Source organism: Schistocerca nitens, chromosome 2 (genome assembly GCF_023898315.1).
Source record: "Schistocerca nitens isolate TAMUIC-IGC-003100 chromosome 2, iqSchNite1.1, whole genome shotgun sequence".
Taxonomy (NCBI): domain Eukaryota; kingdom Metazoa; phylum Arthropoda; class Insecta; order Orthoptera; family Acrididae; genus Schistocerca; species Schistocerca nitens.
In genome coordinates this window covers 1029889783-1029961871 of record NC_064615.1, presented here as the reverse complement: position 1 = coordinate 1029961871, position 72089 = coordinate 1029889783, and positions in this window count along the sequence as shown.

Here is a 72089-nt window from a genome sequence, read left to right as displayed (position 1 = left end):
ACAAATCACCTGTCAAAAAGTTTTAAAATGCATATGAGTGTAATTTGTATTCAGATTAAAGTTGTAGTTATGAAAAGAAATTACGACCTCACTTAAGACACGTTAGAATTCCAAATGAATTTCAATGTAAGTTATTATCAAGTAGTGTGAATAAATAAACAATACGTATCTAATATACGAAACATGGATATATGTACAACGTAATGTTATCCTGTCCTGAGCGGCCTCGAGGTATTCACAAAGAGCCTGTGTTTTTTATTTGAAGAATTCCGATGCATATGCGAGGACAGAAATTGGCGCACGTATTATTTTAAATGTCACGTTCATGGAATTCCTTAAACCAATCCATTTATTTCCAAAGAAATATTTCGTGTCTCTTGTTCTTTAACGAAGACAAGATGATGTACTTAATAATGACAATATTATTAGTTATTATTTTTAATATTATGAAAAGGTTTAACTCGTATTTCTCAGTCTGCACTGTAACAATCATTTATGTGACCTAACACCACGGTTAGCTGTTGAACCAGTCCGATTTTGGACATTGTTGAAATATAACGATCCTTTGCAGTCTTTATACTGCTCAAGTCTTATGTAGGCGGCGTTACATTTACAAATGTTTGGGGCTGGTTTGCCTGCAGTATTAGGATAATTGCAAGGGTTAGACGCGTTAGTGTGTGTAGAGTAACTAAGTGCATTTCAGGGTGCTTACATACGTATCAACAACATTGGTACTATTGGCAATTTTATTTAATGCCAGAGAATGGTGTCTGATAAATTTTTGATCCTGCTATCTGTTTGTTTGAGAAGAGGGGCGGGGTAAGTATATGAGTTCTGTTTTATCAGTTTTGAGTTACACACCAATTAATTTCATACTTTTCAGCTCAGAATTCCAAGCGTCCAATTAATAGCTGTTAACTAACTCAATGTAACACAGAAAGATCAGTCCACCGCTTGATTACATGGTCGTCTAAGGTATTCCGTCGCAATAGCTTCTCAAGGCACACAAACAGTTCAATAACTTTATATTTTTATTTTATGTTGATCTCTACCATAGTGATAATAGTGAATGGAAGGATATCTCAAAATAAATCTTAATCATAACACTATTTCGTAGTTGCAGATAAATGATGTATTCTACAACAGAAAGAAATGCCAACGTAATATTTCTGTTTATGAGCTAATTTTCAGCGGACAAGCATATTCCTTCGACAGTGTCCTCCATATCTAATTATACGAGAGTTGGAATTTAAGTAGTGGTAACTATTTATTCACAACCGATACAAAAGAGTTACATGTTTGCACCTGTTAGTGTCCTTCAAAGTCGTCACCAGCGTTGTTTAGAACCTGTTGCCACCGATGTGGAAGGCGTAGTAGGCCTATACCGTTAGCAGAGCCTATCATTTTGATGGTGCCAAGGGAGCGGTCTACTGCCTGTCGAATCTCTGGAACAGTTCCGAAGCGAATGCCACGAAGCCAAAACATCAAAGCCAATCCTACGAATGGCGTCATTATGGATCGCCGCGAAAGTCGACATTGCGTCAGAGCCACAGCATGGTGATTCTCGTGTACGACAGTGATGGTGTTATCCTAACGCATTACGTTCCTCCACGGCAGACCGTCAATGCACAGTATTACTGTTCGTGTTTGGAGCATCACTTGCGACCAGCTTTACGAAAGAAGCGGTTACACTTTCTGCGCAACCCACCCTTCATTTTGCACGACAATGCGTGGGCGCATACAGCGCAAGCTGTGGCGGCTCTTTTCGGTCGATGGGACTGGGAAATACTGCACCATCCACCATACTCCCCGGATTTAAGTCCTTGTGACTGTGATTCCGAAGATTAATGAACCACTTCGTGGCATTCGCTTCAGAACTGTTCCAGCAATTCGATAGGCAGTAGACAGCTCCATTCGCACCATTAACAGAACAGACTCTGCTAACGGTATACTACGCCTTCCACATCGCTGCCAACGGGTTCCACACAATGCTGGTGACTACTTTGAAGGACAGTAACAGGTGTCAATATGTAAATAATTGTGAATAAATAGTTGCCACTATTTAAGTTCCAACCCTTGTATAAACTCCAGGACACTTTTGTCAAATTTACGAAGCGAGCTTGATGGCTACACGTGTTATGCCTATGGAGGTGGAAGTCAATCACATAAATAATGATTAGGTATTGAACAGGGTTGGGGAGAGGTGGAGTTTGTGGCACAGGTTGACTAGAAGAATGGATCGGTTAGTAGGACATGTTCTGAGGCATCGAGGTATCACCAATTTAGTATTGGAGGGCAGAGTGGAGGGTAAAAACCGTAGAGGGAGACCAAGAGATGAACACACTAAGCAGATTCAGAAAGATGTAGGCTGCAGTAGGTACTGCGAGATGAAGAAGCTTGCACAGGATAGAGCAGCATGGAGAGCTGCATCAAACCAGTCTCAGGACTGAAGACAACAACAACAAGATTTCAACGTTAATAATAACGTCCTCTTCAGAACATAAAATATTATTTAAATGTTTGCCTAAAACAGGCCATGTCCTGAGTCAACTTTATAAAACTTGATGCGTGACCATAAGGTTTGTCACTTCTATTAAACAAGCTGTAGCAGATTCACTCAAAGCCCGTTGTATGGGCCTCGTGTGACTAGAGTCTCTACAACGGCCTTAGAGTGAATCTACTAAAGCGTGTTTAATAGAAGTGACAAAACCTTATGGATATGCATCAAGTTCTATAAAGTTGACTTAGGACATGGCCTGTTTTAGGCAAACATTTAAATAATATTTTATGTTCTGAAGGAGACGTTATTACTAACGTTGAAACCTAGGTAAACGATATAGTTAACCTGCAACTGTAGGCTGTATATTCTTATATGAACCCAAGTTTCATCACAAGTTAAAATTTTGTTGAGGAAGTGTTCACCTTCTCTTTCATAACGTTCAGTTAGCTCTGTGCACACTTTCAAAGTTGTTTCCTTATGTAACATCGTCAACTGCTTTTGAACCCAACTTGCACATGTTTTCCGGTACTTCAGCTTGTTACAGATAAAGTTACGAACTGCACCAGTACTAACTTGAACCTTATCAACTACCATTTCCACGGTCACACGGAATTCGGCACGAATAATGCCATCAATTTGACCATCAAGTGAGGGAGTTGTAACTGCAACTTGTCGGCCAGAACGGTGTTCGTCAGTGACTGAATCGCGACCATTTTTGAACTGCTCTACCCACTTGTAAAAATTTGCATGAATCGTACAACCTTCGCCATAAACGTTCGACGCTCTACAGTATATATTCACTGGTTTCTCGCATTCAGCAAGTAAAAAACGAATAACAGAACGTTTTCGAGTGAAGTGGACGTTCCAAGCGGACTCGCCACTTTGAAATGTATTTTTGAGGTTATAAACAAAACATTGTTGATACATCAGCTGATCAGGGCTCATCCCAGTGATGCCAACTTAAAGCCATAAAAGTATTAAACTTGCTCTACTAACAGTTTTCTTTTTCCCAGACCTATTTATCTCTTTGATTATTGCATAACCCTCCGTATTTGATTGCTACGACTTGAAATTAACATGAAGCTATCATTTTACATTGTGCATTTTGACCCACAGTTCAAACTACTCTCCAAAGCCGCGTGTTAAGTTTTTGAAGTTGAGAGATTAACCATTTATTTCGAAAGTTTTTCGCATGTCCCAGTATAAATGCGGAGTGCATTCACTTTAAACAGAATACTGGTTGGAATTCACGGAAACTGTTTTACCGTGATTATTTCAAACGACTGCGATTTGAAACCCTTTCCTGAGAATCATACAAGCGTATCAGAACTATTGCTTTTAACTCGACTCAGAGAGGTCAGTTCTCAGCAGCTTGCATTGTTTGATGATCTATTGAGCTCGTACTATCTCCTGAACTAACAAGCCCTCGGCGGATAATTATACAAACAAAAAGAGATTTGGTATCATCTTTCTAGTTTTGAGCCGGCCGGGTGGCCGAGCGGTTCTAGGCGCTACAGTCTGGAACAACGCGACCGCTACGGTCACAGGTTCGAATCCGGCCTCGGGCATGGATGTGTGTGATGTCCTTAGGTTAGTTAGGTTTAAGTAGTTCTAAATTCTAGGGGACTGATGACCTCAGATGTTAAGTCCCATAGAGCTCAGAGCCATTTCCTGGTTTTCAGTCATGAATGCACGGATATTTTTTGTTATAATGCAGTTTTTTCAGGCTGATATTATCTTATTTGGTGTTCCTGAATGATGCTATCACGTGTTCTTGTTTTTCACATAATCGTTTAGGAATGTACGGATGAACTGAAGTTCTCCTGACTCGAGAAGTATTTCCAACAAAAAACATTTCTCTTACAGGCAATTTACTATTACGAGTAATCTACTTCGTACCTAGAAGGATGGCGTGGGTAATCTCTACTACCCGCGCTACATACAGTTTTGCCTATTTCGGTCTTCTGAATGAAGAAAAAGGCGCTAATTCATTGTATATCACAGTTTCATCATAAATTCTTAAGTCTATATTCCTAAACATCTGTAGTGACAGAAAACGTGCAGTAGGTCTTATGGCTGAAATTTATTTGCCTTCACTATGTATAGCTCTTACTGCGGTTCGCCATTATCGCGTCTCCTTGACGATGGCTGTCCTCCCAGGTTCGTAGTTGAGTACACCATCGCAGGCGTTCCTGTCTGTTCAAATGGCTCAGAGCACTATGGCACTCAACTGCGGTGGTCATAAGTCCCCTAGAACTACTTAAACCTAACTAACCTAAGGACAGCACACAACACCCAGCCATCACGAGGCAGAGAAAACCCCTGACCCCGCCGGGAATCGAACCCGGGAACCCGGGTGTGGGAAGCGAGAACGCTACCGCACGACCACGAGATGCGGGCGTTCCTGTCTGTGATGCTGCGTCTAGGGTAACCGCAGCCATGGTCTCCGAACTGATAGTCCGTGCAGCTGCAAACGTCGTCGAACTGTTCGTGCAGATGGATGATATCTATCAGATGTCCCCATCTGTTGAACCAGGAACTGAGACGTGACTGCACGATCCGTTACAGCCATGCGGATAAGATGCCTGTCATCTCGACTGCTAGTGATACGAGGCCGTTGGGATCCAGCACGGCGTTCCGTATTACCCTCCTGAACCCACCGATTCCATATTCTGCTAACAGTCATTGTGTCTCGACCAACGCGAGCAGTAATGTGGCGATACGGTAAACCGGAATCGCGATAGGCTACAATCCAACCTTTATCAAAGTCGGAAACGTGATGGTACGTATTTCTCCTCCTTACACGAGACATCACAACGTTTCACCAGGCAATGCCGGTCAACTGCTGTTTGTGTATGAGAAATCGGTTGGAAACTTTCCTCATGTCAGCCCGTTGTAGGTGTCGCCACCGGCGCCAACGTTATGTGAATGCTCTGAAAAGCTTAGCATTTGCATATCACAGCATCTTCTTCTTGTCGGTTAAAGTTCGCGTCTGTAGCACGTCATCTTCATGGTGTAGCAATTTTAATGGCGAGTAGTGTAGTTTACACTGATCAGCCAGAACATTATGAGCACTGGCCTACTATTTATACAAACACTTCCGGGCAATAGCAGTGTCATCTGGAGAGGAATGACTCTTAGTCAGACACACGCATGGTGTGTGTAGTATCAGTGAGAGTGCTGTCAGTGTGTAGAATGGGAAAGGAGCGCGATCTGTCTGAATTTGGCCGAGGGCAGATTGTGGTGGTGCGGAGGTTCGGCGAGAGTATTTTGGGAATTGTACGACCTGTCGGGGGTTTGAGGACGTCATAGGCTGGGCAGACTGGTAAAAACTGGCAAAACAGGACAGGTGGCAAACTGCGGTGGAACGAACATCAGATTTTAATGCAGGGCAGATTGCAAACGTGTCTGTACACTCATAACGATGGACCTCCACAACCGACGACGCATGCAAGTGCCAATGTTAACACTGCGACATCGGCAACTATGACTGAAATGAGCACGTGACCATCGGCACTGGACGTTGTCGAAGTGGCACAGCTTTGCATGCCCTAATGAAACACTACCTTCTTCATCAACAGGGCGCGACTCCGTAGTCATCCAGCTTCTTGACACCTGTACTGCGGGTCGGAGACAAGCTTCGGGGTTCCATTACGCTCTGAGGAACAATCACGTGGGCATCCATGGGTTTAGTGGAGCTCGTGCAAGGCACCATGACGGCCAAGGAGTACCGTACACTGGTTGCAGACCACGTACTCCCCTTCATGACAATCATGTTTTCCGACGGCAGTGGCATTTTTCAGCAAGATAATGCGCCATCTCACAAGACCAGGAATGTGATGGAGGAACCCAGTTGCGAGTTCTGATTGAGGTGCTGGCCCCAGAGCTCGCCAGATCTGATCCAGTCGAACACATCTAGGGTTTGATTGAAACTGGCGTCAGAGCTCAAAGCCCCCCTTCCCATAATTTACGAGAATTAGGAGACTTGTGTGCGCAGATGTGGTGCCAACGCTCTCCACCGACCTACCAAGGCCACACTGCTTCCATGCCACGACGCTTCACCGCTGTTACCTGTGTCAAGGTGGACGTAGCGGCTATTGTGTAGGTGGTCATAATGTTCTGGTTGATCTGTGTTTCTTCAAATGTGCATATCATTAAGTTTTAATCAATTGATTACTGACACTGAAAAGTGGCTTACTGAAAACTGCCGTGAGTCAGAAAAGTGTGATTTCAGAATATATCGTCAATAAATGCTTATAAAACATAATATTGCAGCTTCAAGGAATGGAATGAGCGATTCACAGAACTTATCTGAGCGCACGGACATAAATTTCTAGACTGCCAATACAGTATACTGTCTCACTGCTATCACTAAAGCGAGCGCTTCAGAATCGCAATATGGTTTCGAGAACGAAGAACGTGTAAATAGCTATTTATTTACTAATAAAATAGTCATAAGAAGTGGAGAGAAACTGTAGTAACTACGAAACGTGTAGAGTTTTGACATAATGCTCAATACATGTGTTGTGTTTTGGTGTAACTTTTGGTACAGCAGACGGAAGATACAAGGAAACAAATATGCCTTAACGAAAGCATAACTAGAGACATCTGATGTATTTTTACTTTTTTACTGTATGTAAGCCTAAATAATTAAGTTATAGTTTCTCTTATCTAAAATATTGGTAGTTTTAAATAGTTTCCGTATATTTTAAGTGTTTTAATAAGACCAGTATTAATAGAGTTAGATTAATGGTGGCATAGCATGATTCTAAAATATATTTGTTGAACTTAACTAGTACGTAAATATCCGCTGAACTGCGGAACTCGTTTAGACCACCTCGCAGAGCTTAAATGCTGGTAGTGTTTAATGGTTTATGTATATTTTGAGGCGTTCCAATAAATCTAGGATTAAGAGATGTAGAATAATGGTGGCAGAACACGATTCTACAATGTGTCTTAAGCTCAAATAGTAAGCAAATATATGCTCAGCTACAGAACATGTTTATTGTAATAGAACTGGTGACATAAATTTACAATCTGTGTCGGATCATATGAAATGAGCGATTCCCAAGTTGGAGACTCAAAACCCAGAAATCCACTAACATACAACTATACGAAATTGTATAAACGTCAATATATATATAAATACTTGACGTAATTACGATGATGATTATGGACTTCCTTAAAAAGATAAGCGGTGATAAACAATTATTTGTACTGTATTTTTGAAATGTATGTTTCAAAGATGATTTTGCACGAATAGATCGATATGTGATAGTATTTACTTTGCTACATGGTGTTAGACGTAAATCTTTGTCTTTGGGCAGTTCATGGTATGAGTTTGATGGGCGAGGACGAAGTGACAGTTATGTGTGTGTTGTGCTAGCCTGGTGGTTGATTTTAAGCTGTATTGCGAAGTGAAATGACTGAAAACATATCTGTTCAACAACTGGGAGTCCACCAGTGTCCATATCATTTAAAAAAATGAAGCCGAGCATACTCTACACCAGTATAAAAAAGTTACATTTCGGAATGGATTACGAGGCTCCAACTTACAAAAAAGAAGAAGAATAAAGGATGAATATTCTGAGAACTGTTTGAGCAAGTTCTACCGTTGCTACCTCTCTCTGCAGTGTCACTATCTCAGCGTGACAACTGCTATGAAAATGTGACCTGCCACCCAAATTATTGATTTGCTTCAAAATTTATAAATCGACTTCGGGTTACAAGAGGATGAGTATCTCGTAACGCTTGCATCGTCGCTTCGTTTCGGAAAATCATAGTAGTGCAGTACACAAACTTCCGGAAGCCGACTTTTTACCTCACAAAAAGACAGAATTCAGTAGAAATGGGCCTTTGCCAGTTTAGCAATGTATGTCTGTGCTTGAGTGTCGGATCAGATAAGATCGTTGGTAGTCTAAATAACGAACAGGATCAACAATTGTACTAAGGCGGCTTGTGGTAAAGACTACTGAAAAGAATTTTTCCATTTCTGATCTTACTCTTCCTCAAATAAGGCGAAACTGCAAAACTTTTGCAGAATTAAAGGCATAAAATGAGAAACAACTGAATATCTGACGAAGTTGTGGTTTAGACTGGCAGCGGAAAGTAAATTTATATTCCTCATACGATCAAGAGACCCATTTCACAGCATCTCACCTGCAGAACGTGTTGTTGTTGTTGTTGTTGTGGTCTTCAGTCCTGAGACTGGTTTGATGCAGCTCTCCATGCTACTCTATCCTGTGCAAGCTTCTTCATCTCGCAATACGTACTGCAGCCTACATCCTTCTGAATCTGTTTAGTGTACTCATCTCTTGGTCTCCCTCTACGATTTTTACCCTCCACGCTGCCCTCCAATATTAAATTGGTGATACCTTGATGCCTCAGAACATGTCCTACCAACCGATCCCTTCTTCTTGTCGAGTTGTGCCACAAACTCCTCTTCTCCCCAATCCTGTTTGATACTACCTACAGGGTAGATTACCTCATGCCTCATTTCACACAACAGTTGACCAAATCCTCAGCTTTATTTCGTGAGCGGCGCCATTCACAATGCTGCTTAAGACCAGACAGTATTCAAGAACAAACGGAAGAAGGAATAAAAGTTCCACAATACAGCAAAACGAAGACATTACATATAGACGTTATACCATTGCTGTATACGCTCCATGTGATTGTCAGTCGGCAATATGAATCATTCTGTTTATCGTACGAAATATAATGAAATTACTGTCAACCTTTTATTTCTGAATGATTTTTTCCCAGTAACGGAAATATAAAATCCCGAAACGTGCCCAATGCTCTCCAACAGACATCCACGTCCTGAAATGCGAAATGAAAAAAGATCTCTCTGGTGAAATATCTACAGACGCAGGAACGTGAGCTTCTGGCGTTATGGGTAATCCGCAGAAGAGTTCTCCTGTCACGAAACTCTGTTCAAGTGCAGCTCTGTTGATTCGGCACTCTACTGAGTACTTAACGGAGAGCGTTTCTCCATCTGTCAGCGACAATGGGACGAAATAGAGCGGCGATTTTTAGTCTTTCGAGGAGATTGCAGCTTCTGAGAACTGCTCGTGATCTTTATTAAATTACGTCTGGCTATATGCTACCTGTAAGGAAGAAGATTAACACGCACTGTGTCCAGCATAAACATGAAACCCCCCTGGGTACGTGATCTCTGATGAGTGAGTGCTCCTGAGAATTAACTTGCAATGCTTCCCTCCCTCACACCTCCACCTTCTTTCGCTGAATTAACAATGTTTATTTACTGTTCACAAAATTTAGTTAATCGCCGTCGGAAATCATTCTATAGGGGAACGAAGAGTATAGATACTGTTATGGGGAAGAATAACTCTTATGACTTTGTGCTTGTTCCCCATCCCACATTCTACTTCCGTTCGGGACAGTGTTCATTGTAATTCAACATTTAATTTAATATCCTGGTTTATACCTTGTAATCAAGCAGAAGTACTCGTAATTAAAGTCTTCATTGGTTAGACAACAAATTATTTCATACACTAATTCATCCTTACTCGTCATTGTCTTTACAAACATTTTTTACTTGATTTAATGCCATGAAAATTCTGAAGGCTTAGATGGAACGACTATTTGGACACTTAAAATTTCTTATGTAGCTATTCCGGTTAGTCATCTTAAACATTTGACCCACTAAACTTCGGATATTAACTTCCTAAAAGAATTTTTATCAGTATTTCCTCCAAATTCATTAATAATTTTTTCTTTTTATCGCAATTCCACTTCTTACGTTACATTGCAATTTATCTCACTTTTAACAACGTACAGTTACGTGCACACGACTACAGTGCAATTCACAGATAAGTGTCTGACAGAGGACTCATTGTACCATATTCGAGCAGTAACCTATCAGAACGAAATAATTTATCCATCTCGGTTGTAATTAAGTTATTAGCATTCTCAGAAATGTAATACGGCAAAAACATCGCACTGAACACTCTTGAAAGTGAAAGCCTAAATAAGCTAAGTAGTAAAATAAGTAGATACACTCCTGGAAATGGAAAAAAGAACACATTGACACCGGTGTTTCAGACCCACCATACTTGCTCCGGACACTGCGAGAGGGCTGTACAAGCAATGATCACACGCACGGCACAGCGGACACACCAGGACCCGCGGTGTTGGCCGTCGAATGGCGCTAGCTGCACAGCATTTGTGCACCGCCGCCGTCAGTGTCAGCCAGTTTGCCGTGGCATACGGAGCTCCATCGCAGTCTTTAACACTGGTAGCATGCCGTGACAGCGTGGACGTGAACCGTATGTGCAGTTGACGGACTTTGAGCGAGGGCGTATAGTGGGCATGCGGGAGGCCGGGTGGACGTACCGCCGAATTGCTCAACACGTGGGGCGTGAGGTCTCCACAGTACATCGATGTTGTCGCCAGTGGTCGGCGGAAGGTGCACGTGCCCGTCGACCTGGGACCGGACCGCAGCGACGCACGGATGCACGCCAAGACCGTAGGATCCTACGCAGTGCCGTACGGGACCGCACCGCCACTTCCCAGCAAGTTAGGGACACTGTTGCTCCTGGGGTATCGGCGAGGACCATTCGCAACCGTCTCCATGAAGCTGGGCTACGGTCTCGCACACCGTTAGGCCGTCTTCCGCTCACGCCCCAACATCGTGCAGCCCGCCTCCAGTGGTGTCGCGACAGGCGTGAATGGAGGGACGAATGGAGACGTGTCGTCTTCAGCGATGAGAGTCGCTTCTGCCTTGGTGCCAATGATGGTCGTATGCGTGTTTGGCGCCGTGCAGGTGAGCGCCACAATCAGGACTGCATACGACCGAGGCACACAACACCCGGCATCATGGTGTGGGACGCGATCTCCTACACTGGCCGTACACCACTGGTGATCGTCGAGGGGACACTGAATAGTGCACGGTACATCCAAACCGTCATCGAACCCATCGTTCTACCATTCCTAGACCGTCAAGGGAACTTGCTGTTCCAACAGGACAATGCACGTCCGCATGTATCCCGTGCCACCCAACGTGCTCTAGAAGGTGTAAGTCAACTACCCTGGCCAGCAAGATCTCCGGATCTGTCCCCCATTGAGCATGTTTGGGACTGGATGAAGCGTCGTCTCACGCGGTCTGCACGTCCAGCACGAACGCTGGTCCAACTGAAGCGCCAGGTGGAAATGGCATGGCAAGCCGTTCCACAGGACTACATCCAGCATCTCTACGATCGTCTCCATGGGAGAATAACAGCCTGCATTGCTGCGAAAGGTGGATATACACTGTACTAGTGCCGACATTGTGCATGCTCTGTTGCCTGTGTCTATGTGCCTGTGGTTCTGTCAGTGTGATCATGTGCTGTATCTGACCCCAGGAATGTGTCAATAAAGTTTCCCCTTCCTGGGACAATGAATTCACGGTGTTCTTATTTCAATTTCCAGGAGTGTATGTTTCGACCTGTAGCCTTTACCTGTATCTTAAGATACTACTGGTTTATAACCGCAGAGCAAAAACTTTCTTCCAGTACAATTTAAAGATAAATGACTTTTCCTCCTCAGAATGATAAAATAATTTACATATAATGGAAAGGATTCATCTGGTGAACAATTTCCTGTTAGATAAATTAAGAACATGGTAAAATATAGAAATGAGCAAACTGTGAAAGTATACAGAACGAGTGTTAAATAATTTTCTTTTTTATAAGATAAATGATTATACTACCACCAACTCATTCAAGTTGGCACAGATTATGAGCTGAGACATTACTATGGAATCTTGTTACAAAGGCAGGTAGAAAGAACCTTGAGCGAAATGTACCCAAATCAACTGTATTACACAGGATGACCCAACTATCTCGTCCACCCAAAATATCTCTGGAACAATAACAGCTATTGGAAAACGACTTTCACCGGTATCAATGTAGGGCTGGGGACCAGGAATGTACATATTTGGAAACATTCTAAAACGAAAGCATATGTGTTTTTAACACAAACTTATGTTTTTTTAAATGGACCTCCTATATTTTTTCTTCAGCTTTCCATAGCATGACAAAGCACATACACAATGGCGTTGATTGCATCGCAATTACCATTACATCCCGAGATATTAAGACGCGAAGTTGACGCTTGAAACACCCGACATGCGTTACTAGCGCACGTCCTGAGGCTCAGGCGTGAACCCCATGCTGCCCCTAATCGCGATGTGAGTGACATGCGTAATCACACTTCCATACTTATCAAGAGGTCCGAAACGAATAATACGGTCTGCTGCCATCCTGCATTAATGTCGTACATTCCAGCAGGTATTTATTCCATAGGCTAGGGGTGATGCGGTTCTGTAACATATCTGTGTATCGCAACGTTAGTCACAAAGTTAACTTCGCTTATCGTTAATCCGTTACTAAAAAGGTAATGCCGTTCAACGTTAAAACTTTACTTTACTGTAGATCTAGCGCAAGTGACAGTTAATCATTCACTCGTAATAGTAAAATTCATGTTGATGGTTTTAGTGAAACGAGCAAGTGGACTAAAAGTTTTACCGTTGTTTAGGTAAAAATGTTTTGATTTGAGAATTTCAGGTAGGACATAGAAGATGAATGTAAACATGTTTAACCAATTAGTTTTATTATCACATAATTATCAATGTTATGTTTATCTAATGCGTTAAATGACAAATTGTTGCAAACAAATGTTTCTTAACATCAGTCGGTAAAATGGCCCTTTGTAGAAACTTCCACTGTGATACCAGCACTACATACTAAACATAGCGTTCACATCTGATGCTCAAAGTGATGCCCATTGGCTTGCATACATAGGGTCACTCTGCGGATGAAGGATGCCCTACTTCGTGCTACTGTTTCCTCTTTGATGGCTGTACAAGCATCAATAATGCGTTGCTTCAGGCCCTTTGGTGTTGTTGGTTCATGTTGGTAAACAGCATCCTTCACTGCTCCCCAAAGAAAATAATCCAGTGGTGAAAGGTCCGGAGATCGGGCATGCCACCTCACTGGGCCACCTCGTCCAATCCACCTACCAGGGAACTTACGGTTCAGAAGTCGTTGTGCTCGTACGGCGTTATGTGCAAGGCATCCGTCATGCTGATACCACATGACCATTCTCCGGTTCAGAGGTACGGTGTCCAAGAGAACAGGAAGATTGTGTCGTATAAATCTGGAGTATTGTCTGCCATTTTGGATGCCATTTATAAAGAAAGGTCCGATAATGGTATCTCCAATAATCCCACACCAAACATTAACTTTCCACGGACGTTGATGCTCTACCTGACGGAGCCATTTTGGATTGTCTGCGGACCAATAATGCACATTCCTCATATTGACAATTCCTTTGTTGGAGAATGATGCCTCGTCGGTAAAGAGAACATCTGCAAAAAAATTTGGATTAGTTAGAAGTTTTTGCTGTGCCCACCGACAAAATGTTACCCTATTGCGGAGGTCATTTCCATGAAGATCCTGGTGTAAATGAACATGGTAAGGATGAAATTTATGACGTTTGAGAATACGCTGTGCACTTGCTTTCGACAAACCAACTTCACGTTCAGTTTGATGTGTGCTGATTTTAGGATTCACAACTATGGTAGCGAACGCAGCAACTTCAGCACGTTCATCTGTGCGTGTTCTAGGACGATGTCGAGGTCTTGGATTTAAGCATCCCGTTTCACGTAGACGAGATGTGAGACGACCACACATTCGGCGCGAAGGCGATGGCTTGTCAGGGAATCGTCTTCTGTACAGTCGTTCTGCCTGAACAGCATTTCGTCCACCTACGGCAGGGTACAGTTCAGGTATATAGAGTAGGGTAGAAAACAGACATATTAACTTATTAATTATAATGTTCGCTAACAGTACTATGAACAAACAAGCAATCTCATAACGTATTTCCCGTCAACGTACATTCTCCATAGATCAGCAGCATTTCTACCATATCTTCATGTGTGTACATTATACTGTACAGTATAAGTTCCACAACACAATGTTTATTCACAATGGCCCGCATCTCGTGGTCGTGCGGTAGCGTTCTCGCTTCCCACGCCCGGGTTCCCGGGTTCGATTCCCGGCGGGGTCAGGGATTTTCTCTGCCTCGTGATGGCTGGGTGTTGTGTGCTGTCCTTAGGTTAGTTAGGTTTAAGTAGTTCTAAGTTCTAGGGGACTTATGACCACAGCAGTTGAGTCCCATAGTGCTCAGAGCCATTTATTCACAATGTGTACTACCTCCGTGCCGTCACTAGATTACTCTGATGCACGACTACACTGGCAAGCGGTGTACTGCACGCCAAAGCAACAACAAATGGGATGCTCGGAGGGTGGTGGAGTACAGGAGTTCGCATGGGTCGCAAATCATAAACAAGGCGATGTGGTAACTGTGGCAGTAGTGGGAACTACGTTGGACACTGCGCGATAGGCACAATGGGTCATATAACGCATTAGATAAACCTTATTTTGTGTGTGCAAGATAAATAAGACAACCTGACGGGTGTACACCGATCGGTACTGGTTCATATTGTGTAAGTAGATACGTAAAACGTGCAAGAGGGAAACCATTATGTGCTTACGATGGCAGCAGACCGTATTATTCGTTTCGGACCTCTTGATAAGTATGGAGGTGTGATTACACATGTCAATCACATCGCGATTACGGGCAGTATGGGGTTCACGCCTGAGCCTCAGGACGTGCGCCAGCAGCGCATGTCGGGTCTTTCAAGCGTCAACTTCGCGTCTTAATATCTCGGGATGTAATGGGAATATTGCGATGCAATCAACGCCATTGTGTATGTACTTTGTCATGCTATGGATTGCTGAAGAAAAAATACAGGAGGTCCATTTAAAAAAACGTAAGTTTGTGTTAAAAAACACATATGCTTTCGTTTTAGAATATTTCCAAATATGTACATTCCTGGTCCCCAGCCCTACACTGATACCGGTGAAAGTCGTTTTCGAATAGCTGTTATTGTTCCAGAGATATTTTGGGTGAACGAGATAGCTGGGACACCCTGTATATCAAAAATACATATGTAAGCATCATCAGCAACACAATATTTGTGTGAAGTTTATGAAGCCATATACATTGCATCAGTCACTTTTTTAGTAATGTTTCTTTTGTATGACTTATCTCAGCACCCTACTACCATCATTAGTTGCATTTCAGTTATATTTACATTATATTAATCTCAAGTGTGATTACTTTCATTTGCTGTGTATTCCAGTGAGGTTTTGTACCGGCATACAGCTCTATACAAAAAGATTAATATATTTTAGTGTGTATATTAAGTGAGTTGCATGTTTAGATAATTTCTTTAAAGTATCTACATTTTTTTTTTTTTGGCTGTTTAGTCATCTGGCATATAGAGAACAGTGACAAACACATCATAATCCCAATTTCAAATGCTGCTGTTCATAATTTCAAAGATAATGGTAAGATAAACTAAACTGCTATGATAGTGATACACAGTGAATATGAAACGTTTTCTTTCTGGTTAGTTGCGTCAAGGTACATACTAGATGAAATGATTAACTGGTAAAACCTATTTTTTATTGTCAAAGACACTATTTTCAATAAAATAATCATTCAGCATTTGAGAAGTTTGTGAAGGAATAAGGATTGTTGCCATCTAGATTACTATTTAGTAACAAATTACCTCATACTGTGGTATGAAAGAAAATCTTTTTTTGGAATTTTCTCCCAATTTCGCCAATATAGATGGCTTTGCACATACTACATACTATTTTATAAACGACTAACTGTGGTTCTGTGTGTTTATGTTGTATCACTGTTTGTTAGATGTTAATGTTGTGTGGTCAGGAAATGATTGCTATTTGGTAGGACAGTCAACTTGTGAATGGCATGCAAGCAGTGGGTCTCTTTTTCAGTTTTTATGTGGCAGTATCACAATGTCATTCTCACATCTGAAATCCCCTTCATAATATTTAAATAGTGTTACTGCTAGTATTTTCACATCTAACGTATATATCAAATAATATGTCAGCAATGCACATTATGTTTATGTCATATGTAACATTGTAAATTCCACATCTAAAATGCCTCTTACACAAAAGTAAAAGTTGTAACTTACAGCATTTCCACATATAAATTATCTGTATTGTTTACCAAACATATGGAAAGATTTCATCAGCAATGCAATGTTTACGTCTAGTGTCAACATTGTTTTCAGATTTAAAATGTCTGTCAAAATATCTAAAGTTTGTAACCTACAGTAATTGCTCATTGAAAATATGTCACAAGAAATCTGTCAGCAACTTACACATGCAATATTTATATCCAGCATCACAATATTATTACCATATCTCCCTTGCCACCTTAAACATGACTGTGGACTCTCAAATTAATTGCCACAATGCTATGTCCATGGCTGCATTACATGTATTATTATTCTTCAACAGTACAAAACACATGTAGGTCAAATAACCGATTAAGTAGGCAGTTAAAATTTCATAATAGGCCTAAATGAAGCTGTGCACAGAAACAAACCTGACGGAGCACCTTCAGGGGGGGTGGGGATTCAAAGAAGATACTGCACTAAAAAAATAAAACTATTGACTTATATCAGCAAGTTCATCCCCTGATTTCATAATTTCGAGCCATCATTGCTAAATATGGTTCATTTTCACAAAGTTCTGTGTGCCAAAATAAAATTGTCTCTATCATTTCTCAAAATTCATACATGCTTAAGGGATGAAGCACTGATGTAACTTAACTGCCCTGTAAGATTTTTAAAAATATTCGCAGTGCTCGTATAATGGCAGTACTGATATACCATACAGGTTAAACTGCTCTTGTCAGTGAACTTAATTCGCTCTCTGTATCATACTTCAAAGAAACCAAAATTTGCATGTACTGTGTACAGATTTGTTCTATAACATTACTGTACACACATGGCACCACTACCCATCTAACTTACAGCTGGAAGTACAGTTTTCAAAGAGACTCGTTTGATAAATGTACTTCATTTTAAAAACTCAAATTATGAAAATTCATAAAAAATTTCTTCTGTAATAGTACAATGGGTACAGTTCACTTGCTGACACTGCTAACTCGCAGGATAAGCTGCATTCATCAACAAGTACATTTTGATAATTGTACCATACTCTAAGGAAACCAAAAATTGTCTGTGTTATTTGTGTAAATACCTAAGGATTTGTTCTTGACATTACAAAAGATTCATCACACTTCTGGTCTAACTTACAAGTTAAAGTACACTTGGCAAGCGCAAACTACATGACCAAATAGTATTCTAAAGTCAGTTATACACATTCATATAGGCAATAAATGAGGATTACTATACTTTCAGCTACCCAATTTCATCTACATTTCAAAGTCAGTCATTTATTATAGTGACTCCAGACTAATGTATCAACATTATCTTGTGGTACGAACGTTGGTCATCTTCTGCTGATAAACCTAACAAATTCTTTTTCACAGCAGAGCCTACATGACACTTTGCTTCCATACATCACTGTGTTACAGCAAAATTGTCAGACTCTGCTATCTTAAAGCAAAATTGTAGAAAATTGTCCTATAAATTGCCATGATACAGCAAAGCTGTAGCACATTGTCTCTGTGTGTCGATATGATATACCAGAACTGAACCAAACAACCTCATACACCACCATTATTATATGAAGTTGTAAAGATTGCTCCATACATGCCCATGTTACAGTACAACTGTAAAAATTCCCCACTACATCAATACGTTGTAAAAACCATGTAGCAGTTTCCTTCATACAACAATGTTTTTCGGTGAATTTGTAAGAAATACCTCGTACATTGCAATGTTGCAGCAAAACTGTAACAAATTTCATTATACAATGCTGAGATATATCAAAATTGTAACAAGTTGTTTTGTTCATCATGATGTTACAAAAGTAGTACCAAATTGCCCTTTACATTGCTATATTATGTCTGAACTGTAACGAAACCACTCATCTTCATGTTACAGCAAAACTGAAACAAATTATCGGTGTGTCACTGTTTTACCCCTGTGTCACTGTTGTTACATAATGTTGCTAATTTATTTGGTTTTCCCCCCATATATTTAATATGCTTGTGGATTTATATCTGTATTAAATCACTGTTTATGAAGCGCAGTGAGATTATTACTCATTTTATTGGGTAATACTGTCAAGCACTATACAGTGTGTCCGGGAGTTAATTAGTGCTGAACACTGACAGAAAAGGCAAACACAGCCTCACAATCCTCACACCGAAACCTCCAGATGTCATACACTCAAATCGTTAGCAAACATTGTGTGTCGATAGAGTATCAACCAAAACTCCGATTTAGTTCTTGCTGTGTTCCGTCGCCCTGTAGAAGATGCGTAAACGGTAATGAAGCTTAACACCAGAACTGCGGAGTACAGGCAAACCATTTGTGTGAGCTGTAAACGAGAAGATCTGTATGAGGTGAGCTGGTAGAACGTCATACTAAAAGTCACCAGTACGAAAGCCAGTGATAGCGACTTTTTTAACAGATTACACATTAAACTGTTACATGGGAGAACATTTTCTGCCATGTAAAACGACGTTGTAGAGTTTGTAGCAATGTCTTTTGGCAGTCTGCTTTCGTTTCTTTAGTTGAAAGAAGCAAACCTATAGAGTACATTTGTATAGATAAGTGTGATGTTATCTATACAAATGTACGCAATAGGTTTGCTAGTTTGCTACTTTCAACTAACGAAGCGAAAGCAGACTGCCAAAATCACATTGATACAGACTCCGAAACGTCGGAGGAAAAATGTTCTTCCATACAAAAATTTCACGCGAAAAAAAAATGTAAGACATCAGCGTGTTTCGAACCCAGGCCCTTCAGCCTGACAGTTTGACGCTCTTCTAACACACCTATCTTCTTTGTTTTTGCATTCTGTTCGTTGTATTTGGTCGTAGCCGACGTCTTATGACATCCGTTGAAGTTCGTTGTTCATCCTTTCACTCAGCGTTTTATTACAGAGGCCAGCCAGCTCTCTGACCGAACACGCTGAGCTACCGTGCGGGCGCCTGTCAGGGACCTTTACCTTCGTAGCTCACATGATATGGTTTGCCGTTACTCCGTAGTTCTGATGTTACGTCTAAGCATCATCTGCTGGATGACAGCAAACAGCACAAACTAAATCGTTGTTTTTGTTGATACTCTATCGACACACAACGTTTACTACAGATCGGAGCGTTTGACATCTGGAGGTTTGGGTGTCAGAAGCCACTATCGGGTAACGAGGGGCTTGTCGTGTTCTGCAGGGGGTAGATATTTACTGCCCTGACGTGGTTTCAGCAGTTTACGATACTGGTGGTGGTGGAATCGCCATAGCTTGGACAGAGCGGCCGGGAGGTTCAAATGGTTCATATGGCTCTGATTACTATGGGACTTAACATCTGAGGTCATCAGTCCCCTAGAACTTATTACTTAAACCAAACCAACCTAACGGCAGCATACACATTCACGCCCGAGGCAGGATTCGAACCTGCGACCGCAGCAGTCGCGCGGTTCCAGATTCAAGCGCCTAGTGCCATTCGGCCACAGCGGCCGACCGGCAGGGAGGTACCTGTCTGGTGGGATAGGAAATATTTCAGAATACTGTACCAGGACAAAGGGCATCAGGGTCAGGAGAAGGCGAAAGGACATCCTTTTGGTGTGAAGGAATGTAAGGGGTCATAAATGATTGCTGAGCTGTGAGATGACCTCTGAGGCTTGTCACTGGAAGCTCTAGTCTACTCTTCCTGTCAAAAACCAGAGACGCATCCCATTTCCGATTAGCGGAATGCTAAGGATGTATTGAGGAAATGAAACGTAATAGAAAATCTTCTGAAAGGAATATCAGCTTCAGGTGACTGACTAGCAGATTCGTGGCCCAGATAGAGGGAGGTAATGTTATTGTATCGGCCATTGGGATTTGTCGCCTGAGCACGAACATGGACCCTGCTTATCCAGGAGGGAGCGGAGTATGATATGAGCAAGGACTCCCTCTAGAGACAGAGCTAGAGATTTTGCTTGCGAGAGCTAGAATGGAGAATCTGGCGAACTGAATTTGAGAAGTATTGTTCTCGACACAGGGGGCACGTGAAGTCGCTTCTCCCCGACAGAACTGTTACAGACACACGACACCTGTTACAAACACCGAGAGGGTTTACAAATGAATTAAATTTAAATTAAATAATTGCATCCCAATAGAAGAACACTAGACTGAATGCCTGTTGTTCTGCAAACAGACTGTTAGTTACTTTAGATATACTCACGAATGTTTCTAAGAAACTAAATTTGATAACTACATTACATTCTGTTACACACATCATCTGGGCAAAAGCATCCAGATATCCCTATGAAATGCCTATTTGACCAGTAGGTGATATGAGAAATGGTCCCAACAGTATAAAAGAGACAGGGGGTGTTGTGTCTAAGTGGAGAAGCTGTAGTAGCAGTATGGGTCAATCAGAAGAGCTCAATGACTTCTAAATTGGAATATTCACTGGACCTCACCTGAATACAAAATCCATCAGGGCAGTTCCAACAATTCTAAAGCTGAACAGGTTGACTGTTGGTGATGTGATTACGAAGTGAAAACATGAAGGATCCAACAAAAACAAACGAAGATGAGTTAGAACTCATGTACTAATGCACAGGGAACCGTCAAATACTGTGGCGGGTGACTGTCAAAAATCGCGTGAAATAAGCAGAAGGAATCACTCGGGAGTTCCGAAGTCACACTACCATAATGGCTACGCAACGGGAGTTAAAAAGAATGTAGTACGGCGGTTGTACAGCTAAACATCAGTCACACATTTCTGTAGCCACTACTAAACAACGCTGTATGCGGTGTAAACAATGACTCCACTTGACAGTGGGTGACTGGTAACGAGTAGTTTAGAGTGATGAATCACGCAATACCCTATAGTAATCCATGGAAGGGTAAATGCCTAGAGAATATTACCTGCCATGATGTTTTTACCGTTAGTGAAGCACAGAGGTGGTGGTGTTATGGTATGGGTTGGTTTTTGTAGTTAGAGTATGTCCAACTTATTTCACTTAAGGAACGCTAAATGTAAAAGCATATTAACATATTTTACATCATTATGTGGTATGTCATTAGAAGAACAGTTTCTAGAGAATAATTGTTTCTGTCAGCATGACAATTCATTCTGTCATAAAGTAGCATCTGTGAGGCAATGGTCTGCAGACGATAGCATTCCAGAAATGAACTAGCTTGGCCTGAGTTCTGGCCTAAAACCAATGGAAAACCTTTGGGATGAGCGAGGTCACAGACTTCCCTCCGCCGGCCGCGGTGGTCTCGCGGTTCTAGGCGCGCAGTCCGGAACCGTGCGACTGCTACGGTCGCAAGTTCGAATCCTGCCTCGGGCGTGGATGTGTGTGATGTCCTTAGGTTAGTTAGGTTTAAGTAGTTCTAAGTTCTAGGGGACTGATGACCACAGCTGTTAAGTCCCATAGTGCTCAGAGCCATTTGAACCAAGACTTCCCTCCAAAATCTACAGTCCTTGTCTAGTTTTGTCTCTTGGGAAAGAATGGGCTTAGATTCATAAACAGCTACATCTACATGATTACTTCAGTTCACCATTAAGTTCCTGGCAGACGAACCACCCTTATGCCACTCCTTCACCTTCCAGCACTCTCGAACAGCGCGTGCAAGAAACGAACACCTGTATCTTTCCGTGCGAGCTCTGATTTCCCTTTTTTATTATGATGATCGTTTCTCCCTACGTACGTCGGCGTCAGCAAAATGTTTTCGCCTTCTAAGAAGACAGTTTGTGTTCGAAATTTCGTGAGAGGGTCCTGCCGCAGCGAAATACACCTTTGTGTTAATGGCTGCCACCCCAATTTGGGTATCATATCAGTTGCACTCTCTACTCTATTTCGCGATAATACAAAACGAGCTTCCCTTCATTGAACTTCTTAGATATTATCAGTCAATTCTGTGTAATGCGTATCCCACATCGTACAGCAGTACTCCAGAAGAGGGTGGACGAGCGTAATAAAGGCAGTCTCTTAAGTGAACTGTTCCATTTTCTAAGTGTTCTGGCAATAAATCGCCGTCTTTGGTTTGCTTTTCCCACAACATCATACATATGGTTGTTCCAGTTTAAGTTATTCGTAATTGTAAGCCCTAATTATTTAGGTGAGTTTACAGCTTTTAGAATTGTGTGATTTATTGTGTAGCTGAAATCAGTGCTCATGTAGATGACGTTGCACTTTTCATGATTTAGAATCAATTACCAATTCCTGCACCATATGGATACCCTGTCTAAACAGTTTTTCAGTTCAGTTTGTGAGCCGTGCATGGCTCGTGTTCATGCCATTTATTGTTATCTTCTATTACGGTACTGCCGCCTCGCTTTCTTATTCCATTTACTGGCGTCACTAACTTCCTGCCTTACTTGCCCATCAGTGGCAGCAGCAACACGTATCGGTAAGTGCACTGTCGTACCGTCTCTGGTGCGACCGATAGTGTTTCCGGGTCATCGTGTGTCTGGAAGTCAGTTGGAGACGGACCAGCAGTGTAGTCGGGACGCAGCAGCAGTGAAGTCGGGGACGGGGTGCCGGTGAGGCGCTCACAGCCAGAGCTCGCCGACCGCTGGCGACACACATGAACTGTCCGACGGAGGGGGATTGGAGCGGGACGACCGTTGGTTGGTCATTCGGTTGGTCGTCTTATCGGCCAACGTATATTTTGTCCTTTCACCGTTTCCGGCTGGGCGGTGTGTGACCAGTAGGTCGGTTGGCGTAGAGTAGCAACGAAGTCTCCGTCGCACGTGCTCTGGCCGGGGCCGCTGGCTCTGTGCACGCACAGTTGGAGTGTGAGGTGCTGTTTGCGAGTAGTACGAAGTTCGTCACCCACCAATCTTGGACATGAAAGTTGAGTCCTCACTGAACCTACTATCGAGCCTCAACTGTTACATGTGTTCGTTTGTCGCTTTTGGGACATTCCCGCGAGCAACAAAGTGTGTGTATTCAAGTCAGCTAAGATTCCAGCCGTCGTCCTGTGGAGTTTAATTTAATTTACTCCCTGTTATTGAAGTTGACCAGCGGTATCTTCTGCCTTGTGGCCGGTGACGTACCGGTTACCTGCCCTGGTCGTTGACGTAATTTTCGGCAGTGTGTTTTCCTCGTCTTGTTGGTGCTGTCCAGTGCGGCGTGTAGTTCGACAGCTGAGGTGTTGTTGGTCGTTGTACTGAAATCATGTGGTCGTTTTGCTGGTTGCGTGGAGCGGAACTGATTTTGTTGATTGGTGGGCCGGCTGTCTGTCGGTTGGGTTGCCTTCAGATAAAGACGTCGCTGGACAGGCTGCCCGTCTCACCTAAATGGGCGTTTGTGTTACAGTCTCAGGCCGACCCATGGAAACTTCTGAGCGCCGTTCCTTGTGTGTTACATAGTAATTTCGCTAATTAGGTTTTAGTTATGTCGCTGATGTGTGACCTTCAGCTGAGTATAAGTATCTCTCAAATTAATGTTCTTGTCTTGCCCTAGAGGCATGAGATTGCTATTCTCTATATGGGCCTTACGCCGAATTTTTTATGAAATGGTTTTAGATACGGCCTTCTGCATTTAAAATTGAAACTCTTCTTTCTAGGGCTTAATCTGTTAAATTATTTACTGATGTGTGTCCTTCAGCTGAGTTTTAACATCTCATAAATTAATGTTCTTGTCATGCCCTTAAGGCATAAGATTGTCATGCTTCTGTATGGGGCCTTCAGCCGAATTTTGCATGGAATGTTTTACAATAAGGCCTTCTGCCTATTGATTGAGACTCTTCTTATTGCTTAATATGTGGCCTCCAGCCAAGTTCTATTAAAATTAAATTGCTAAGGCCTTCAGCCTGTTTAGATTGAAGATTAATCAGCAGTTGTCTTGTGACAGCCAGAGCGAGAGCACCAGCAGCAGCGAGTACTGTTTGTATAAAGCGTTTATTTTGCATTTTGTTTACGACCTTCCACTAAGGAAGGGATTCTATTTGTGTTTATCTGCTCTGCATAGTAACTAACAGTTCTTGATAAAACTTTACGTAGTTTTCGTGTTAGATTTCTTAGTTTTTCTTGATCGTTTAGAACAGAAAGCGCCCTAAAACTGTCTTTTGTTTGTTTCGCGGCCGTTAGCCACTAGTCACTTGAATCAGCAGTTGTCTTGTGACAGCCAGAGCGAGAGCACCAGCAGCAGCGAGTACTGTTTGTATAAAGCGTTTATTTTGCATTTTGTTTACGACCTTCCACTAAGGAAGGGATTCTATTTGTGTTTATCTGCTCTGCATAGTAACTAACAGTTCTTGATAAAACTTTACGTAGTTTTCGTGTTAGATTTCTTAGTTTTTCTTGATCGTTTAGAACAGAAAGCGCCCTAAAACCGTCTTTTGTTTGTTTCGCGGCCGTTAGCCACTAGTCACTTGAATCAGCAGTTGTCTTGTGACAGCCAGAGCGACAGCACCAGCAGCAGCGAGTACTGTTTGTATAAAGCGTTTTTGTACTTATTTGCTGCGCTTAGCCTTTAAATAGTTTTTCTGGGAAAACCTAGCGTAGTTTTCGCGTCTCGTATTTCAGTGAGTGTTTCTTGATTATCAGAGTAGCTCATCAGAAGATTATCTTGGGAATTTGTCACCGTATAGAGTAGGGTAAACATAGTCATGTGTAGGGACTGTGGTTGTTGTGAGCGGACGCAAGGAGAATTGGCCACTCTTCGGGGGCAGGTGGAGGCTTTGTCTGTTAGGCTCATCGAGCTCGAGGCGCAGGCGTCGGCTCGTAGTGGCGTTGGGGCAACTGTGGTGAGACCTATGCCTACTTCGGTGGCCTTGGAATCACATGGAACCCCTGATGTCGCTGCGTCTTCCGGCAGTGAGCATCTTACCGGTCAGCCATCACTCCAGGGTGAATGGCGGACAGTGGTGGGCTCGCGCGTGCCTGGCCGAAAGGCGAAGGTGGGATCTGGCCGCGTGGCAGCTGCCTTACCCCTTTCCAACAGGTACGGGGTGCTTCCTAGTGGTGATGACATCGTTTCCGAGCCACCACAGGATGCCTCGCCTGTTGGGCCAGTGGCCGATTCTCCGGCAAGGTCCCGACAGTCACAGAGGGCGGGCCTATTAGTTATAGGGAGCTCCAACGTTAGGCGGGTTATGGAGCCCCTCAGGAAAATAGCGGGTAGGTCGGGGAAGAATGTCAGTGTGCACTCGGTGTGCTTGCCGGGTGGTCTCGTCCGTAATGTGGAGGAGGCCCTTCCGGGAGCTATTGAACGCACTGGGTGTGACCGGCTGCAGATAGTAGCACATGTCGGAACGAATGACGCCTGCCGCTTGGGTTCTGAGGCCATCCTTGGTTCCTTCCGGCGGCTGGCTGATTTGGTGAAGACAACCAGCATCGCACGCGGAGTGCAAGCTGAGCTTAATATCTGCAGCATAGTGCCCAGAGTCGATCGCGGTCCTCTGGTTTGGAGCCGTGTGGAGGGTCTAAACCAGAGGCTCAGACGACTCTGCGACTATAATGGTTGCAAATTCATCGACCTCCGTTATTGGGTGGAGAACTGTAGGGCCCCCCTAGACAGGTCAGGCGTGCACTACACACCGGAAGCAGCTACTAGGGTAGCAGAGTACGTGTGGCGTGCACACGGGGGTTTTTTAGGTTAGAGGGACCCCCCCTTGGGCGAAACGATAAAATACCTGACGGCTTACCAGAGAGAACATCAGCATCGTTGATAAAGAACGTCCGTCCTCAGAGACCAAAAACAGGAAAAGTTAACGTAATATTGGTAAACTGCAGGAGTATCCAGGGCAAGGTTCCTGAATTAGTATCTCTTATTGAAGGAAATAGTGCGCATATAGTATTAGGAACGGAAAGTTGGTTAAAACCGGAAGTGAACAGTAACGAAATCCTAGACACAGAATGGAATATATACCGCAAGGATAGGATAAACGCCAATGGTGGAGGAGTATTTATAGCAGTAAAGAATTCAATAATATCCAGTGAAGTTATTAGCGAATGCGAATGTGAAATAATCTGGGTTAAGTTAAGTATCAAAGGTGGGTCAGATATGATAGTCGGATGCTTCTATAGACCACCTGCATCAGCAACCGTAGTAGTTGAGCGCCTCAGAGAGAACCTGCAGAACGTCGTGAAGAAGTTTCGTGATCATACTATTGTAATAGGGGGAGACTTCAATCTACCAGGTATAGAATGGGATAGTCACACAATCAGAACTGGAGCCAGGGACAGAGACTCTTGTGACATTATCCTGACTGCCTTGTCCGAGAATTACTTCGAGCAGATAGTTAGAGAACCAACTCGTGAAGCTAACGTTTTAGACCTCATAGCAACAAATAGACCGGAACTTTTCGACTCCGTGAATGTAGAAGAGGGTATCAGTGATCATAAGTCAGTGGTTGCATCAATGACTACAAGTGTAATAAGAAATGCCAAGAAAGGAAGGAAAATATATTTGCTTAACAAGAGTGATAGGGCACAAATCGCAGAATATCTGAGTGACCACCATCAAACGTTCATATCTGAGGAAGAGGATGTGGAACAAAAATGGAAAAAATTCAGAAACATCGTCCAGTACGCCTTAGATAAGTTCGTACCGACTAAGGTCCAAAGCGAGGGGAAAGATCCACCGTGGTATAACAATCATGTACGAAAGGTACTACGGAAACAAAGAAAGCTTCATCATAGGTTTAAGAGTAGTCGAATCATAGCTGATAAGGAAAAGCTGAACGAAGCGAAAAAGAGCGTAAAGAGAGCAATGAGAGAAGCATTCAACGAATTCGAACATAAAACATTGGCAAACAATCTAAACAAGAACCCTAAAAAGTTTTGGTCATATGTAAAATCGGTAAGCGGATCTAAATCCCCTATTCAGTCACTCGTTGACCACGATGGCACCGAAACAGAGGACGACCGAAGAAAGGCAGAAATACTGAATTAAGTGTTCCGAAACTGTTTCACTGCGGAAAATCGTAACACGGTCCCTGACTTCAGCCGTCGCACGGACGCCAAAATGGAAAATATTGAAATAAACGATATCGGAATTGAAAAACAACTGCTATCACTTAGTAGCGGAAAAGCATCCGGACCAGACGAGATACCCTTAAGATTCTACAGTGATTATGCTAAAGAACTTGCCCCCTTTCTATCAGCAATTTATCGTAGATCTCTGGAAGAACGTAAAGTACCTAGCGACTGGAAGAAAGCGCAGGTCGTTCCCATTTTCAAGAAGGGTCATAAATCAGATGCGAATAATTATAGGCCTATTTCGCTTACGTCAATCTGTTGTAGAATAATGGAACATGTTTTGTGTTCTCGTATTATGACGTTCTTAGATAATACAAATCTCCTTCATCATAACCAACATGGATTCCGCAAACAGAGATCATGTGAAACTCAGCTCGCCCTATTTGCCCAAGAAATTCACAGTGCCGTAGACACTGGCGAGCAGATTGATGCCGTATTCCTGGACTTCAGGAAGGCATTTGATACGGTTCCGCACTTACGTTTAGTGAAAAAAATACGAGCTTACGGAATATCGGACCAGGTTTGTGATTGGATTCAGGATTTCCTAGAAGAAAGAACACAACATGTCATTCTTAACGGTTCAAAATCTGCAGATGTAGAGGTAATTTCGGGAGTACCGCAAGGAAGCGTGATAGGACCTTTATTGTTTACAATATACATAAATGACTTAGTTGACAACATCGGTAGCTCCGTGAGGCTATTTGCAGATGACACGGTTGTCTACAAGAAAGTAGCAACATCAGAAGACTCGTACGTACTCCAGGAAGACCTGCAGAGGATTAATGAATGTTGCGACAGCTGGCAGCTTTCCCTAAACGTAGATAAATGTAATATAATGCGCATACATAGGGGCAGAAATCCATTCCAGTACGATTATGCCATAGGTGGTAAATCATTGGAAGCGGTAACGACCGTAAAATACTTAGGAGTTACTATCCGGAGCGATCTGAAGTGGAATGATCACATAAAACAAATAGTGGGAAAAGCAGGCGCCAGGTTGAGATTCATAGGAAGAATTCTAAGAAAATGTGACTCATCGACGAAAGAAGTAGCTTACAAAACGCTTGTTCGTCCGATTCTTGAGTATTGCTCATCAGTATGGGACCCTTACCAGGTTGGATTAATAGAAGAGATAGACATGATCCAGCGAAAAGCAGCGCGATTCGTCATGGGGACATTTAGTCAGCGCGAGAGCGTTACGGAGATGCTGAACAAGCTCCAGTGGCGGACACTTCAAGAAAGGCGTTACGCAATACGGAGAGGTTTATTATCGAAATTACGAGAGAGCACATTCCGGGAAGAGATGGGCAACATATTACTACCGCCCACATATATCTCGCGTAATGATCACAACGAAAAGATCCGAGGAATTAGAGCAAATACGGAGACTTACAAGCAGTCGTTCTTCCCACGCACAATTCGTGAATGGAACAGGGAAGGGGGGATCAGATAGTGGTACAATAAGTACCCTCCGCCACACACCGTAAGGTGGCTCGCGGAGTATAGATGTAGATGTAGTTAAGAGAATATTTTTGACTGAAACCTCCAGAAGAACCTTCCATTTCAATTTCTTGCTTGGGCCTTGTGTCTTGGATTTTGAGGGGTCAGGAATTTTCTCTGCCTCGTGATGGCTGGGTGTTGTGTGCTGTCCTTAGGTTAGTTAGGTTTAAGTAGTTCTACGTTCTAGGGGACTTATGACCACAGCAGTTGAGTCCCATAGTGCTCAGAGCCATTTTTTTCTTGGATTTTGAGTGTGGCCTTCAGCCGATCTAAAGATAATCAACGGATATCGATTAAAGTTCTGAGGGTTTTGCATCCTTGTTGTAATATTGTGTGTTGACCAATAAAGTCTGTATGTTGAGTGCGACTGACAGCAACTTATTTTGGCCCCTTTCCACAGCCTAATCCGCTCTGTCGTGCTAGCCCAGGCATTTCAGTTTGATCATATAATGGCTCTACCTTACGGTAAATGGTAGCATCATTTGTGAAGAGTTTGAGTACTGCTCAGATTGTCTCCTAAATTGTTTATTTATATCAGGAAGAACACAGGGGCCTGTAACACTTACTTGCGGAACGCCAGATATTTCTTGTGTTTTACTCCATGAGTATCCGTTATTTATTGAGAAGAGTAATCTTTCTGAGAGGAAATGACGAATCCAGTCAAACAATGGAGGCGATACTCCATAGGCACGCAATTTAATTAAAAGCAGCTTGTGATAAACGTGTCAAAAACCTTCTGGAAACATAAAAATATGAAATTAATTTGATATCCCTTGTCGACAGCACTCATTACTTTTTGACAATAAAGAGGTATGTGCGTTTCATAAGAACGATATTTTCTAAATACGTATTGGCTATTTGTCAATAAATCGTTTTCTTCGAGGTTATTCATAAACTCAAGCACAGCAAATGTTTAAAAATGCTACTGCAATTCGACGTTAGTGATATGGCTGTATAATTCAGCGGATCACTCCTAGTTCCTTTCTTAGGTATTGGTGTCACTCATGCAAATTTCCAGTTTCTTGGTACTGATTTGCCTACGAGTCAGCGGCTGTAAATGATTGCTAAGAATGGAGCTATTTTATCAGCATACTCTGAATGGAACCTGACTCGTATACAATCTGGACCGGTGAACCGAAAGCCTTGTTGTTCTTAAGTGTTTTAAGCCGCTTCGATACACCGAGAATATCTACTTATAAATTCCTCATGTTGGCAGTTGTTCTTGATTCGAATTTTGGAGTATTTTCTTCGTCTTGTTTTGTGAAGGAATTTGAAAAATCGTGTTTAGTAACACTGCCTCAGTGGCACCGTCATCAATAACATCATCATTGGATAACATCATCACTGGTATAGGATGTGAAGCTCTTGACTACGTTTTGCCACTGGTATGCTTTACATACGACCAGAACCTGTTTGGTTTTTCTGTCAGATTTAGACATAGTTTCGTTGTGGAAATTTTTTAAAAGCATCTCACACTGAAATTCACGCATAATTTCGAGCTTCTGTAGAACTTCGCCAATCTGTCAGATTCTGCGTTATTTTAAATCTGGCATGCTCTTTTCATTGCTTCTACAGTAGTGTTGACCCGTTTACTGTACCATGGTGGATTAGTACCACTTCTTACTAATTTATTTGGTATATATCAGTTGCCGTCGACACTGTTTCTTTGAATTTAAACCACATCTGGTCTACACCGACATAGATTGGAAGGAGTGGAGACTGTCTATTAGGAAGGTGAGAAGAAAATTTTTATCTCATCTTTTAAGTAGATGTATTTTAAGTAGATTTTATTTTTGAGGGATTTGGATGTTACAGTGTTCAGTCTAGCTACAACACCCTTCTGGTTCCTAATCCCCATACCGTTATGGTGCTGCTTATTTGGTTTGGATTATATGTTGCTAACAGGTCAAGTATGTTTTCGGTACCATTTACAGTTTGAGTGGGTCCCTGAACTAGTTGTTCAAAATAATTTTCTAAGAAAGCATTCAGTATTATTTCGGACAACGTTTTGTGACCACAACCGAGCTTAAACATGTACTTTCGCCGACATCTGGAGGATAGATCGAAGCTACCACCAACTTTGTGAGTCGGGTACCTATTCGAAATGAGACTCAAATTTCCTTAGAACTGTTCAATAACTGTATCATTTGTATGGGGGTGTCAGTAAAAGGAACCAACTATTAATGTATTCAGGTTATCAAGTATAACCTCTACCATATTAACTCACAGGAACAAACTACTTCAATTTCACTACAAGGTAAACTACTTCTGACAGCAATGAACACTCCACCACAAACTGTCATTAATCTATTCTTTGTAAACTCGATTAGGATCTTGATAAAATTTTCGGTTGAACTTATTTCCGTTCCGTATCTATAACGATTTGAGATTAAGGACTTTCTATTAGCGCTTGGAGCTCTGGTTCTTTTCTAACGACAGTTTACAACTACAGTACTGCTTGTTCCTATGTCTATCCTCTTCTTAAGTTCATCCTGCACCCACTGAAACTGGAGCTCTTTCTGCATTTTCCCGAGATCCTCTAACTTAAAAAAAGTCCAGTTCCCCCCATACACCTCCCACACACCCTCGTAGCCGCTTCCTACGTGTAGTCAACCCCTGATCTATTTAGCAGAACCCGTAAAACCATCACTTCATGGCGCAAGTCCAGGAATCTGTAACTTAAATGGTCACAGAAATGTCTGAGCCTTTGATTCAGACCCTGCACTCGGCTTTTAGCCGGATCACAGTCGGTTCTGTCGAGGATGCTACAAATGGTGAACTCTATACTTCATGCTGCAAGCAAGACTGGCAATCTCTACTACTTCAACTAGCCGCCTGAAGCCAGAGAGAATCTCTTCTGATGCAAAGTAACACCAACATGAGCAGTTGACTGCACCCTGTACTCTTCATGACATCCTGAATCATCGATATCAAGAATGACTCCTCCTGGTATGCACGCCGAGTGCACATTGGATTAATTCCCCTCTTTAACAGTCGTATCCCTAACAGACCCAAATATTGGAGATCCCAACTACCAGTAATCACCCTCTTGCTAGCCGAAAAGGTTGCTCTGGAGCAGTAGGAGCGACTTCATCTGGCTCAGCGGCTTTGTCAGCCACAAAGTGTCCAAAACCTGTTTGTCAGACGAACCAGGCAGACGAACCAGGGAGGCCCTCTTATCAGCCCCTTTGAAAGCCCTTTGCTGTTAACCACATTTTTGAACGACCTTCCACTCGATCACGGGTAATGCATCAACCTCAGTGCAGGTAGTAAGCTTTTGTGGACGCAGTAGTGGACCGATTGGAAAACACGTGGGCGGTGCTGGACGTCCGTCTCATTGCGCCGTCCAGCCCCTAGTGATGCCCACTGACAACGGCCTGAAACTTTGAAGCCAACACTGCCTGGAGCTGTGAGTGAAGAGTTACCAACTCAACTTGCATCTGAACATGGTAACCACAGTTGCCATACTAGAGACAGACTGATAAATACCCAAACACGCACTAAATATGGGAGTTGAAGCTAAAGAAAACTGATGCCATTCGGAGTGGCCCTGTGGGCATCACAGATTGCGCAGCTCCTACCATCAAAGGTTCGAGTCCTCCCTTGGTCATGGGTGTGTGTTTGTTCTTAGCATTAGTTAGTTTGAGTCTAGAGACCGATGACTTCAGCTGTTTGGTCCCTTAAGAATTCACACATATGAACATTTTTGAACACTGACAAAATTTAAACTAAGTCACTTTTTACTAGAAGCTGTATCAACTTACAGTACTCTGAGGTCCTGCTGCTGCTGCTAGGACAACTATCACTCGACTGATATCTCATAGAAATTGTTCACAAGAGAAGTCCAGCTGTCCTAAGATTACATGACGAGCATCCTCTGTTAACGTCCTGTAGCAGGAGACTGGACACATTTGGTCAGTTGGTGTATTGCTAATTTGGTCATACAAGCATGATGAAGCTGCAAATAATCAATAACTGTTACAATACAGTAATCAGTCCCAGCATAAGACCACGTAATATGAGCGCCCACATGGGTAATTTCTGAAAACCATGAAATAAATCTTGCACGTTGTAGAAAATTACTGAGATAAATGTACAGGTAAGCAAAGGTCTTAGCAACTCGCGTTTACAGGCGGGAGCAGCTATTATCACAACCAACACAAAACTAGCCTAAGAGGTGTAACGAGGTGAAAGTTATCAATATGTTTACATATATTTAACACATATATATGTTGAAATCAATGATAAAATAAACACATTATGGGTCGCGTAGAAATATGTCAAGTTCCATTTGCTGGTATCATGGTATTTCAGTGAGATTGCCTGTGTGAAGCACCAAGTGCAGTATTCGGGCGTCCGACGCATCAAAGCAAACGTTATCAAGTTCCTGCTAAGGTGTTGTCTTCAGCCCTACTTATTTCGTAGGCGAAAATCTAGTGAGATCATAAACTGTGGGCAAAGCATTTCCAGCCTTAGAATATGCTATGAGCTTTGCAGAGACGTCTGTCCACGCCGCATCAGTTATGCTCAGGAAGCAGTTGAATGGCTGTCATACATACCCTAGACACAGGGGACGAGCGAACAGTGTACTGCGTGACGGACAAGACGATGAAGTTTACGGAGAACACAGACATATTTGTACGTGCGTGATAATAGTACAGGGTAGCTATGATCATACTACAATAAAAGAAGCAGGAGAATATCTATAGATAATATTTCTGTGGAAACTTACCTAACAAATGACCAAACAATTACTATTATAAAAGGTAAGGGCTTAATGTCGTCCTTAGGGTGACTTGATTTTACATAGGAGATCAAATATTCGGCGTTTTACAAGACTGGAGCAAAAAATAAAATAAAATAACAAGAAGCTTGGAAAGTGGACAGTATGATTATAACAATAAATAAAGGAATGTATCGACTCCATAAAGTGCCACTGTGACAAAACCTATCGTTTAAATCTGCTTAAATACTCTAGGTGCCCTTTCAAATCCGAATATAGCCCTTAATGAATGAATTAAGGGAAGCCAGACCATCGTGTTCATTGCGGTTAAAGTACATCGGTATCAAATCCCAGTGTTAGAAAAACTGCTCATCCTGTCTCGCCCTTGAAAACAGCATGGTCTGCAATTTATTTACTGCTTTAGCCTGACCAGATTAGGATCTTAAAGCCCTCTTTTACATCTGACCAGGAACAAACTAAAAAAACTGTATGACAATCACAATAACAATAATTACCATTATTAATAAAATTGGCAATAATAATAATAATAATAATAATAGTGACACTAATAATGAACTAAAATACAGGAGGGGGATTAAGAATGATACTGATTAGTTATTACTTAAAAACTCAATAATAATAATAATAATTTGCATCATGAATAAAATGCAATAACTGGCAATACTATTAAAAATATTATAATAAAATAATGGAAGCATTAAGAATGATATTGTTAGTTCCAGACTTTTGAAGTCTTGTTTGGTAATAGAAAAAGTGGAAGGGATAGTGGAAGAGAAAAGCTTTAAATGAAAGTTAGTAGCTGCTAAGAAACAAGAGAATTTCAATAAACACCTCTGCAAACAAGGGGAGGGAAAAGTAATTAGGGAGGGAGGGTTGATGAAGAGTAGACTGCAGAAGAGAGAGCTACTGTGATAGTCATTGTTTTAAGTTTGAAAGAGATTTTAATTTTTTTGACATTCTGAGGAAGATTGTTCCAAAATCAGGGTCCTAATAAAATGATTTAAAGAACATGTCTGTATAGAGGAGTGGTACAGAGAGAATTTTACTTTGTTGAGACTGTATATTTCTGCAGTGTTGTTCAGACAGTAGTGTGTAATGGTTGAACATAAACAGGAAAGAGTGCAAGGATTGAGAAGGCGATACAGCTAACACTGGGAATGATAATCTCTATGCTTATTGGCACGTAGCCACGATAACTGTTCACATGCAGTAGCGATGTGGTCAAAATAGCATACATCACAAATGTATTGCGCACAAGCCAAGCATTCATCACCAATTCCAACAGACATCTCTCTGTAGAACCACCCGTTTCGGTGTTTGAATAAATCAGTACATACAGCTTAAACCTTTTGTTGTTGCTTACATTAATTATTCATTGTAACTCAACCTTTTTTTTCATTTATTGTTATTACATGACAATGCTTTGGTAATTCAACTGCAGGATCACTGGTAAAATACAATATTGCAGTGAACTTTTGCTTGGCATGAAAGAAGATGTGTATGGCTCAGCCCTATGACAACAAATGAGCCACTTTATTAACAGAGCTGTACATTTCGCAACTGCCATAGAACTGGTATGTTGCAACTGCTACTCTGAATGTTCCAAACATATGGAAATCATTTGGTGAGAGCTGATGAGTAAGGTGGGTGCAGATGGCTTCAAATTTCTGGTATGGGATTATTGCAACTGTTGGATGTGCCGTATGTGGCTGTGCATTGTCATGTTGCAATAAAACAGACACAGACAATAATACACGTCACTTTTTCATGCCAAAGGTTGTGGCAGCATATAATGTCATTTCTTACTCTCTCTGTTCCTGGTCAGAGGTAATGGATGCAAGTTTCATGTCCGGTGGTGATTACTGGTCATCACCTCCTTTTCCAACATGTTATGAAAGTCATTCACTTCCACTGCGAAGGGAGTCATCAGTCTTCTGACTGGTTTGATGTGCTCAGCCACGAATCTCTCTCCCGTGCCACCCTCTTCACCGCACCTCAGAGTAGCACTTGCAACGTACGTCCTTAATTATTTGCAGGATGTATTCCACTCTCTGTCTCCCTCTACAGTTTTTGCCCTCTACAGCTCCCACTAGTACCATGGAAGTCATTCCCCGATGTCTTAACGGATGTCCTGTCATCCTGTCCCTTCTTCTTGTCAGTGTTTTCACATATTACTTTCCTCTCCGATTCTGGGTAGAACCTCCTGATTCCATACCTTAAAAGTCATCTTGCCAGCTTTTGCAGTCTTCTGAATTGTCTCGATGATATTTTTCCGAAAGTCAGACAGTATGTCGCCAGACTCATATGTTCTACACACCAACGTGAATTATCATTTTGTTGCTACTTCTGCACATTATTTTATAAATTCTGCCTTATTTGATCTTAAGCTGTTCTAAATTCTGATCCCTCACCTCTTCTAAATCAACTTCTGTTTCTTCCTCTGTCGCATCAGAAAAATCTTCTCCCTCATAGAGGCCTTCAGTGTGTTCTTCCCATCTATCCGCTCTCTCCTCTGCATTTAACAGTGGAATTCCTGTTGCGCTCTCAGTGTTACCGCCCTCTCTTTTAAGTTCACCGAAAGTTGTTTTTCAGTCCTTTCGACAATCATTTCTTTCCCGACTTCTTTTTCATGTAGCCATTCCGCCTTATTCCCCTGCACTTCCTATTTATTTCATTCCTCTTAGACTTGTATATCTGTATTCCTGACATTTCCTTAACACTTTTGTACTTCCTTCTTTAATCGATCATCTGAAGTATTTTTAGGTTACCCATGGATTCTTCGCAGTTACCTCGTGTACCCATGTTTTTCTTTCCAACTTCTGTGATTGCCATTTTTAGGGACGTCAATCGCTGTCCAACTGTACTGCCTACAGAGCTATTCCTTATTCCTTTCTTTTCTCTCATTCCTCGTCCCAAGTCCATATTCTGCCGCAACCCTTTCTTCTACTCCTTCCCCTACAACTGCATTCCAGTCCCCCAAGATTATTAGATTTTTATCTCCTTTTAGGTATGAATTACCCTTTCAGTAGCCTCATATGACTTCTCTGTCTCTTCATCTTCAGCCTGCGACATTGGCATGTATACCTGAACTATCGTTGTTGGTGCTCGTTTGTTTTCGATTCCGATACGAACAACACTATCACTGAAATGTTCACAGTAACACACACTCTGCCCTTCCTTGTTATTCATAACGAATCCTACTCCCGTTACAGCATTTTCAACTACTGCTGATTTTACCATACACTCATCTGACCAGAAATCTTTGTCTTCTTTCCATTTCACTTCACTGACCACTACTATATCTTCCTTGAGTCTTTACGTTCCCCTTTGCGGATTTCCTAGCTTCCCTTGCAGTGGTTTCCGTTGCCATTTGCATTGTCTTGTCGCTGACCATTGCTGAATCTTTCACCTTTAACGGGCACTTTCCCACCCCAAGGGAAAAAGAGTGCCCTGAACTTCTATCCGCTCCTCCTCCTCCTCCTTCGACAAGGCAGTTAGTAGAATGAGGGTGATTTCTTACGCCGGAAGTCTTCGGCTGTTACGGCTGCCACCCGGAGACTACTAGCAAATCATTATCACCGAATACTGAAGTCCCAATTACAAAATTTAACCGCTTTATCAGGAAGAGCAGGTTTTGAATGTCAATATGAACGGAATCTTACGCGTTGCTTAAAGGGAAAATGTTACGTTGATTATTTCCTACAGTAGTGCCAAAGACATGTTTCGTCTTGTATTATTTGCATTATTGTTAGCACGAGATTTAATCATGACATTGTTGCTACCCATCTGCATAGTATCCATTGTTTAAATTTTCCTAACTGTGACTGCGAAAGAAGTTCGTTGAGAGACGTTAACCACATTTCTTTAAATTGCAAGAAATACAGTGCATATAGAGAAGAGTTTATCCGTTACGAACGACTTCACAGAATCACTAGATGCTGTTGCAAGATACATTCAGTCAGGGTCAAACGCTTTCGGTCAGGTGACCTGCTTCAAGTCGCCCATATATTAATCAATATGTGTAAGAAATATTACATATGAATAGAAGCACAGTAAGTAATAGTGCATATAGCAAGCACTTATGATTAACGTTACATCTCATTAAAGAAAGGCCCATTGGGATCATACACTGAAGCGCCAACGAAACTGGTATGGGCTTGCGTATTCAAATACAGAGATACGTAAACGCGTAACGCCTACATAAGTAAGTGGCGCAGTTGTTACATCAGTTACTACTGCTACAATGGCAGGTTATCGAGATTTATATGAGTTTGAACGTGGTGTTATAGTCGGCACACGAGCGATGGGGCACAGCATCTCCAAGATAGCGATGGAGTGGGGATTTGCCTGTACCGTGAATATCAGGAATCCGGTAAAACATCAAATCTTCGAGATCGCTGCGGCTGGTAAACGATCCTGCAAGAACGGGGACAAGGGCGACTGAAGAGAATCGCTCAACGTGACAGAGGTACAACCTTCCGCAGCTGCTGCATATTTTTAATGCCTTGCCATCAACAAGTGTCAGCGTGCGAACCATTCAACGTAACATCATCGATATGAGCTCTCGGAGCCGAAGGCCCACTCGAGTGCCCTTGCTGTCTGCACTGTGCAAAGCTTTATACCTCGCTTTGGCCCAACATCGACACTGTTGATGACTGAAAACATGCCTAGTCGGACGAGTCTCGTTTAAAACTGTATCAAGCGGATGGACGTGTAAGGATGTGAAGACAACCTCATGAATCCATGGAACTTGCATCCTGGTTGAGGCTCTGTAATGGTGTGAGATGTGGGTAGTTGGAGTGATATGGGACCCCTGATATGTCTAGACACGACTCTGACAAGTGAAACGTACGTAAGCATCCTGTCAGATCACCTGCATCCATTCATGTGCATGTGCATCCTACAGACTTGGGCAATTCCAGCAGGACGGTGCGGCACCGCACACTTCCAGAATTGCTACAGAGTGGTTCCAGGAATACTCTTCTGAGTTTAAATACTTCCGCTAGCCACCAAATTCCCCAGACATGAACATTAATGAGCATATCTGAGATGCCTTGCAACGTGTTGTTCGAAGAGATCTCTAATCCCTGGTACTCTTACGGTTTTATGGACAACCTTGCAGGATTCATGGTGTCAGTTTCCTCCAGCACTACTCCGGCATGGACTCTACTACATTAGTAGAGTCCATGCCGCGTCGTGTTGCGGCACTTCTGCGTGTTCGCGGGTTTCCTACACGATATTAGGAAGGTGTACCATTTTCTTTGGCTCTTCTGTGTAGTTGTTATATCTAACTGAAATAGTCAAAAAACACTAGTTGCAAAGACACTAAGATACATAGTATACATATGCATACACATTATAGATCTACGCAAATTGAGTACGTGTCGTACTTGCATCCATCAAATTACAGATTTTTCCATCACTCACTGAGGTGACAAACCGACAGTCCACTGTAGTGTTCAGCATACTATCCCACCAAAGTCGTATCATAGACAGACGACTGAACCAGCAGATGTTTATTGTCGTAGAGGATCAGCGCTATCACGTACAAGTTACGAAATCAGAAACTATTTAGATAATCGATAGTGATGACATTAGAGATGAAAAGCTTAAATACATGTATTACTGGTTGTAGACGATAAACAAAACTAGTGAAACAAAAGGAACTACATGGCCTGTAAAACCATAAAATGCGAATCATAAAGCAGGCCAAACCAAGAACGATCGGCTGGTGCCAGAATATACATTGAAGTGTATACGCGCTTCATTTTTAGATACAATTCAGTCGCTTCATTAACCAGCCAAGCTTGAATGTGATCACAAGATAAAATTTTCTTAATTTATGTGCATTATAAAGACTTCCATGCTTACACGTCTGTACAGCAGATATGCTATAAATACAAATTAGGCTACAAAATATGGCACAATTTGCAGTGTAGTTAATTTAATTTCAATATTGTACTGTTTCGTAATAAAATGTGTTACGTAAAACAATCGACCTTTACTGAAGTCACAACATAAAGCATAGTCGTTTGAATATACACCACCTTTTATAAAAAGTTGTGGACATTACTTTACCCTGTACAGCAAATCCTTTGAATAGCACTACTAACATGACAAATACTTTCTGTTTAAATATACACCACTATTCTATAAAATTGTCTATAACAGTCGCGTTTTATTTAAGTGACAAATTTCTACATAAACTAAAGAAGGCCGTCATCTTTTAAGCAAAATCCATCAAGTCTCTATGCACCTAGAATTCATAGACGTCCCATGTTATTTTCAAAAAAATGGTTCAGATCGCTCTGAGCACTATGGGACTTAACAGCTGTGGTCATCAGTCCCCTAGAACTTAGAACTACTTAAACCTAACTAACCAAAGGACATCACACACATCCATGCCCGAGGCAGGATTCGAACCTGCGACGGTAGCAGTCGCACGGTTCCGGACTGCGCGCCTAGAACCGCGAGACCACCGCGGCCGGCTGTTATTTTCAGATAGATTTTTGCAGCGTACATTGTTACTTTATAATACGCTCTCTGGAACCAAGCCTTATTACATATTTCCATAAGCACCTTCTTGTAATAACTGTACTTGTTTTTGAACATTTATAAAAACCTGTGAGCAAAGTATATACAGTTGCTTTGCATTCTTCACCTACTTTTCTTATCTTAATTTTTACGCTTTCGACTGTATCATTTAAAGTTTCAATGTAGTCTAGGTTTTGGTTAATGTTAGTTTCAATTTCACGCTTAATCTTACAGTCTAAAGCCAAACTTCTCCTTCTAAGATCATTTTTCATTTAACTCACTTTCAGTTCTGTTTGTTCCAATGTGAATTCTGCTTTGTATATATTCCACTCTTTCATCCAGCTCTTGTGTCTGCTTGGTAATAGTTGTTATTTGTTCACTTAACTCTCTACTGACTTCAGAAATCTAAGTCCTCAGCCCGCTTTTTGTTGTTAAAATTGACTAGTTTGTTTCTGAAGTTCTTCGTTTATTGATGAAACATCAGTATCTAACAGCTTAAGGTTTCTTGAAAATTTTTTCATGTGATTTTTTTCCAATTTCTCATATGGTTGTGAACTCCTGGTTTTCATTTGGCGAAGTTCTTGGGATATTTTACCATTTCACTTTGGAATAATGTTAACCTTTGGGCATATTTGTGATCATATGTCCCCTCATTTTGATATAGTCCTGTCTGTTGAGAATCGACTTGTTCCTGCTTCTTTTACTGCTCATGATTGAGGACGGTTATTGTTTCTGCTACTGTTTGAATTAATTCCACCAGCTCCTCCTCCTCTGACTACTGCTTCATGTCATCTAAAGTCACTGGTAGGTCAGCCATCTCAAACTGGGCCTATTTCTATTGAGCACAACACTGAACTGTTGAAAAATCACATTGGTTTTGTCACCCGAAACAACTGTCCCAAATTCCGGCATCGATTATGTGTCAACGAACTCTTTAAAGTCGTCACATCAGCTTACTGTCCATAATTTTTTTTGTTGCCACAACATTCAAAAGGAGCTACTCTGCAACAAAATCAGAGATTCTTTTAATTTCCGCGTGTAAAATCCAGTCTTGGCAGCATTATAAAGTTCACCTAGCGTTCTTATCTGGATATCGTATGCGCCCTCATTAGGCATGAGATTTGCACGAAGTCCCGATTTCACAAGATGGCTGGACGGCTGCATATATGAAAGTAAAGTCTGTACTTAGATTTTATAGGGTCGTCTCTTTCAGACTGAACTTTAGTTTTCTTCTCCCACATTTGTAAATCCCCTGAAGTTTCCACTTAGTAAATGATTTCGCTTCTTCTAGTGGAAACTAGGCATTATTAGTCAGTAGCTTAACCAGACAACTTGTTATAACCAACCAACTTGTACATTGCAACACTTTAGTTCTTGGGGCGCAATATTGTTTTACAGAGCTGAGTACCCATGCGTCTGCACTGAAGAGTATTCGCTTGACAAGTGTCTCTGGCTTCTGAAATGCTTGAGATCTTTGGAGCATGTCCAGAGTCAACTGGTTGTTTACAGTAATAGTTCTGAATACAAGGATTAAGTAAAGTTTAACATAGACATAAAATACAATATATATCGTGACGAATTTTGTACATAAATCAGATGTTACAGATTCAGTGGTTTAATATGCAGAAATGGTTTTACAAACTTCTTTGTGAATAGTTCATGTAATTTGACTAGTGTGTTCTGCTTAGGGCGATCTTGTCACCATTGATATTTTGTTATTTGCTTCCCAAACACGCTGTCTTTCCAGCGCTATCTAATAAATTTGACAGTACAGAATTATACGTTGAGTTCTGAATTTGACAAAGGTGTGAATAAGTTGCGTTTTCAATAAGTTGTTTACGATATAATGTAATTCGTTCGGATGTTTAATAGCCCTCCACCTAGCAAGTTCGAAGGAAAGTGAAAGTTTTACTGTATTCGCCGTCGCCAGAGCTTTTTAATGATACATAAGCTTTAGAAACAGTAATTAGTTTTTGACTTATGACTTTTCGTAGTTCACATGAAATTAAATGTTGCTTCCACGTTTAGATGACATTAAAGCTTGTTTACGAGTCGTGGTATATCAGAAGCTGGACTGTGGATAATTACACTTTACTCTTAGTTATTACTGCGGTGCTACAGAAGAGTGCTGAAGATTAGATGGATAGATCACGTAACTAATGAGGAAGTACCGAATAGAAATGGGGAGAAATAGAATTGGAGAGAAGAGAAATTTGTGACACAACTTGACTAGAAGAAGGGATCGGTTGGTAGGGCATATTCTGAGGCATGAAGGGATCACCAATTTAGTACTGGAGGGCAGCGTGGAGGGTAAAAATCGTAGAGGGAGACCAAGAGATGAATACACTAATCAGATTCAGAAGGATGTAGGTTGCAGTAGGTATTGGGAGATGAAGAACATCGCACAGGATAGAGTAGCATGGAGAGCTGCATCAAACCAGTCTCTGGACTAAAGACCACAACAACAACATTACTGTTTCATTACATAATTTCAATCATGGCAGTGATTTTGTATATCATTAAATGTTACTAAGTGAAATACGTTACTTCGTCTTTTATGTCAGTACGCGCACGTCACTATTTCACATATCATTCACATTATTATTATTGTTACTATTATTCGAGCTACGAACATTAATCTCTTTTTAATAGTCAATCTTGTCAAGTGAACTTACTGATACCACTTCTGACGAGATATGTTGCTCGGTTACCGCGCTGAGTATAAAGTGCAGATGTGTTTCCCCAAATACAAAACAAGAACACTCGCAGACTCCTCCGTTGCTACCTTCAGACTCTGAAACAAGCTACCCCTTACCCTGCGCAAAATTCAAAACCTAGATGTCTTTAAAAGGAAGTTAGAAAATTTCCTTCTGTTTCCCTTATAAAATACCCCAAAAACTGACGCAAAGTAGGTTTAGAATAAGATCTGCTACCAGTCATAACAGAAGGTGTTTTACATAATAAAAGACCGGACTCGGGCTTGTAACCGTCTTTAGGTGTTTACTCCATCATTTTATGTTTACACATTCACTATTTAAATGAAAGGAAAATTACATGATGATGACTCAATGAAAGAGTTGGAAGTGGCCAGATATCGTATGTTGGAATTATTACTATACTTATATGTAGTAGGAGTATCCAACTCGTAATATCACATTTATCACATTTTCTAGAAATAAATTGTCTGTTTTCAAACATCATCAGCATATCTGTCACCACAGTAGAAATTTTAAGTGCTATTACACCATTAACACAGCTATGGCACCACAGATCTTAATACCTATAAATAACAAAAGAATTCGCAACTTTCAACGTATTTGTATGGAAATATAGAGTTTCTGTCCGTAGAATATAAATGTCACAAGCATAGAGACGTTATACAGGGGGATCCAGAACATATGACAAATTACGAAAATGAAGATTAGGGAACCACCCATTAGCTGCCCATTTATCACCATAGTAGCTATTTGTACTGTCTTATTACATTGCACTTTAAATGATAATATCTGTATGAAAGACATGAACTCGCAGTAGTGTAAACATGTTGAATATTGGGAATTCATTCTTTATATACAGTTATTAACATACATAGTGCCATTACTATGTCTAAGTGAAAATATGGCAGTTCACATAATTACTGTGGTGATAAATGTGCAATTAATGTGTGGTTCCAAATTTACGCAACAATCTTCATTTTCGTAATTTGCCATACTTTCATCTCCCGAAACCGGTCGTGTATTAAATAAATCACCTTCAGCTGTGACTGGTAGTGGATCTTAACGCTACACCCAATAATGGAAGAACAGTAACGGAATTCAACAGCTTCCATTATGGATAAAATTCAAGTAAAGCTAACACTCCCATCTTTTCCTGGATAAGTTTCATTCTCTGTTCAACTCTCAGCCAGCTATGTCCTTTTCGTTCCACATATCTTCATTAACTGTCTTTTATCGCGTCATCTTTCTCTAACACTTCCATGTATTCTGTCAATCCTGCTACCGCTTTCCGTAGCTTCTATTCATTGTTGTACTTTGCGAGGTGCCGGGGCTAGCAGTGTATTTATCACTAAATTCTACTAGAATCCACATATGTAAACCATGCTCTAAGCCCCCCCTATTCTAACTCCGACTTTTGCTGTTGCACAAGGATAAAAAAAGTACGCGAACTGACTCTAATCAACCCTGCTAGTGGAGTAGAAGAGAGTTTGGCACCTGCAATAATTTAATTTGATAAATAAGTTAAATAAACCAAGGTTTCATTAGCATAGTGAGGAATGATAGGGTTGCTCTATCGATTAACAGAATGAAAGTTCTGTCCAAAATAACAATATGATTTATTAAGATTAAACACAGAATAGTAAAAGAAATACAGGAAATATTTATAAAACATCAAATTGGCTAAAATTGGAGATTCATACAAACACTATAAAGGTGAAGTTGTCCCTAACTTAGATCGTGAGGTTTAAGACGAAGTGGTATGTGGAGCCAATTCCTTTCCACTCAAATCTCAAGAGAGACACACAGCTAACCCAACAGTAATTGCTGCTACTCGAAACAGAACAAAGTTAGAAAAGGATGAACAGGCGCGCTCTGCTGAGCTCTGATTATCACCTAGGAAAATCCCTATCTGCCGGTGCTGCGGACATACGTTACCAAAACTGTCTTCTTGACTGCCAGAACACGATCTGGCGTACCGGAGCCGTTGGCTGGTTGCTTCTACGACCTCGACCGAAAGGCGACTGCTGACTCTCAGAGCACCCGTACAGGCCGAACACACAACATTCCCGCCCCCACGACAGTGGCCGTGGTTACGTTCCAATCAGCAACTCGAAAACCGGCGGAAATTCCACTCCATTGCCGGAGCACTACCATTCCACCAATGGAGATCCTTGGCGCCAATTTCTGTGCTGATTTTGCTCCGTCACGGAGCTATGCCCTGAGCAAGCCAATCACGGTTCCTATTTTGCAGAAAGCGCGGGAATTTTCCCGCCACAGCTGCCTGGGTACATAAGTCATTCCCACGCCTCGCTGGTAGCCCGCCAGAAAGTGTTTTCGCTAAGCTTCTGCGAAGCAACGGAACCTCCAGGCCAGCCGCCACTTCCGGCTCCCGCGGGCGCGTCTCCTGACAATGTCGGCGTCCGGAAAGTATTCACTCGACCCCCCACACCTGTCGGCCTACCCTTTCAAAGTCAGAAGAGCCCGCCTGTCACTGGACCACCCGGGTGGCGAGAGACGCTGCATAGGAAGTCCGCGTGTGAAGGAATAGCAACGGAACCTCCACCGCATGCAACTAGAGAGGAGAATCGTAAGATAGAAATATGAGAGGGGGCTCATGCCACCTCTCATTGCCCCTACGCCATTTTAGATTGTAATTGGTGAGCGGTTGGCTCACTTAGGAGCAAGGTAGTGAGTCAATCGCCAAAGAACAATCTTACAAAGTGACTCCACATGCTGCAATCTATAAAAAAAATCACTGCAACTGAAAAATGCAGCTCATAGAGGGAGGATTATTTATGATGTAGCCAACTTCACCTTCTTAATATGGAACACTAACACTCACATCACACATCCATACCCAGGGAGCCCCTTCCAAACACCGATTCACACAGATATTCACTCTCTAAATATGGCCCGGGCATGTGAGCCAAATATGGAGCAATTTATTCTTTACAATCAAAGTTGTAGTGCTCCGCAATTGAATGCCCAAGATTTTACAACAATTTGAATCATGAAAATAACCTGAACTCACTCTCACATGATACTATTTAAGTTAACAATCTTTTTGTGAGCATTCAGAATCTAATTACAACCTCCAATTCATTCTGTCTCCCTGCAGCAAGAATAACCTTTACAAAATGTTCCCTGAACTGATGGTCCATTCACAATGACAGTGGTGGTATCTGCTTCAGTTTATGGGGACTTCAGGCACACTGTTCGCATACACACAACAATAAATACAAAATACAAAAAAACATGGTGTGGAGAACAATATAGTAATTTGTAATAAGAATTACAGTGTAAAAACACAAACACATACAAGGTATAACATACATTACAAAACCAACATTAGAGAAAGAAATTTAAGAAAGAAAAGAAAAAAAACAAGGTTCATGGGGCATCAAGTTGTGCGTGCACATTGCACAATGTTCACGACTGTGCTGAGAATGAGGCACTAAATCACATTGCTAGAAATATTCGAAGCACTTCACACATTACACCTTACTGACATCACATAGGGCTAAACGTCGGGTGTTGTTGCTATGTTGTTGAAACGGCAGTAGGGTATGCTGGAGCATCTGCAGTACTCTGTTGAGATTGGACCAAGACCCACCCATATGATGACGGCAGTATGGTAGGAAGACACACTGATAGGCTCTCCTCACGTCGATTAATTGTCTCTGAGGTCTACTTGTTGGGATACATCACTAGTCTAGGCCTCTTCTCTCGCTGGACAGTACTTTACGTTTCCCAATATTGCAGTTCGACGAGGGATGATGGCACGTTGAGTGACTATTGTTAAAACTGCTCTCTAATAGAGAGGAGAAGTAAGAAATGGGACCATACATTTGTTAGTGTGGCACGATACTGCTTTGTGTATGCAGATCGGCCAATGCTAGTGGGTTGTAAAAACCCAAACAGGTGAGTATAGAGCGTCCCTTTCTGTCCTGAGGCACATGAGGCGCAGGTTCTGACACGATATGTGATCTTCTTCGTGTACTCACGACAACGTGGTCTGCCGCAGGGAATCCCTCCAAACGGCTGCCGCGTCTGGAGAGCTAGCAGGCTGTCGCGTGTGGGTTGCGTGTCAGTGTCAACGGCCAGCCTCACTTTCGCTTGTGGCCTGGCGAGGGTCCCGCGTAATCCCTCAGGTATGCGGCCGGGTGACTGTCAGCCTGTGGACCGGATGCTCTCGCCCTTCACGTCAGGTGGGGTGCTGACGCTCTTTTCTTGCAGGTAGCCGTAGACCTCTTGTTCCCGCTCCGGCCGGCCTCCGCATTGCCATGATCCTCGTCATCTGCACAATTCTTACAAAAATCTTATGCCTAACTTTTTCCCATGACCTTCTATGTTATAATAAATTTGCATAATGAAACATTGATGGTCTGTCATTTCAGACACTCTTATTTTACTTTTATAGTTATTAATCTATGGCAATCATTATAACATCTAATCTAGACATGGAAATAATTTATTTTGATATATGTGTAGAGACCGATCTCAGTATGTACATGGTGTGTGATAACTGATGCTTTGTAATGGATGAACAACTAAATGTGCGGGCCCGCACTAATATTACTATTAATTACATAGATCGACAGTAGACATGCTCAAGAATTAACTACCATATGTCAACGATCTACATTCTATGTCTTCTGAATAAATTATGTTCTTATGCAGGCTGAAGTTTTACTGAACTATAAAGACATGCAACTATTCTATGTTTGCTCGCCGGTCGTCCCTCCATCTCGGGTCTGTGATTTGATGACCTGAAAAATAACATCCCAACAGGCGCGCCAAACATTTGTGGTAGAAAACCCCCACAATATTAATATAGTTATTGTTAAATCCTACAGTTTAACTTATCTTAGTATATCGTACTGTCACTTTTATTTATTTATTTATTTATTTATTTATTTTACCTTATACAATACTCTTACATAATTCCTGTTACGTTGAGATGTCTCGCTGCTCGCCGCTATTGACGACAGTGATGTGCGCGCCGTACGACATGACCTCCGAGTTTTCATTAAGCCTCACTGATACTCCAGAGACTGGGTTAGCCATGGCTATACACGACAATATATTTATAGTTGCAACTTCCTTCTCTATGTGATGCGGTTTTCGCGATCAAAGCACACCTTTCCAGAAGCAATGTAGTATGACCAAGCCAGGACTGGTTCCTGTTAAGGATTCAGTCGCCCAACACACGCCAGCTACACAGTATGTCACGAATATCCAAGTATAAGTCCCTGGTTATTCATCTGTGACAGTCACGAGCAGCACGCTAAATCCCCAACCAGCACATTGGCATGGTAGGCTTTATGCTCGCATTTCTCTCGTCTAGGGCACCATTGGAGTAAAACGCTCACAGGATCACCCCGACTTGCAAGACAACGATGCTGGCGCAGCTCTGCAAAAAAAACTATACTGCCCATATTCATCCTCGAAATCACGCAATATACCACAATCTTGCAGTGCACTGACGCGTGCCTGCAAGCATTGGTATGAACGATTCACGAACTGGTTGTGGCCGCTATTGAGCGTATCACGACTTCTCCGAACGCTTCTAAGAGCACGTTCTTGTATGCGCCCGTTTGTGCAACATCTCGTCACTCATCATTATCCCTCAACATGGACACCAGATAGGAAAGGACAAAAACACTGCTCATGAAAAGGTAGTGTCTCCTACTCCATCGACATTGGAGATCGCGAACATAAACAAAAAGAGGATAGCAGCAGTAAATTCTTATGCAAGACAATGCAGCGTGTTAATACTTTAGCAATCTTAATCTATTAATGCAACGGTTATTGTTCCCCGAAGGAAGGTTCATATATTTGCCTATTCTACTATGTACACCACTTAAACAACTATTATTCCACGAAGTTCTTTGTGTGAGAGATGTGGTGGAATCCTATGGACTAGCGCCAATCCCTTGTTAGACTCCCCCTCCTCTGGCGTGCATTAGGATTTGCAGGTCTAATTTCAATCTCCTGGTTCTCCTGTGGTACTTGATTTCGCTCTCTCCAGTTACGGTCGCTTTGCCGTTCGTTATTCCTCCTATCCCAGATTCCTTGTCTAGATTGACCCTGCTCCCTGACGTTCTGGTTTCCGTGTCTCTGGTTTCCATAACCTTGAGTAGCGTAACCTTGATTTCCGTAACCCTGGTTTCCTAACTGACGAGTGCGATTTTGCGATCTGTTGTCGTCTTCCCTTGCTGGCCTGTGGTATTTGTTATTTTGCGCCTTCTTCCTGTCCTTTGCGTCTTGTTTATCGAAGACTACTTCGAGTTCGCGCAATAGACTCTTGAATGCTTCTATGTCAGATCCACACTTCCCGACAAGTGTCTGTTGATACCTAATAGGCAATTTGGAAAAGCAAAATTTAATGATTTCTCCGTTGCTATATGGACTATCTAAAAACTGATTCTTCTTGAGTAAATCATCAAAAAATTTGGTTGCGTTCCTATGCCCGGACACTTCCAGTTCAGGACAAAATATTATTTCCTCTTTAATCCTGTCTTGCGTTTCCTTTGACCAGTAGGTCCGCAGGAATGCATCAACAAATTCCTGATAGGTCCGACACGTCGCTGCCACACCCCGCATCTTTTCCGCGGCTTGGCCTTCGATGTGTCCACACATGAATTCTAATTTTGCGTGGGTTGGCCATGATGACGGTAATGAATTAGTAAACTGCGTCACCCAGCTCTTCGCATGCATCGACCCTCCATTATCTCTGAACTTTTGGAATTTTAGTATCGACAGGAAGTGATTGTGATCAAAATCCTGTCCGATCCTCGCACTGGTGTTTTCACTCGTTTCCGATACTTGCACGTCTGCTGAGTGTCCTGATCTATCTTGCTGATAACTGTGATGTGCTACCTCTGTGTCACAGTGGCGGTGGCACTCAGAATTCACTCTCCTAAGTGGGCTACAATTATTGGAGCTATTACTAGGTGTTTCTGCGTGTGCATTGTTAGTTCCGCCCTCTGTCACTGGGCTAGAGCACGGCGGGCTTTTCCTCGGAGACACAATTCTGTGTACTTCATCATTGGTATCCGAACGCGCAGTACTCGTGTGCCCTTTTCGCTCTAGTTTTGCTATCCGACTCTCTACTTCTTTCATTTGTTTCTTGATGTTCGTAACCGCAATATTACCTTGGGTTTTTAAGAACGCTAGGGATTTTGAGTGGGCTTGTGTCGCACGTCGCAAGCGACCTGCGAGTTGAGAAGTTACTTTTGCGACTTTCATTGCCCCCGTTGCTGCCGTTTTGGCCAGGCCTGCTACTTTTTGTGCTACCAGTGACATTTGTTTTGCTTCTCCACATTCTTTCTTTATTGTTAATAATTTCCCACGAATTTTCCCTATATGCGAAATTATTGCCTGAGTGTCCTTCTTACGCTGTTCGTCAGCTTCTTCCTTCTCCTTCTTACGTTGTTCGTCAGCTTCTTCTTTCATTGATCGTAGGAAGCTCAGTATTGGGTTAATGTCATCATCTTGATCCTCGTCACACATGGGTGATGTAACTCTGGACACCTGGGCGCTAGAGCTCTGACGTGGGCGAGCTGGCCCCTGTCTGCTCTCGTTCGTTTGATTATAAACCTCTACTACCGTCTCGACCTGTGTGCCTGTCTCTGTTTCATCCTCTACCTCACTCTCATAATCACGGCCGCAACGCTGCTCTGAGATCGCGTCCAAATCACCTTCCTCATCAATGCCACTGGCGTCCTGTCCTGCTAAAAATGTGCCCATCTCATCTCCGAACCTATTCCCGTCAGTAAACTGCCCCTTATCCGTTATGCTATCCTCTTTTGTTTTAGCTTCGCTCGATAATAGTCGTGCCTTACTTCTCGTTATCATTCATGAAAACAAATTTATCTAAAATGCACAATAAAATTAATCTACTCCATATATTTTTTACACATAGACACAAAATTTTAACAACGCTGTTGCAACGCTGTAATTACAAGCACAATTTGATGTGGTACAGAAACCGCACACAAATCCGACAAAGTGCGATGTGGTACGGACACCACATCAACGAAACACAAAAAACAATGAACAAAAAAATATATACACTGAAAACATAAACTGTAATCATGCGCCGCTACTTAAAACTAATCATGGAACTATAAGAAAAAGAACTTGGGTGTTAATCATTAAAAAAAATTAAGCAAAAAGAAAAAAAATTCTGAGTGTCCCTACTACTAGTAATACTTGCTTATCAGCGATTCACAGGAAAGATCCGAGGCTAAGGGTCGCCATTTTATGCGATGTGCCGGGGCTAGCAATGTATTTATCACTAAATTCTACTAGAATCCACATATGTAAACCATGCTCTAAGCCCCCCCTATTATAACTCCGATTTTTGCTGATGCACAAGGATAAAAAAAATACGCGAACTGACTCTAATCAACCCTGCTAGTGGAGTAGAAGAGAGTTTGGCACCTGCAATAATTTAATTTGATAAATAAGTTAAATAAACCAAGGTTTCATTAGCATAGTGAGGAATGATAGGGTTGCTCTATCGATTAACAGAATGAAAGTTCTGTCCAAAATAACAATATGATTTATTAAGATTAAACACAGAATAGTAAAAGAAATACAGGAAATATTTATAAAACATCAAATTGGCTAAAATTGGAGATTCATACAAACACTATAAAGGTGAAGTTGTCCCTAACTTAGATCGTGAGGTTTAAGACGAAGTGGTATGTGGAGCCAATTCCTTTCCACTCAAATCTCAAGAGAGACACACAGCTAACCCAACAGTAATTGCTGCTACTCGAAACAGAACAAAGTTAGAAAAGGATGAACAGGCGCGCTCTGCTGAGCTCTGATTATCACCTAGGAAAATCCCTATCTGCCGGTGCTGCGGACATACGTTACCAAAACTGTCTTCTTGACTGCCAGAACACGATCTGGCGTACCGGAGCCGTTGGCTGGTTGCTTCTACGACCTCAACCGAAAGGCGACTGCTGACTCTCAGAGCACCCGTACAGGCCGAACACACAACATTTCCGCCCCCACGACAGTGGCCGTGGTTACGTTCCAATCAGCAACTCGAAAACCGGCGGAAATTCCACTCCATTGCCGGAGCACTACCATTCCACCAATGGAGATTCTTGGCGCCAATTTCTGTGCTGATTTTGCTCCTCCACAGAGCTATGCCCTGAGCAAGCCAATCACGGTTCCTATTTTGCAGAAAGCGCGGGAATTTTCCCGCCACAGCTGCCTGGGTACATAAGTCATTCCCACGCCTCGCTGGTAGCCCGCCAGAAAGTGTTTTCGCTAAGCTTCTGCGAAGCAACGGAACCTCCAGGCCAGCCGCCACTTCCGGCTCCCGCGGGCGCGTCTCCTGACAATGTCGGCGTCCGGAAAGTATTCACTCGACCCCCCACACCTGTCGGCCTACTCTTTCAAAGTCAGAAGAGCCCGCCTGTCACTGGACCACCCGGGTGGCGAGAGACGCTGCATGGGAAGTCCGCGTGTGAAGGAATAGCAACGGACCCTCCACCGCATGCAACTAGAGAGGAGAATCGTAAGATAGAAATATGAGAGGGGGCTCATGCCACCTCTCAACTTCTTATGAACCAATGTAAGCAGTATTTTTTGTGTAATGTCTACATATTGTATGCCATATCATGTGTAATTTATAAATTGCTTGTCGTAATATATGTTTGTAAAATATGTATAATTCCATGTTAGGCGTAAGAGAAGACCTGATGGCCTTCGTACTCAAAGGTTTTTAGTTTGTCAATAATATTTTATTAATAGTAAAGGCACATATTTCAACATTAAACAGGAACATTCATATCAAATTACATGGAAAAAAATTATTATTTATTTATTTATTTTTTTTATTTATTTTTTTTTTTTTTTGGTCGGCGCATTATACAGAACCATTCGCCTCATTGTCTGTAACAAGGCAGAAGGGATAGATAATACACCATTGTAATTTCTAAAATCGTTGAAGGAAGTGGAAACAAAACGGCTATTCACATTGGCATGTAGAATGTATGAGACTGGAGATATAACATTCGTAGAAACGCCATCTACACAATTCCAAAGACAGCAATAACGGATAAGTGCAGGAATTATCGCGCAATCAGCTTAACAGTTGATGCACGCAGTTGCTGTCAAGAATAATGTACGGAAGAGTGGACAACAAGATGAAGAATGTGTTACATGATGATCGTTTTGACTTTACGAAAGGTAAAGGCACCTGAGAGGCAGTTCTGACTTTCGGTTTATAACGGATGCAAGACTGAAGAAAAATTAACACATGTTCACAGAATTTGTCGAGCTGGAAAAAGCATTCGACAATGTAAAATATGTGGTAGATGTCTGATATTTCTTTCTACAGTGTGGAGCTGGGGTCACCCCAACAAAAAATACTACTCATAAAGTCTTTGATACTACGCCCACTGTCACCAGAAAGCGTTGTTCGGTTTTCTGTTACAAACAAAATGATCTTTAAAGCGGAATTTTAAGTGCCCATTTTATAGAGCTGTCCCAGATTAGTTCAGTGCGATATTTGTTTTATCGATGTATTTTAACAGCAGCAACAAAACACAAACAGTAAGTAGTACTCGAGCAACGACGGCACCGCGCTGGAGTCCGCTGCCATGTAGCAGCTACGCGAAATTGCTGCTGCAGTATTGGTTACTCCTTGTGATTTACATCCGCTGTTAAAATACATCGATATAACAAATATCGCACTGAACTAATCTGGGACCACTCTGCCGGCCGCGGTGGTCTCGCGCAAGGTCCGTAAAAAAAAATAAGGGTGAGCAGTAAGCGTTCTGTCCTGCCATTGGCTGAGGCTGTGACGTCACGAAGGAACCGCCGCTGCCTCTGGAACAGCGCTACAAGACGCAGTCCGCGCATTTAAGCGATGTATTTGTGAAGTGTTTGTTTCTACAGAAATAGTAAAAGGTAAATTGTTATTCTGCTATTTCTAGAAAGTTACTGTCCAGCTTTAAACATACACTCCTGAGTGCTGACCTTAATAAAATCAAGCGTCTATAGATCAAACTATACAAAAATAAGTGCAAAGTACAGTTTGTTTTGCAGTACACTACGAAGTAAACGTTCGAAATGAGCAATCAATCTTCTAACTTTAGCTCTGGGAAAAGTGTTAACTTATAGACAAGCTCTCTGTAACGCTCATTTATATTCTGTTTACATCATGTCTACAAAAACACTGTCGTTTTCACTCAAGAAATTACGCAATTGCCTTATTTGTAGGAAGCATTTGAATTACCTACCTGAACTGACACACACACACACACACACACACACATTCTTAATTTTCTCACACTTCAAACCTTTGGCTTACATTTTTATCAAGGTGGATGTATAATGTTTGCCCTAGTTGTTAAAATTCACTTATATAAAAGGGCATTGAATCAAAAAAACGTGCTGCGAAATACGATTTACAGGAAATAGTGGTAAATTAACTTACCGAGTCCGCCGTTCAGCAAAGTTGGTATGTAATGTGGGAAACAATAAGCCAATCCTTGGCACTGTCAGTGTAGAGTCTTGCTAGTTGTGAAACAAACACAGTCAGAGGACCTTCACTTCTATCACTAAGTTTATATATTATTTAAGTTTCACAAGTATTGTTTATTTACATTCTAAAGCGATGACAAATACCACTTCCTTGCTTTCCGTTGCTGAGCGGCAACTGCTTTCTTCGACTTGTCCTTTGCAGACAGCCAACGCAGTCGGATAAATGTTGTCGTCCTAGCGTAAATCTTAATGATTTCTGGGTGAATAGTGGAGAATCGCTCAGAGCGCACAGGTTCTTGATGACACCAGTTTCCCTGGACAAACTGTCGTGTCCATGGATCTGGGCAAAAATTAATTCAAATTTGCTAATTGTTTCGAGCCACGTTTCTGAAGGCACAAGCAAACCCCCACGAGAAACCATGCCCAGCCATCCTCTCGATGTCTCCTCAGGCAGTGTCAGTAACTCTCCAGTGGGTGTGGCAAGTGATCTGTCATACTGTCTGCATCGATAAGCTACATATCCAGCAAGATATTTAAATCCTTCAGTGCTACAATCAGAAGCCAGTGACATTGGAGGCACATCGGATTCTTCTATTCCAAAATCTCAATCTTCTATCTCCTTCTCTCCTTCAACCATTGCCAACTCCTCAGACATATCAGGCAGGATATTGCCAAAAACAATTGCAGTCACGAATCTTCCTTCTTCATCTGGCTCAACAGACGATGCGTTTGCTCCCAACAACAACAGTCTTATCCGGCTCTTTACCTTGAATGGCGATGGATGATCATAAAAACGTCTACAAAGATAACCAAACGGAAACGACAACACGCATGAAACACAACACGGACGAACCACGACAACACAAAGCTCAGACGTACACTTCGCGCGCCAAGAGCTGTTCCTCAATGACGTCATGCGCAGACCGTCAGAAATGGGTTTGCTTCTGCGCAGCAGTTACTGCTCCCTCGTGGTCTCGCGGTTCTAGGCGCGCAGTCCGGAACCGTGCGACTGCTACGGTCGCAGGTTCGAATCCTGCCTCGGGCATGGATGTGTGTGATGTCCTTAGGTTAGTTAGGTTTAAGTAGTTCTAAGTTCTAGGGGACTAATGACCACAGCAGTTGAGTCCCATAGTGCTCAGAGCCATTTGAACCATTTGGGATGCCGGCCGCGGTGGTCTAGCGGTTCTAGGCGCTCAGTTCGGAACCGCGCGACTGCTACGGTCGCAGGTTCGAATCCTGCCTCGGGCATGGATGTATGTGATGTTCTTAGGTTAGTTAGGTTTAACTAGTTCTAAGTTCTAGGGGGCTAATGACCTCAGAAGTTGAGTCCCATAGTGCTCAGAGCCATTTGAAGCATTTGAACCATTTGGGACCACTCTATCGACTAGGCACGTAATACTTTGGCTTCGAAATCATGTTTTGTAACAGGAGACAAAACGACGCTCTCCCTCGACTCTGTGCATCTTATGAAAATCTTGACGAACGGTATTTTTTTGGACTGATTCCAGCAAAACAGTCCAAAAACGAAGAAGCTAATATCTGCCGAAAAACAGAGATAATTCACCAGACGATTCTTACGAGATACTTACAATATAAGTTTCACGTCTTGTTATCACAATAATCAGCACATCTTTCCCTTAGAGGCTACAGCTACAGTATCATCACTATCCACAGTTTGACTGTAATCTTCGTCTTCGCCTTTTTCTTATTATTATTCTTATCTTGGCTGCTTCACTGGCCTTATTTGTTTCTGTCATCAGCTCAGTATGTAAAGAAAGAATGGAATTAATTGAATAAAAGATATCGAAGCGTTTCTCGTCATTTCTCGTGTGTATCTAACATAACGTTTTGTTACTTAAGGCAAATAGATTTTCTTCAATCTCAGACTAAAAAATTACATATGTAAAGAATAAATAAGGAAATAATTAAGAAATTGAATATTAATATGGCATACGTGAGGAACATTGTGCACTCTACCGCTGAATGGAGGCCACTATCAATACTGAAGCCTCGGTTTCGCGGTTGTGCTTGACGTCACTTGGGGTTGACATTAAATTACGACGTTCTAATTTAAGTAATTTATTTTCATGGATTTGTTACGGAGAGCCGACAGTAAACTGTAAAAGCTTGACACAATATCATGTGGAGGCAAATACGAGAAAACTGAATTATTTTTATTATTATTATTGACTTTTTCTCATCTCTGCCAAACTTTTCATCTCAGAGCATCAATTGCAATCTAAGTCTTGAGTTATTTGGTGCATATTTCCTAGTCTCCGTCTTTCCTAGCGAGCGAGGTGGCGAAGGGGTTAACACTATGTGCACAATGGACTTGCATTCGTGAGGGCGCCGGTTCAAACCCGCGTGCGGCCATCCTGATTTAGGTTTTCCGTGATTTTCTCAAATTGCTGCAGCGAAATGCCGGGATGATTTCTTAGAAAGGGAATTGCCAACTTCTTTCCCCCTCCTTCCCTAATCCGATGGGATCGAAGACCTCGCTGTTTGGGCCCCTATCCGAAATTAAACATCCAACCATCCTTCCTCCACAATTTCTACCCTGTACTGCTCGCGGTAGTACCATCATGAAAGTTATTCCTGATGTCTTACCATACATCCTATCTTCCGGTCCCATCTTCTTGTCAATGTTTACCATATATTCCTTTCCTTAAATGGTTATTCCTTACCTTATCAGGCCATCTATGCTTACTTTCATTCCATAATGTCATATGGGATTATTTTTTGGGGTAATTCATCAAGCCAAGCTAAAGTTTACCGGGCACAAAAACGTGCAGTAAGAATTATATGTGGTGTGAACTCAAGAACATCCTGCAGAAGCCTGTTTAGGGAAGTAGGGATACTAACTACTGCTTCCCAATATATTTATTCCTTAATGAAATTTGTCATTAAAAATATATCACTTTTTCAAACCAACAGCTCAATTCATGGAATCAATACTAGAAACAAGAATAATCTTCACAAGCATTTAAAGTCACTTACTCTTGTACGAAAAGGTATGCATTATTCAGGAACACACATTTTCAATAACTTGCCAGCAGCCATAAAAAGCTTAACAACCAATGAAATTAAGTTTAAGAGAAGCCTAAAGGATTTATTGGTGGCCAACTCCTTCTACTCCATTGATGAATTTCTTAGTAAAACCAACTGATTTGTATATAAGTACAACATAACTTCTGCACAATTTCAGTGCAGTAATGTGTTCATTGTAAATAAATATTACAGTAGTTGTATTACATGTTTATTACCTTATAAATAAATAAAAAACTTTTTTATTTTAAATTCAGTGCATTAGTACTTGTAAAATGACACTTAGTGTTCATTAAAAAATGACGATCATTCCACTTGGGACCTGTGGAATGGTACATTAGCTTATTTGTTTTAGTTGTAAATATTTGTCATGTATTGTTGTTTTTCTGACATGTTCCACATTCTGGATGACCTCCTCACTACGGATCAATTGGAATGAAAGTAAATCTAATCTAATCTAAAAACCTAATTTCAACATTCTTCTGTTGCACTTCATCTCTTCATGTCCACCTTGGGCATACATCACTGTTCAACTGAACATATTCTGCCAGAAGAACTGATCAGAAGTAAGAATACAGTCAAGTTTCTGTCACGACTGCTTCAAGACAGCGTGGCTGTCTGCTTCAAGACGATCGGAACGTTTTCCTACAGGACTGAAACAAAGCTGCAATGGTCGCATCAGAGTAATCCTCTTCGTTTCTTCCAAAAAAGATCGACATGTCAAGAGTGGCAGCACTTATCTGTTCTGTTTTCTGTATTGATACATTTTATAAGAGTGGTCGTACGCATATACGCTTGTACGCGTGTTCCACGTCTTCTCCTAATCCACTGAACCGATTTGAACCGAACTTGGTACACTTATCAGTTACGGGCTGAGAGAAATCACTGTATGGACAAGAATCACATGCCTATCAAGGCGAAGGGAATGCAAAAGCAGTGTAGCCCATAACACACGAAGACTTCATTCAACCAGTAATTGAGAATGAGAGCTCTTAGTGGCTTGCAACAAACTTTACACATAATTTCAAACCTTTACGAAACCTTTCTCGCTGATGGCCCCCACAAAACGACGAAATAAAATTTTTTATCGCTTACTACATTTTCGGTGTTCATGCACTAAAACTGTCGCATCAGGCGTGATATTTAAATTTGCTGCTTCATTACTACTAAATGCATTGGCGACACATGTCGTAGACTGTATTCATACATGCCATTGGACGTGACTACGAAATTATACCGTTGTACGACACATAGTTCAGTAAAAATGACATTAACACTGAGCTGCATGGAAATGAAACTCCAGGGCGAAATTCGCTGGAGGTACAGGTGAACTATGTGTACAAATATGTGTGAAATATGTTAAATATGGGTGACATGTACGTACTTGGGCAAAGCCTCTTGCAGTACTGAAAGAAGCTGCTCCTAAACCACTGTATCGATTTCAACCAAGCTTGGTGCACATGATACTATGTGAAAAGAAATACTACGGTTTAAGAAGGGGGGGGGGGGTAGGGGGAGATGGATAGAGACGGGGAAGAAAGAGAAGCACACAGACAAGGGGAGGAGGAGATAAAGAGTGGAAGGGGAAAATGGACAAAAGGGAAGTGAAATATGGAGAGAGAGTAGGGAGACAGAGAGGAGGAAGGGAAGAAGAAGAAGAAGAAGAAGAGTGTGAGGAGGAAGGAGGAGATGGATGGAGAGAGGAGAGAGGAGGAGGTGGACAGAGAGAGGAGGAGAAGAACAACATGAGTAGGGAGGAGGAGACAGATGGAGAGAGGAACAGATGGACATACAGAGGGGAGAGGGAATGAGGGGAGGAGAAGAAGAGCAGCATGAATGAGGAGGAGGAGATGAACAAGGAGAGAGGAGATGAGGAAATGGACGAAGATTGGAGGAGGACAAGGACGGAAAGGAAAGGAAGCAGACAGACAGAGGGGTGATCAGCTGATAGACTGAGAAAAGAAGAGGAGATAGAGAAGAGAGAGGGTTAGTGAAAGAGAAAGATGTGAACAGAGAGAGAAAGAGGAGGAGAAGCATAGAGAGGGGAAGGATGACGTCCATAGAGAGGAAGGGAGAGAAGATAACTATAGACATGGAGAGGTGTAGGTGGATAAGGAGGTGGATAAGGACGGGGTAGAGGAGATAGAGTGGGAGGAGATGGACAGACAAATTAGGAACAGATGGAAAGAAGGGGGAGGGGCAGTAATCAGAAAGAGGGGAGTTGGGGAAGAACGGACAGAGTATGACTGAAAGAACATTGGAATAAACACATACCTTGGCAATGCCAGGCACTCAATATCATTATACACATGGGGAAGCTTCTGTAGAAGTGACGTACGAACGACTGGGCATGCCGCCATATTAACGCACATTCTCATACAGTCTATATTTTCAGGAAGTTTTGACTAAAAACAAGTTGGCATACTCTATATACATAGCTCCGTGTAACTTCTTCCTGTTCCCAAAAATGTAAAGCACGTTGATATGGCGAAGATTTTATACAGAGGAGGAGATTCGAGCGGAATGCCAGGGAATACTGCACGTCTTACCAAAGACTGACTTCCAGGATGCTTTTTAAAGTGGCAGAAACGATGTGACTTGTGCATTCACTCTCAACAGGAAAACTTATAGGTAACAGCGAAGCCAAGTTGTCCTTCCCTTTGCCGATTTTGAAATCCCGCTGACTATTGCGTGTGGTGCTCTCCCTCAAAGTGACTTTGACTGAAGGCTGTTTCTGCGCGTGACCCGGGATTTGCATTGTGCCAGAGACACGGTATTTCGACTCGTGATGTTCAGTAGATAGAGACGCACTAGCGGCATGGACCTCCTCTAATCGCTGAGATGTGATGTGGAAGATGATGTGACGGGTTCCCATCGGACCATCGTTTGTATGAAAGTGAAGCCACATACCATTCAATATGCTCCTGAAGTGAAATTGTTTCCCCCACTTGTGAAATGGCTTGCTAACTCACTCACGATTATGGAAACACCGGCTGGGGTTGCTCATATTCTACCAGCTGTACACGGTGCCGTCACATCACTGTGACTCCGCCTGTGTTCGAGATAAAAGTGCACAGACGGCACATGGAAGCATTCGCAGTGAAGGGTGTATAAGGAATATCAAGGGGACCCGGGAAATAATACAGTCTTTGTCGTAACGTGGAAACGGAGCGATTCATCTGACGTCCAAGCGGGCTTGATCATTGGCTTTCAGGCCCAGGTTGGAAGCATTTCTGATTCATCTAAGTTTGTAACTGCTCGCGTATCGCCGTGGTTAAAGAATACCATGCATTGCGATACGGCGCTATCCAAAACCGATGTCGAGGCAACTGTGGTTCACCACGAGCCGTAGATGACAGGGGTGAACAACTGTTGAGCAGCTGACCGCCCAGACGAACCAGCAGTGCCCCCGCAACGATGGTCCACTTCTGCGTAGGAGCCTCTGCTACTGCCACCCTTGCTGACTGCTGTTCAACATCGACAATGGCTGCAATTTATGCGGCAAAAAAATACCGGAACAGGACGTTCACTGCATGGCGACAGGTGGATTTTCCAATGAATAACGTTTTATGCCTCACCGCACGGATGGCGTGTGGCGTGTACGGTGTGAAATGTCTGAAAGCAGACACTCTTCGTGCCTTATGGTCTGGGGAACGTGTTCGTGACATTCCCAGGGTGATCTTGTTATCAGGTAGGCACAAAGGATCAAGTCTGTCCTCAGAGATCGTGTCTACTACTCATACAGGCAGTTCGCTTTTAATTGGCCCGATGGAAACGACCGGCAGGACAGTACAACGTCTCACACGGCTCGCAATCTATTCGCAGAGCGCCAGAGTGAGTTTACCGTTCTGCCCTGGCCACCAAATTCACCGGTCGAGAAACTGCGAGACCACCTCGATAGGGCTGTTCGTGTCGTGCATCTTCAGCCGATAAACCTAGAACAGCTGGCTGGCCATGGCACTGTCTGTACCCTCTGTAACGTCACTAATTCTCTTCCTGCTCGTCTCGTATGGTCCGTTGTGCGAAACCTAGTTGTACAGTCTATGACAGGTGGTTACATTAATGTTACAGTACAGTTTAGTTTAGTGGAAGCTTCCCGTTGCAGGCCTCGACTTGCTTTGCGGGTGATTTCGGTGACCTTATGTGTTCATCACATCTTCGAAAAGTGACTGCAGCTCGCCTTGTGAGGTTTCGTAGACGACGTGTGGTTGGTCACTTGGCACGTTTACGTTTTGTTTTTTTCTTGCAAGCAAATCGAGTGTAGGTTCACTTACCAATAATGTACCTGTCTAGCATTAAGTACTATTATTTGTCTATGGAGATTTCTCATGTTGTGTAATCTCATTGTAATTTTGTGCTGAATACTTATATCAGTGATTGCAATGATTCGTTTGGTGAGTTTATTGATGGGAAATGAATTCTGCACGTGTTTTGGGAGGAAAAGATCCCTCAGTCTCTTCTGTGGTACAGTTTGGAGCGTTAAGCAACTATAGTTGAAAACGGTTGTCTTAATTAAGAGGGGCTGCAGCAGTGTGGGTGGAATGGTCACTCGATCCGGTGTGTGCCTGTTGTATTATCCGAGGACGTATGGTTTAAGAATCCGGGTTCCCTGTGAACATTTAGTTTTGGCTGTTTCAGTTTGAAGAATCCTCTGAGTCTTATTCATAATATGAGGGTTGTCCAAAAAGTAAGTTCCGAAATGGAAGTTCGCGAAATGGAAATCAAAGTGAAAACCAGTACACCTTCCACCTACTTCTCTACATAGTCGCCGCTACAACTCCAGAGCTTTGTCGTAGTGTTGTATCAACTTTCCAATATCCTCGTCATAGAAAACAGCCGCCTCTGCTTTCGGCCTGTTACGTGCACTGGTCTGCAGCTCGTTGTCTGTGGAAAAATTTTGTCTTCATAGCTAGCGGTTCTTGTGAGCAGACATGAGCGTCAGGGGGAGCCACTTACGAACTATATAGTGGGTGATCAAACACTTCTCATCGGATACGCTGCAGGAGCGTCTTCATTGCCCCTGCAGTGTGCGGTCGAGAACTGGCATGAAGAAGGAACTGCTCGACTGTTGTGTTATGTGGGCTGCATGACACAGGCGAAATCTCTAACCAGGCTCTCATAGTTGGCGGGAGACGCTATGCCCTATGCATCTTTACGTGCTCACACTTCATCCAAAAGTGAAAAGAGCGACTCGAGACGATCGACGGGCATACTAGAGACACTGCCCAACACATCTGTGCAAAGCTTTACCGAATTTTCCCAGTGGTTTCTATTTCGCGAGCGATCGGAACTTACTTTCTGGACAACCCTCGTATTTAGTGCACGTACGCGAGCGTTTCTGCTATAAGTGTGGCTTTGTGTAGATTAGTGTTTCGCTATAGCGAGTGTGGGTTATCCAACGACGTGTGGCTTACAAAAGCCGTGTCTGAGTGAGAGCGTTGTTGCTTTGTCTTCATCAGTGTCTCGTTTCAGTACTGTCGTATTTGGCGTTACATGTCCATCGCTGTCAAGTGTTGAAGATCGGTTATCCTACGGCAAATGGCTAGCGCCTTAGTTGTAAGTGAAGCGATTGTCACTAAAGTTATTGACAACAAAGGAACGCTCTGGATTAAGAGTTGGCTTGGATGAATCGCAGTGATGGACCGCTAGTTCATTACCGCTACTGCTAGCTGGGTGCATGGTAATACCTGCGTTACGTGGGCAACGAACACTAATGTAGGTGTAATTTGTCACTGGTGACCGCTGAATGTGTGAGTTTTATCAGTGCCACTGGGTGTTCACGTTTCTGTGAAGTAGCATACACTGATTATGCTGGCAGTATTACCAACTGCATCATATCGACTTGAAGTGCAAATGACATAAATACTGATGCAATGTTGCTCAGTATACCGTCCTCGGTCACCAATAGAAATATCTACACTCATGCGCACTACATCCCGTATACATGCGAGGCATATTGGACACAAATTTGTGACGCCATCTGGCAAGACGGGCCGCAGAGGCGTCTGAACGGAAACAGAATGCGGAGGCTGTCAGCAGCTCATCACTCCCGCTACACCGGGCCTCGCCAGCAGATATTAAAAACGGGTTCTCCACCCCTCCGCGCTCTCCCACAGCAGCAGGGCAAGCCGGCGAGATCCCAGTCGCGCGTGGGACTGCTGCCCCCGCTCGCTGCACCGTTGTTTCTTCCCCGCCGTGGCGCCTCCCCGGCACTTCATTGCATCCTCGCGGCTACAGACACGTGGAACAATTAAGATGCTGAGGCTGCAGGATCCATCTCTCGACAGGCAGCTCCCCTGTGCTGCCTCCCGCGTAACAGTCAGCGCAACTTTTAACGTGGCCGGCGCCCCAGCCAGTACCACTCCTGTCTCTCGTGCTGTGTTGACGTCGGGCGACTGTCTGAATACAGCCGAGGGGAGGAGTGGAAAGCTCAGATGTAGAGGGTGTGGGGAGAAGGAAATCCATAAAGGGCGGACGCCACGGTAAGGGATGATGTCCCTGACAGAGGATTAGAGTCACTTTTAGTGGTTTTTCTGCATCTGCATCGATATCTACACTCCGCGAGTCATCTTACTACGTTTGGCGGAGGGCGCTTCTGGTACCACCATCTCGTAGCTACGTATTCCGTTGTCAAGGCAAGAAATGCTACACTCACTTTTATGTGACTTCTTGTGCAGTACACGCTTTCGCTGAAGAAAAGGGCTAGAAAAGCTGTAACAGAAACCAGTCGCACTTTGCGAACACACAGGGTGTACATTGTTTTCGTGTACCGATGAAAGAGTGTCATTGAATGATTATACTGGTATACTGTCATTCCTCGTATACACTGTCAGTTACCAAGTGCATGCTAAACACAGTGTTGCGATCTTAGAAAAGTTTAATAAGTTTTATTACATGTCAAATCATAACGAGATAAGTGAGCTGGGATTCAAACGCGAGAACGGAGTGAGGTGGCGCAGTCGTAAGCACAATGGACTCGCATTCGGGAGGACGATGGTTCAAAACCGTATTTGGCCATCCAGATTTACATTTTCCGTGGTTTCCCTAACTCGTTCCAGGCAAGTGTCGGGATGGTTCCTTTGACAGAATACAGCCAGTTCCTTCCCCATCTTTGACATAATCCGAGCCTACACTCCGTCTCTAATTACCTTGATGTCGACGGGACGTTGAAGCAAATCTTCCTTCCTTCCTCCGTCGTATGCATGACAGCCAACATACGTGACAGAGGGATCCGAAATAGCATATCGGAGACAGATAATGCTTTTCAAAGCAGGTAGATACTTTTTTATTCCTAGAGGCTGCTTAAAGACGCCAGGTCGTACTACATTTAACACCTCGCCAACGGAGCCAAGGCTGAGATAACGGAATTATAGGAAATTTTGCAGCGCGCGTTGGAAGAATCCTGAGTACGCTTTATAGAAATAAATAAACATTAAGGCGAACACATGTCGATGGAAAGGTCCAAGCGAATGTTCCAGGAGGAAGAGTGTAGAGAGAGCCATGTGCGATCATAGTCAATCAAGAACGATATAAGAGCGTCATGTAGCAGTGAGTAGGATGCTTATTCATTTTCTGTACCGAGCATCCAGACGGCAATGACACTTCGCAGCAGCACTCGATGGAGCGGTAAACACTTCAACTACGAGAAGACGGTGACAGGCTCTGGTGGACACACAGTAACTGCAAGCTAAGTGGCGTTTTAAAATACAAATTGGAGTATAGCTGAAAAGGGGCAGTCTCTGTCTAAAAAAGAACAGTGGAATTTTCGTGAATAAGCAGGCACAAGTTACACTTGGTACTTGTATCTTGTACGGTAGGCAAAGTGACTTGTAAGCACTAGTGAAGTAGTGCACAGTGTTCATGGCTGACAAGTTAGGCCAAGCTGCCGGTAGTTAGCAGACCGAGTGACAGTCAAGCACTCGTCTCTGATAGAGATGATTGCTGATAAGCATCAGACACTCTGATAATGGATTTTCGGCCGGTACCTCGCTAAGTATGTGTGATTGTTAGAACAATAAAGTGATTAACGAAAGAGTAATAACTCGCTACTTCACCAAACTATTCCTACCTACCCCACGAAAGTTACCAGTCTTCTGTAACCCAACTCCCTCCAACCAAGGAGATTTTTTCCTACTTCTCATTTCCGCTATAAAGCGTGACGACAGAGCAAACTAAACCAACAGTGCCGTTAACGTCCTAGTTGCTCCACGAAGGGTTCCGGAACGTGTTCCGGGACTGATCAACAGTTTGAAATGGGACCTTCACTCACAGCACCATCACTCTAAGCATCCAGTTTAAGATAATTCACGCTGACCTACCACCGAAAAGGCAGACAGATTCTCTATGGATTCAGTGCTCCATCACTACATCGCAGAGTTCACTTCGGACTATCTGTCATTAGTTACGATTGCACAGCATGCCACGCGGAATTTTAAGTCATTCGAAATAAGTCACAGTTCACATACAAAAAAATATCGAAATCTACGAAATCGTGTCTTTCGTTGCCAAAGACAATACAGTCACATAAACCGCTCATTATTAATAATTATTTACAGAGCTCAGAGCAAAACGTCTCAACGCCACGAAAGCTGGGCAACGAATCGCCTAGACTCCAGAACGCAGTTCATGACGCTTTACAAAATGCTTAGGAAGGATCCCTCCTCTGGCTGACTCGGACCCATTGCAGGAAATCATCTTGCATTTCTAATCCTGACTATCCCGCGACCTCTACCTTGTACGAGTCACATAATCAGCATATTATTTTTACATCAATTTATTCAACAATTACTTTTGTAAAACCCCCACAATAGCAAATTAGTCCCTTCTTTATATGAGTGAACTATAGTAGTATCTTTCTTATATCCCCAATAGCGTATAGCCGCGCGGGGTAGCCGGCGCGGTCTGGTCCGTGGAGATTCGAGTCCTCCCTCGAGCATGGGTGTGTGTGTGTTGTCCATAGCCTAAGTTAGTTTAAGTTGGGTGAAGTAGTGTGTAGGCTTAGCGACCGATGACCTCAGCAGTTTGGTCCCATAAGACCTTACAACAAATTTCCAAAAATAGCGTAGACTAGCGTATCACACTCACAAATTCTTCTGAGCATATTACTCACTGTCTAATAATACACTTGTTATTCACTATTACAAATAATCACATGTCACGTACATAATATAGACACATTCCTTTATACACACAAGTAAAAAGATAAAAACCATTGACGTCATTTTACACAACACATTATGACAATGAAAACAAACTGTTGAACGTGATTTATACATATATCAAGGGGAAGAGAAAACTGTAGCTCAGAATTATTTACACTCCTGGAAATGGAAAAAAGAACACATTGACACCGGTGTGTCAAACCCACCATACTTGCTCCGGACACTGCGAGAGGGCTGTACAAGCAATGATCACACGCACGGCACAGCGGACACACCAGGAACCGCGGTGTTGGCCGTCGAATGGCGCTAGCTGCGCAGCATTTGTGCACCGCCGCCGTCAGTGTCAGCCAGTTTGCCGTGGCATACGGAGCTCCATCGCAGTCTTTAACACTGGTAGCATGCCGCGACAGCGTGGACGTGAACCGTATGTGCAGTTGACGGACTTTGAGCGAGGGCGTATAGTGGGCATGCGGGAGGCCGGGTGGACGTACCGCCGAATTGCTCAACACGTGGGGCGTGAGGTCTCCACAGTACATCGATGTTGTCGCCAGTGGTCGGCGGAAGGTGCACGTGCCCGTCGACCTGGGACCGGACCGCAGCGACGCACGGATGCACGCCAAGACCGTAGGATCCTACGCAGTGCCGTAGGGGACCGCACCGCCACTTCCCAGCAAATTAGGTACACTGTTGCTCCTGGGGTATCGGCGAGAACCATTCGCAACCGTCTCCATGAAGCTGGGCTACGGTCCCGCACACCGTTAAGCCGTCTTCCGCTCACGCCCCAACATCGTGCAGCCCGCCTCCAGTGGTGTCGCGACAGGCGTGAATGGAGGGACGAATGGAGACGTGTCGTCTTCAGCGATGAGAGTCGCTTCTGCCTTGGTGCCAATGATGGTCGTATGCGTGTTTGGCGCCGTGCAGGTGAGCGCCACAATCAGGACTGCATACGACCGAGGCACACAGGGCCAACACCCGGCATCATGGTGTGGGGAGCGATCTCCTACACTGGCCGTACACCACTGGTGATCGTCGAGGGGACACTGAATAGTGCACGGTACATCCAAACCGTCATCGAACCCATCGTTCTACCATTCCTAGACCGGCAAGGGAACTTGCTGTTCCAACAGGACAATGCACGTCCGCATGTATCCCGTGCCACCCAACGTGCTCTAGAAGGTGTAAGTCAACTACCGTGGCCAGCAAGATCTCCGGATCTGTCCCCCATTGAGCATGTTTGGGACTGGATGAAGCGTCGTCTCACGCGGTCTGCACGTCCAGCACGAACGCTGGTCCAACTGAGGCGCCAGGTGGAAATGGCATGGCAAGCCGTTCCACAGGACTACATCCAGCATCTCTACGATCGTCTCCATGGGAGAATAGCAGCCTGCATTGCTGCGAAAGGTGGATATACACTGTACTAGTGCCGACATTGTGCATGCTCTGTTGCCTGTGTCTATGTGCCTGTGGTTCTGTCAGTGTGATCATGTGATGTATCTGACCCCAGGAATGTGTCAATAAAGTTTCCCCTTCCTGGGACAATGAATTCACGGTGTTCTTATTTCAATTTCCAGGAGTGTAGAAGTCAGATATAGATAATCTAATACACATCATATTTTTCACTGAAAAAAATATAGAATGGGCCTACACATATTAACTTTACAAACGACGAAGACAGATAGTATTAAAAGAAAAAATATTATTCGGTGGTGCTTTGGAGAAATTATACACTGTATTATAATTTGCACTTAGCACTGTACGACCAACAAAGGTACAGTATTAAAGAGAAACATACATTATTTTGAACTTGATCCTGCTTTAAAGCTATCAGATAATTTCATTTGTTCCACTTTTCCTGCGTTGTGTACGTACTTCATTTTGAAAAATTCAGAAAAGAAGCACAGCATTTTCACTACAGCTTTTCACACTGATGTAGTGCCAGGACACATCGATTGCACTTAGCACTTCACTCAGTTTAGGTATTTCTAGATTCAAGTCGTCATATCATTCACTGTCACATGAACCTGGTCCAACTTCTCATCAGGGCGTGTTCTTGGCGCACTTCCGCAATTATCTCCTCATTCTGTAGCTCCTCACACACGACGAGATCATCGGCAAAATGCACGAAACTGTGAATGTCTGCACAATCCAGTGGCGCTAGCTCGTTACCTGACACAACTTCACCATCATCACCATTACCATCATCAGCAGTGAGGCACTAGCTTTACAGAAACAGTTGTTGATTATGGAGGGTGACACCAGCTGCCAGGCAGCCGAAATAAATTCCATGGTTTGTAATAAGTTAATTCCTGCATCAGTCGATGCTATTAGATGATAAACCATTTTCTTCTATAACGCTCTTTGAGATTTGTAGTAATACCCAAACCAAGAGGCGATAGAACACTGGGACAATTTGGTGGGAAAAACTGCACTCGAACGTTTTCCAAAACTACTTGGGGTGGATGTGCTGCTCATGGTCCCATGAGAAGAAAGATTCCCTTATTTTCTTTCTCATTCTAATGTCCACTTTTTTAACCCCTGTTCCATTAAAATCTTAATCATCCAAGAATTTTCATTTGTTTCGTATTCCTTAGCATTCGTCTTTACACCTTTGAAGCATCGTGGGATCTTAGATTTTCCTATCACAGGTTAAGGAAGCATGTCAGATCCACCTGCATTCGTGGGGAGAAGAAATGTTACGCGAATTTTACTTTCTGTCCGACCAAGACATGAGTCACCCTTTTCAGCTAATGTTCTGCTAGGAAGCAGACTGTAGAATAGACCTTTTTCATCACAGTTCTAGATGTTTTGATATTGATGAATCCTAACAATACCTGCCAGAACCTCACCAAACCAGTGTTGCACCGACGACGTCGTCCACAGGTTTCGATTCGCCGGAAATTGTTCTCCCTGTGATTCCATGACTATCTTTAAATCCTTGTAACGATTCCGATAAAGCTTTAAAATCTGCAGCGATGTTCTTACTCCTAGCTAAATCCATTGTCTTTGCTTTCAGTTTGTTGCAATGATCGGTGCAGCTGCAGACTGTTTTTGCTAGAACCATGTAAAAAGTGCCTTTTCCAAATCTGTGTATCACCCATCTTGCTTACGGCTTCGTATTGTTGATTTTGCACCGAATTTTTAAAAACTCTTCATAAAACTGTTTCTTTTGTTGGTGACAGTAAGTAGGTATAGGCAGTTCCTAACTCTAGAGCGATTTCTGATTTTGTTTTATGTGGATTAGCATCCACCTTGCTTACGAATTTTAGTATCTGGTCGTAAATTTCCTTTTTTCTGTTCTCCATGGCTGATCGCAAGCGATGGAATGACAGAACCACTGTTCAATAGTAAGCATCAGCCGGCAACTTCTCGATTGTTACTACGAAAGAAACTGTATTGAAAACAACAGTGCCAGAAGTGACTTTGTTTCCATGTCGCCCTCTCTGATTAACCGTGTCTTTATCCCTTGTCTCCACGGTGCCGCCCGTTCGTTATGCTTACATAGGTGTACAAAGTTATGGGAAATATCACAGCGCTTCTTTTCAAGCAACCATGCTCATTACAATTATGCAAAATTTCATTTATTTCGCGAGTTCGTTATGTAGAGCAGCGTATTACGTAGAAACGCATGATGTATAAGTAAGGTTTAATTAATACATTTTTAAATTATATTTTGCCGAGAATAACAAAATATTACGTATAATAAAGAATTGAAAAGAGTTACATATGAATCAGTTCAACTGTAATAACAAAAATGAAGCTTTTTCAATAAAACTGTTTTTCCTTGTTACCTAGAAGCTAGATATATCGTCAACTTCTTTATGAATAGTTAGCTACCACCTACTTACTAGCAAACAATCTACAGATTCATAAGTGCTTTGAATTCTTCTTTTCTACTTCTTCTTTTTATGTGTAAAAACACGCCAAATATTAGGCTGAGTGAAATTTACACTGCTGTTAGCTGTCGACGTATGAAATTATAGCATAAAATTTTGTTCTGTTTCGAATACGCGCATGGAAAATGTTGCATTTAATTATATAATACCGTTCTCAATATTTCATCGCTTTTACAGCAGTGACACCTATTTCGGACCATCTGTTGCGTAAGGCCGTGACTCATTGCCTATATGAAGGCGACAAGCTAGTAGGTATCGTAGGATTTTTATAGGGGCTTCAGTCAGGTTGACACGCTGTGGAAACTAATCGAAGGACATATCTGTCATCTTGTAGATGTTATGTGACTATTATTGCTTGTTAGCTACTTTCAGTTTCCAATACCAGGGATACAGCAGTAACAACTATGAACAATTATCAGCAATCTTAAGGCCTGCCACACAGATTCCTCTCTTATGCTAACCTCTTCATCTCAGGTTAGCAATTGTATTCCACATCCTCAATTATCTGATGCATCTATGCTAATCTCTGTCAATGTCTACAGTTTTTACTCTCAACAACCTCCCCTAGTACTACAGAAATTGTTCCGCTGATGCCTAAAGACATTTCGTGTCATCCAGTCTACACTCCTTGACAATGTTTTAGTACGTTTCTTTCTTCGCATATTCTGCAGAGAACCACATCATTCCTTACCTCATAACTCCACCTAGTGCCCAACGTCCTTCTATCGCACAACATCTCGAATGCTTCTTCGGCTTTTCCACAGTCCACAGTTCTCTACCATACCAAGCTGTGCTTCAAACATATATTTTCAATAACTTCTTCCTTATATTACTACCTATGTTTGCCGTGTAGACTTGTTTTGGCCAGGAATGCTTTTCTTACCCGTGCTAATATAATTTTATGACGTCCGTGGTTCTTGTAACTCATGTGTTATTTTCTCTCAAAGGTGTCCGCCTCCGTACCGTAGCGGTAGCGTTTCCGCTTGTCACGCAGGGGGTCCGGGTTCACTTCCCGGTAGAAGACTGGGTGTTGTGTGTCCTTAATCATCATTGACCCGCAAGTTGCCGAAGTGGCGTCAGCTACAAAGGACTTGCTATACGGCGGCCGATCCCCCACATGGGGCCTCCCGGCCAGCAATGCCATACGCTGATTTCATTTTTGTCTCTCAAAGGAAGCAGAATTCTGTGAACGTAGTGTGCTTGGTGGTCATCAGCTTTGATATTAAGGTTATCACTGATGCGTTTCTGCTACTACTCACTAATTTCGTGTTTCTGCGGTTCACTTTCAGTCCACCTTCTGCATTCGTTGTACTGTTCATTTCATTCAAAATGTTGTTTAATTCGTCTTCAGTTTGATTGAGGATAGCAATGTCATCAATGAATTTCATCATTCATATCTTTTCACCATGAATCTTAATCCAACTTCCAAACATTTCCTTAAATTTCGTCATAACTTCTTACATGTATAGA